General features: G+C 46.2%; 1 protein-coding gene across 1 annotated transcript; it reads right to left on the bottom strand.

Annotated features, from left to right (window-relative positions):
• Nucleotides 1-33,549: 33,549 nt before the first annotated feature.
• RP1L1 (RP1 like 1) lies at nt 33,550-58,470 on the bottom strand. Its single transcript, XM_040348092.1, has 3 exons — nt 57,832-58,470; nt 51,206-51,383; nt 33,550-39,356 (listed from the first exon to the last, which is right to left on the bottom strand). Exons 1-3 carry the CDS (start codon nt 58,453-58,455, stop codon nt 33,805-33,807), a joined length of 6,354 nt encoding a protein of 2,117 aa, XP_040204026.1. The 5' UTR covers nt 58,456-58,470; the 3' UTR covers nt 33,550-33,804.
• Nucleotides 58,471-72,089: the final 13,619 nt, after the last annotated feature.

Genomic DNA, 72,089 nt, shown 5'->3' with positions numbered 1-72,089 from the left:
ACGCAGATTCAGAAACGTACGCATTTTTTTTTTACGTCGTTTACGTTAGGCTTTTTTCGGCGTATAGTTACCCCTGCTATATGAGGCGTATCCTATGTTAAGTATGGCCGTCGTTCCCGCGTCGAGTTTTGAAAATTTTACGTCGTTTGCGTAAGTCGTTTTGCGAATAGGGCTGTACGTCATTTAACGTTCACGTCGAAAGCAATGACGATTTGCGGCGGAATTTCGAGCATGCGCACTGGGATTTTTTTCACGAACGCCGCATGCGCCGTTCGTAAAAAACGTCAAATACGCGGGGGTCACAGTTAATATACATAAAACACGCCCACATCATCCACATTTGAATTAGGCGGATACAGATACGTTGTTTCTGAATACAGAACTTGCGCCCTAAATTACGGCGGCGTAACGTATCTGAGATAGGTTACGCCGGGCGGATAGATATACACCATTGTATCTGAATCCAGCCCAATGACTATAAAACAATTTTGCTCCATCATGTGACCCCCATGTACCCTCGGTCACATGGCCTCCAGCTACCAGGAGCACTGTGGGTGTTCCATGGCATTAGAGACTGTTTTATTGTAGTCAGAGGCTTGAAGTGTCCTATGAGCCTCTGCGCCACCCTACTGCTATCCAAGGCTGCTTACTCCTTACCACAGAACTGGATGCCATTGTACAGTTCGCTTTAAAACAACAAGACGTATTTCACAGTTATTTTTTATTTTATTCTTTTTAAGCAGAGACCCTGGAGAATAAAATGGCAGTTGTTGACATTTTTTTATGTCGCGGTTTTTGCACAGCATTTTGTGTGGCCGCCATTATTTTCCAGCACGGCCTTAACCCTCTTGGGCATGGTGTTCACCAGAGCTTCACAGGTTGGCAGTGGAGTCCTCTTCCCCTCCTCCATGATGACATCACAGAGCTGGTGGATGTTGGAGACCTTGCGCTCCTCCACCTTCCGTCTGAGGATCCCCCACAGATGATCAATAGGGTTTAGGTCTGGAGACATGCTTGGCCAGTCCATCACCTTTACCCTCAGCTTCTTTAGCAAGGCAGTGGTGGTCTTGGAGGTGTGTTTGGGGTCGTTATCATGTTGGAATACCGCCCTGCGGCCCAGTCTCTGAAGGGAGGGGACCATGCTCTGCTTCAGTATGTCACAGTACATGTTGGCATTCATGGTTCCCTCAATGACCTGTAGCTCCCCAGTGCTGGCAGCACTCATGCAGCCCCAGACCATGACACTCCCACCACCATGACTGACTGTAGGCAAGACACACTTGTCTTTGTTCTCCTCACCTGGTTGCCGCCACACACGCCTGACACCATCTGACACCAAATACGTTTATCTTGGTGTCATCAGATCACAGGACATGGTTCCAGTAATCCATGTCCTTAGTCTGCTTGGGCCAGATCCACAAAGAGTTACGTCGGCGTATCTATATATACGCCGCGTAGGTTCTTCGATGCGCCGTCGTATCTTTGTTTTGTATCCACAAAACAGGATTCGCCTGAATGTGGTCTAGATCCTAACGACGTACGCCGTCGGATCTTAGGTGCATATTTACGCTGGCCGCTAGGTGGCGCTTCCGTTGATTCCTGCGTAGAGTATGCAAATTAGCTAGATACGCCGATTCTCAAACGTACGTCCGCCCGGCGCAATTTTTTAAATGTCGTTTACGTAAGGCTTTTTTCGGCGTAACGTTACCCCTGGGTCTATGAGGCGTACGCCATGTTAAGTATGGACGTCGGGACAGCGTCTTTTTTTTCCGTCGTTTGCGTACATCGTTCGCGAATAGGGCTTTGCGTAAGTTACGTTCACGTCGAAAGCATTGACTCTTTGCGACGTGATTACGCGCATGCGCACTGGGATACGTCCGCGGACGGCGCATGCGCCGTTCGTAAAAGGCGTCAATTACGTGGGGCCATACTAGATTAACATACAACACGCCCACTCCAAGCCTACTTTGAATTACACGGGCTTACGCCGGCAGATTTACGTTACGCCGGCCCGCATATGGGAGCAAGTTCTTTGTGGACACCCTACGAGCCACTCTGATTTACGGCGGCGTAGCGCATATGAGATGCGCTACGCCCGCCTAAATATACGCCCGTTTTTGTGGATCTGGCCCCTTGTCTTCAGCAAACTGTTTGTGTCCTTTCTTGTGCATCATCTTTAGAAGAGGCTCCGTCTGGGACCAATTTGATGCAGTGTGCGGCGTATGGTCTGAGCACTGATAGGCTGACCCCCCCCCCCCACCCCTTCAACTCATACGTCTATTTCCCAAAGACAACCTCTGGATATGGCGCTGAGCACGTGACCTCAACTTCTTTGGTGGACCATGGCGAGGCCTGTTCTGAGTGGTACCTGTCCTGTTATATCGCTGTATGGTCTTGGCCACTGTGCTGCAGCTCAGTTTCAGGGTCTTGGCAATCTTCTTATAGCCTAGACCATCTTTATGTAGAGCAACGGTTTTTTTTTTCCAGATCCTCAGAGAGGGCCAGATTCACCAAAGAGATACTCCGTCGTATCTCTGTTTCTATCTATGCGACTGATTCATAGAATCAGTTACGCATAGATATCCATAAGATCCGACAGGTGTAATTGTTTTACACTGTCGGATCTTAGGATGCAATAACGCGGCCGCCGCTGGGGGGAGTTTGCGTCGTAAACCAGCGTCGGGTATGCAAATTAGGAGTTACAGCGGATCCACGATGGATTTTCGTGTTCGCTACGTCGCTGCTAGTCTAGTTTCCCGTCGCAAAGTTAGTCGTCGTTTTTGGTGCCCTAACTTTAGTCAGCAAACGTATTGCTGTCTAAAGTATGGCCGTCGTTCCCGCGTCGAAATTTAAAAAATAACGTTGTTTGCGTAAGCCGTCCGGGAATACGGAAGTACGCTACGCGCGTCGCCGTTCGAAAAAATGACGTCATGGCGCGCAAAGCACAGCGGGAGTTAAGAAACGGAGCATGTAGGTCCGGCGCGGGAGCGCGCCTAATTTAAATGGCACACGCCCATTTAAATTGGCCCGCCTTGCGCCAGAGGCCGCCGGCGTAGTTTTCATCGCAAGTGCTTTGTGAATCAGGCACTTGCGATGAAAACTTGCAGCGTTGTAACGTATCTAGGATACGTTACGCCGCCGCACTTCTACGTGAATCTGGCCCAGAGTTCTTTGCCATGAGGTGCCATGTTAAGCTTTCAGTGACCAGTATGAGAGAGTGAGAGCGATAACACCAAATTTAACACACCTGCTCCCTATTCACACCTGAGACCTTGTAACACTAACGAGTCACGTGACACCGGGGAGGGAAAATGGCTAATTGGGCCCAATTTGGACATTTTCACTTAGGAGGTGTACCCACTTTTGTTGCCAGCGGTTTAGACATGAATGGCTGTGTGTTGAGTTATTTTGAGGGGACAGCAAATGTACACTGTTATACAAGCTGTACACTCACTACACAACATTGTAGACACAAAGGGCCAGATTCAGGTAGGAGATACGACGGCGTATCTCCAGATACGCCGCCGTATCTCTGAGTGTGCGGCGTCGTATCTATGCGCCTGATTCTTAGAATCAGTTACGCATAGATTTGACTAAGATCTTACGCCGTCGTATCTTAGTTGCATATTTACGCTGGCCGCTAGGTGGCGCTTCCGTCGATTTACGCGAGGAATATGTAAATTAGGTAGATACGTCGATTCAGAAACATACGTCCGCCCGGCGCATTTTTTTGCGTCGTTTACGTTAGGCTTTTTCCGGCGTAAAGTTACCCCTGCTATATGAGGCGTATCCTATGTTAAGTATGGACGTCGTTCCCGCGTCGAATTTTGAAAATTTTTACGTGGTTTGCGTAAATCGTCCGTGAATGGGGCTGTGCGTAATTTACGTTCACGTCGAAAGCATTGGCTTTTTGCGGGTTAATTTGGAGCAATGCACACTGGGTTACTTTCACGGACGGCGTTAGTCAAAAACGTCATTTACGTGGGGTCATGTTTTATTTACGAAAAACACGCCCACCTCTTCACAATTGGAATTAGGCGCGGTTACGCTGGCAGATTTACGCTACGCCGCCGTAACTTAGGGCGCAGGTTCTTGGTGAATACAGAACCTGCCTCACTAAGTTACGGCGGCGTAGCGTATCTGAGATACGCTACGCCCGCAGAAAAATAAGCCAATCTACCTGAATCTACCCCAAAGTGTCATTTCTTCAGTGTTGTCACATGAAAAGATAGAAGAAAATAGTTACAACAATGTGAGGGGTGTACTTACTTTTGTGAGATACTGTATGTGCGTTTCCGTGGTTGGCAAAGGGTTAAACGGACACATGTGCTTATTACATTTACCGCCATATTGTGAAATAAGCGCGGCTTCGTTATTAAAAAAAAAGATATAACGCTGCCGGGGAATCCATACTTCGATTTTTTTTTTTCAGTTCCACTTTTATCTTTTTTTTTTTCTTGGCTAATTAGCAGCCTAACGAAGTTTTGTGTACGGCGTTGGTGGAGGACCAATGCCGCAGCCAAACGTCGCGAGTTTGTAATGCAATAAAAAGTGACAGGCCGCTCTGGGCTCGGGGGTCTAAATTAAGTCTCACTTATAGGTTGGATTAATGGTCTGTCTGCGCTTGGCGTTTGCAGCTGGTGCCGTCGCCCACGCACTGCCAGTGCCGTGCATATGGCCCTCGCTTGATTCCCAGGTAGCGCGTGGGCGTCGGAATCCATTAACTAGCCGGACCTTTTGTTTAAGCCGTGCTAACAAACCAGCTGCACTTATGGCGGCTGTCACTTACACGCAGTCACTTAGCGCGGCCAAACAAAGCGAGTGTCACGGAAAAATAATTAGAATGTGACCGCCAGGGCCCTCGAACATTATTTCAGCGCAGGGAGTCGGTGTCAGGAGCCCGCAGAGACGGCCATTGATGTACGTCTGCTTTCTAAATTTGATCACGGTATTGCACTGGTTAGCATTTTCCTAGCGCTTTCATAAATCTTGTGGCGAGCCGCCGGGCGCAGGGGAATAGCGCGGGGTGGGGGACGATTGGAGAGCCATGGCAGGGGTCAGGGGGGGCACTAAAACCCTCCATGGTAAGGCAATGTTGCGTTTTGTTCAGATTTGGTTTTTCGTACCATGCCCACCGATCACAACCCAAGAGGTGGCACCGATCGTAAAAGCCCACGCCAATCAATGATACATTGGGTGAAAGGATCCAACCAGAGACATGTCATGTGATATAGAATAATGATACAAAATGAAGATCAACGAGAAGGAAAAATGACTGAGTGCGATCTTCCGAAGCACGTATTTGGAGGTATTGTTATGAGATTTATCTTAAAGGTTCCTGGAGAATTAAAAAACCTATAGTAGGGGTAATTAAGGGGTAGTAGGGGTAATTCATTCAACTTCATGGCAGCATGGGCGCTAAAATGTTCTACCAGTCGAGACCTGGACCTCTCTTTAATAAAGCATCAACGTAGATCAATCACATCCATACTTCAAGTAAAAGAAAATAGAAGCACTTTACATAAGTTGTTCCCATCACAATACCTCTTAGATTAGTCCCCCCCCCCAATCAGAGTACCCCCTTATATCAGGTATCCCCATCAGAGTACCCTCTTACATCAACTGTCCCCATCAGAGTACCCTCTTACATCAAGTGTCTCCATCAGAGACCCTCCTACATCAAGTGCCTCCATCAGAGTACCCTCTTACATCAAGTGTCCTCATCAGAGTACCCTCTTACATCAAGTGTCCCCATCAGAGTACCCTCTTACATCAACTGTCCCTATCAGAGTACCCTCCTACATCAAGTGTCTCCATCAGAGTACCCTCTTACATCAAGTGTCTCCATCAGAGACCCTCCTACATCAACTGTCCTCATCAGAGTACCCTTTTACATCAAGTGCCTCCATCAGAGACCCTCTTACATCAACTGTCCCCATCAGAGTACCCTCCTACATCAACTGTCCCTATCAGAGTACCCTATTACATCAAGTGTCCCCATCAAAGACCCTCTTACATCAACTGTCCTCATCAGAGTACCCTCCTACATCAACTGTCCCCATCAGAGTACCCTCCTACATCAACTGTCTCCATCAGAGTACCCTCTTACATCAAGTGTCTCCATCAGAGCACCCTCTTACATCAACTGTCCCTAGCAGAGTACCCTCTGACATCAAGTGTCTCCATCAGAGACCCTCATACATATGGTGTCCCCATCAGAGTACCCTCTTGCATCAAGTGTCTCCATCAGAGTACCCTCTTACATCAACTGTCCCCATCAGAGACCCTCTTACATCAACTGTCCCCATCAGAGACCCTCTTACATCAACTGTCCCCATCAGAGACCCTCTTACATCAAGTGTCCCCATCAGAGTACCCTCCTACATCAACTGTCCCATTCAGAGTACCCTCCTACATCAACTGTCCTCATCAGAGTACCCTCTTACATCAAGTGACTCCATTAGAGTACACTCTTACATCAAGTGTCTCCATCAGAGTACCCTCTTACATCAACTGTCCCTATCAGAGTACCCTCTTACATCAAGTGACTCCATTAGAGTACACTCTTACATCAAGTGTCTCCATCAGAGTACCCTCTTACATCAACTGTCCCTATCAGAGTACCCTCTTACATCAAGTGACTCCATTAGAGTACACTCTTACATCAACTGTCCTCATCAGAGTACCCTCTTACATCAAGTGACTCCATTAGAGTACCCTCTTACATCAAGTGTCTCCATCAGAGTACCCTCTTACATCAACTGTCCCTATCAGAGTACCCTCTTACATCAAGTGTCTCCATCAGAGTACCCTCTTACATCAAGTGTCTCCATCAGAGCACCATATTACATCAACTTTCCCCATCAGAGACCCTCTTACATCAACTTTCCCCATCAGAGACCCTCTTACATCAACTTTCCCCATCAGAGACCCTCTTACATCAACTTTCCCCATCAGAGACCCTCTTACATCAACTTCCCCATCAGAGACCTTCTTACATCAACTGTGACCATCAGAGTACCCTCTTACATCAAGTGGCCCCTTCAGAGTACCCTCTTACATCAAGTGTCCCCATCAGAGTACCCTCTTACATCAAGTGTCTCCATCAGAGTACCCTCTTACATATTGTGTCCCCATCTGAGTACCCTCTTACATCAAGTGTCTCCATCAGAGTACCCTCCTACATCAAGTGTCTCCATCAGAGTACCCTCCTACATCAAGTGTCTCTATCAGAGTACCCTCTTACATCAAGTGTCCCCATCAGAGTACCCTCTTATATCAGGTATCCCCATCAGAGTACCCTCTTACATCAACTGTCCCCAACAGAGTACCCTCTTACATCAAGTGTCCCCATCAGAGTACCCTCTTACATCACGTGTCCCCATCAGAGTACCCTCTTACATCAAGTGTCTCCATCAAAGTACCCTCTTACATCAAGTGTCTCCATCAGAGTACTCCCATAGATCAATTGCCCCAATCACAGTACCCCCTTATATCAGCTTTCTCTTTCAAAGTACCCCCTTACATCAAGTGTCCCCAACAGAGTTCCCCCTTATCGAAGGTATCCCTATCAGAGGGCCCCCATAAATCAGTTGTCCCCACTGGAGTACACCCTATGATCAGTTGCTCCCTTATATCTGGTGTCCCTGTCAAAGTGCCCTCTTACGTCAGGTGCTCATATCAGGATGCCCCTTACATAATGTAACCGCATCAGAGTGCCTCCATACATCAGGTGTACCCCTCAGAGTGCCCGTTACATCAGGTTTCCCTACCACAGTGCCCCTTACATAAGGTGTTACCATCAGGGTACTCCCTTACATAACAAATCCCCATCAGAGTGCCCATGTACATCTGGTGCCCATATCAGAGTACCTCATTATATCAGTTGTCCCCATCAAAGTAACCCCATAAAACAGAAACCCCAATCAAAATAGCTTCAAATATCAGTTGCCCCCATCAGAGTGCTCCTTTACAGAATGTGTCCCCATCAAAGTGCCCCCAATTATCAAGTTCCCTCATCAGAGTGCCCCAATACATCAGGTGTCCCCATCAGGGTGCCCTCTTACATAATATGTCCCCGTCAGAGTACCCCCATGAATCAGATCCCCCCATCAGAGTGCCCTCTTACATAATATGTCCCCATCAGAGTGCCCCATGAATCAGATTCCCACATCAGAGTGCCTCCTTGCACAAGGTGTCCCTATCTGAGTGCCCACATAAATTTGGAGTCCCCATCAGAGTGCCCCCTTACATCAGGTGTCCTCATCACAGTGCCCCTTACATAAGGTGTTCCAGTCATGGTACCCCCTTACATAAGAAGTTCCCATCGGAATGCTCCCTTACATCTGGTGCTCTCATCAGAGTATCTCATTCTATCAAGTGCCCCATTAGAGTAACCCCATAAAACAGAAACCTCTATCAGAATACCCTCATATATCAGTTGCCCCCATCAGAGTTCCCCCCTTACATAAGGTGTCCCCATCAGAGTGCCCCCCAACATCAAGTTCCCAACATCAGAGTGCCTCCTTACACAATGTGTGTCCCCATCGGAGTGCCCCAATACCTCAGGTGTCTCCATCAGGGTGCCCCATAGATCAGGTGTCCCCATACTTCAGGTGTCCCCATCAGGGTGCCCCCTTACATAATATGTCACCATCAGAGTGCCCCCAAACATCATGTTACCCCCATCAGAGTGCCTCCTTACACAATGTGTCCCCATCAGAGTGCCCCCATACCTCAGGTGTCCCCATCAGAGTGCCCCATAGATCAGGTGTCCCCATCAGAGTGCCCCCATACCTCAGGTGTCCCCATTAGAGTGCCCCATAGATCAGGTGTCCCCATCAGAGTGCCCCCATACCTCAGGTGTCCCCTTCAGAGTGCCCCATAGATCAGGTGTCCCCATCAGAGTGCCCCCATACCTCAAGCGTCCCCATCAGAGTGCCCCATAGATCAGGTGTCCCCATCAGAGTGCCCCCATACCTCAGGCGTCCCCATCAGGTGCCCCATAGATCAGGTGTCCCCATCAGAGTGCCCCCATACCTCAGGTGTCCCCATTAGAGTGCTCCATAGATCAGGTGTCCCCATCAGGGTGCCCCTTTACATAATATGTCCTCATCAGAGTGCCCCCATGCATCAGGTTCCGCCATCAGTCTCACTATAGATCAGTATAGTCCATGTTAGCCAGGCAGGCAGGCTGCAGGAGCTGGGAGGGGAAGCACGCTGTAGGTGGTGGGGCACACACAATGGTTTCTATAACACTGGTAGTCCTAGCAACCAATGACTGCAACTTAGTGAGGATCCAGAGCAGCAGAATAGCTGTCTGGCGGTCTGGACTGAACTGTTAGTCAGTCCAGATCCGGACCACAGTCCACCATTTAGTGAAGGCCGATTAATATAGATACAGTGTGGCATGCTTTAATTATTGTAATAGGTCTGTACACCTGCTGTGCTCATTATGAGGGGTTCCCACCATCCCTGCGCTGAGTTCCCAGGTCTTTATACCTGCTGTGCCTATTATGAGGGGCTGCCACCATCCCTGTGCTGAGCCCCTCGGTCTGCACACCCGCTGTGCCCATCATAAGGGGTTCTCACCATCCCTGTGCTGAGTTCCTGGTTCTGCACACCTGCTGTGATCATGATGAGGCTTTCCCATCATCCCCGTTTTAAATTTCTTGGGTATGTACACCTGTTTTGCCCATTATGGGGGGTCCCACCATCCCTGTGCTGAGTTCCTGGGTCTGTACACCTGCTGTGCCCATTATGAGGGGTTCCCCCAATCTCTATGCTGAGTTCCTGATTCTGTACACCTGCTGTGCTCATTATGAGGGGTTCCCACCATCCCTGCGCTGAGTTCCCAGGTCTGTATACCTGCTGTGCCTATTATGAGGGGTTCCCACCATCCCTGTGCTGACCTCCTGGTTCTGCACATCTGCTATGATGATGATCCGGGGTTTCCCACCATCCCTGTGCTCAGTTCCTCGGTCTGCACACCTGCTGTGCCCATTATGAGGGGTTCTCAACATCCCTGTGCTGAGTTCCTGGTTCTGCACACCTGCTGTGATCATGATGAGGCTTTCCCATCATCCCCGTTTTAAATTTCTTGGGTATGTACACCTGTTTTGCCCATTATGGGGGGTCCCACCATCCCTGTGCTGAGTTTATAGGTCTGTACACCTGCTGTGCCCATTATGAGGGGTTCCCCCAATCCCTGTGCTGAATTCCTGATTCTGTATACCAGCTGTGCCCATTATGAGGGGCCCCCACAATCCCTGTGCTGAGTTCCTGTGTCTGTACACCTGCTGTGCCCATTATGAGGGGTTCCTCCCATCCCTGTGCTGAATTCCTGATTCTGTATACCAGCTGTGCCCATTATGAGGGGTTCCCACCATCCCTGTGTTGAGTTCCTTGATCTGTACACCTGCTCTGCCCATTATGAGGGGTCCCCACCATCCCTGTTCTGAGTTCCTGGTTCTGTATACCTGCTCTGCCCAATATGAGGGGTTGGAGAGGGGCCTGTGCTTTAAAAAAACGCAAGATTGTAAGCTCCCTGGTCCAGCCTTCTAGGGCACTAAATTCGCCAATGTTCTTCGAAGGATCTGTGAAGAACTGGAAGACTTGACAGTTGGTGAATATAGCACCTGGAAGACTGGACTGAGGAGCCTTCACTCTAATGAGACCCCCCTGTAAGTCGGATCCTCTGTGTGTTTGTGGTGTGAGGCGCACGCACCTCCTGCCGTAATCCCAGAGCATCATTTCCCGGTGAGCTCATGGCTTCCTGTTATGCAGCACAAGATATTGATGTGTATCACAGCTGCCGTGGGGGAATGTGTCACTGTTTTCGGAGGCCGTGGCGGAAATTCCAGCGCTACGACACGTAGAAAGATGCAATATTGAATCCACACTTCCAGGTATCTTTTGTCTGCCGCCATGTCTTGGGAACCCGGCCAACTTTCCTTTAGATGCTTTCTCTGAGCGCGCTTCCTCTACAGCGTGACGTCGTTGCGATGGGCCGATGATCAGCTATGCTACATGAGCGATTTTTGATCATGTCCAAAAACTGTTGGCGACTTCAGTGGGGGGGGTGGACAAAAAACATAGGCCCAGATTCTCAAAGGGTTTACGACGGCGCAACGCCATGTACGCCGTCGTAAGTCCTAATCTTGGCCGTCGTATCTATGCGACTAATTCTTAGAATCAGTTACGCATAGATATCCATTAGATCTGACAGGCTCTTACGCTGTCGGATCTTAAATGCAATTTTTTTTCGCCTCCGTCGTTTTCCCCGTCGAGTATGCAAATTAGCTAGATACGCGAATTCCCGAACGTACGTGCGGTCAACGCAGTGAAGTTACGACGTTTACGTTAGGTTTGCGCGGCGTAAAGTTGCCCCTGCTATATGAGGGGCAACCAATGTTAAGTATGGCCGTCGTTCCCGCGTCAAAATTTAAAAATTTACGTTGTTTGCGTAAGTCGTCCGTGAATGGGGCTGGACGCCATTTACGTTCACATCGAAACCAATGACGTCCTTGCGACGTCATTTGGAGCAATACACCCTGGGATATTTTCCAGACGGCGCATGCGCAGTACGTTCGGCGCGGGAACGCGCTTAATTTAAATGCTCCACGCCCCCTACCCGGCTAATTTGAATTAGGTGGGCTTGCGCCGGGTGATTTACGCTACGCCGCCGCAACTTTACAGGCAAGTTCTTTGTGAATAAAGCACTTGCCTGTAAAACTTGCGGCGGCGTAACGCAAATCAGATACGTTACGCCCGCCGAGTTTTACGCCATTCTACGAGAATCTGGGCCATAGACACGGGAGGAAGTTTCCTGAGTGTAGCAAATACTCTCAATAAAGTGCTCTGTAGGGATATATATTTCAACACTTTGGGGCATATTTATAAAGCAGTGAATCTGACATTTACCAAATATTGCAGGTAAATCGGAGTCTCAGGGGTGTATTTGTAAAAATTTGCATACCAGTGACAACCGGCGAAAGTGCTCGTACTTTCGTTTTGTGCTATGAGGGAAAAAAATATTTTTTTAAGCTATTTTCTGTGCTGGTTGAATGTGTTTCATTGATTTAAAACAGAAAATACCGCACTTGGCCACTAGATGGAGACATAAAAAAGAATATTGGGCTATTTTCTGGTCTGGTTGAATACTTTGGCCCGGATTCACAAAGCACTTACGCCGACGTATAACAAGATACGCCGACGTAAGTGCAAATGTGCGCCGTCGTATCTGTGCACCGGACCCACAAACTAAGATGCGCCTAAAAACAGGCTTCACCCCGTCGACGTAACTTGCCTACGCCGGTGTAGGGTGGGCGCACATTTAGGCTGGACGCATGGTGGCGCTCCCATTGATGAGCCATTTGTAATATGCAAATGAGTGAAATACGGCGATTCACGAACATGCGTGCGCCCGACGCAGTGCGCGTAAGTTGTACGTCCAGCGTAAAGTTATTCCCCATAAAGGAGGTGTAGCCCAGCAGTAGACATACAAAGGTCTGCATCAGGGAACACAAGCCGGCGTATTTTACGTTGGACGTGTCTGGCTGGGCGTAGGTTACGTTCACGCCGTACGCAGTGATCCGGCTTAGTTTAGGCAGTTGTTCCAGAGTGGTTGTGAGCATGTGCAGGGGGATGCGTCCACGTCATGGCGCATGCGCAGTTCGTGATACGTATCTGTCTGACGCTCAGCCCATCATTTGCATAGGGTCACGCCTTATTTTCATGGCTCACGCCCACTTCCACCTACGCCGGCGTACGCCTTCGAAACCCAGCGCAACGTTTGTGAGCACTGGCTTGGTGAATTCCATGCTTGTCTCTCTACGCTGCGTTGGTGAAGCGTATATTGTTTGCGCTACGGCGGCGTAATGTGCGCCCACTCTCTGTGAATCTGGGCCTTTGTATTGATGTAAAACAGAAAATACAGCATTTGGCCACTAAATGGAGACAAACAAAAATAATATTAGGCTATTTCCTGTGCTTTTCTAATGCTTTTCATTGATTTCAAACAGAAAATACCACATTTGGCCACTAGACCGAGACAAAAAAATTATCAGGCTATTTTTTTCATTAGAAATGGAAATCATTGCATTTGGCCATTAGCTGGAGACAAAAAAAGCTATTAGGCTATTTCCTGTGCTGGTTGAATGCTTTTCATTGATTTAAAACAGAAAATACCACATGTGGCCACTAGATGGAGACAAAAAAAAAGAATATTAGGTTATTTCCTGTGCTGGTTGACACGTAGAAAGATGCACATTGAATCCACACTCAGAGGCGTTGCTAGGGGGGTGCCACCCCAGCCTGCCCTGTACCACCCCAGCCTGCCCTGTATCTCCCAGCCTGCCCTGTACCACCACAACATTTCCCATGCCACCCCAACTTGCCCTGTGCCACCCTAACTTGCCCTGTACCACCCCAATCTGCCCTATGCCACCATAACTTGCCCTATACCACCCCAACCTGCCCAATGCCACCCTAACTTGCCCTGTACCACCCCAACCTTTCCCATGCATCCCAACTTGCCCTATGCCACCCTAACTTGCCCTATGCCCCCCTAACTTGCACTATACCACCCCAACCTGCCCTGTACCACCCTAACTTGCCCTATACCACCCCAACCTGCCCTATGCAACCCTAACTTGCCCTATACCATCCCAAACTACCCTATATCACCCCAACATACCCTATACCACCTTAACGTGTCCTATACCACCCCACTACACCACTATACCACTCTATACTACCCTAACCTGCCACTATACTGCCCTATACTATCATTTACAGGGGCTGGTTTGGGGTGCACCCCATGCCCGTGCGCTGCCTGCTTGGTGCTGGGCAGCCTAGACAGAGGGGGGTGACACCATGTTTTACCGCTACGGGTGACACCAACCCTAGTGACGCCACTGTCCACACTTCCAGGTATCTTTTTTCTGCCGCCATGTCTTGGGCGCCCAGCCAACTTTCCTTTAGATGCTTTCTCTGAGCGCGCTTCCTCTTCAGCGTGACGTCGTTGCGATGGGCCGATGATCAGCTATGCTACATGAGCGATTTTTGATCATGTCCAACAACTATTGGCGACTTCAGTGAGGGGGGGGGGTGTGGGTGTTGGGGGCCACCCCCAAAAAACTTAGACACTGATGAAGTTTCCTGAATGTAGAAAATACTCTCAATAGTGCTCTGTAGGGATATATTTTTCAACACTTTGGGGCATATTTATTAAAAAAGTGAATCTAACATTTACCAAATATTGCAGGTAAATCGGAGTCTCAGGGGTGTGTTTATAAAAATTTGCATACCGGTGACAACCAGCGAAAGTGCTCGTACTTTCGTTCTGTGCTATGAGGGAAAAAAATGTATGTTTTTAAGCTATTTTCTGTGCTGGTTGAATGCGTTTCATTGATTTAAAACAAAAAATACCGCAATTGACCACTAGATGGAGGCACAAAAAATGAATTATTAGGCAATTATTGGGATTTTATGTGATGGACACATAGAGAGAAATAATTGTGAAGTGGAATGAAAATGATAAATGGTTTCAAACATTTTTTTTACAAATAAACATGTGAAATATGTGGGGGCATTTGTATTCAGCCCCCGGGGGTCAATACTTTGTAGAACCACCTTTCTCTGCAATTACAGCTGCAAGTCTTTTTGGGGATGTCTCTACCAGCTTTGCACATCTAGAGAGGGACATTTCTGCCCATTCTTCTTTGTAAAATATCTCAAGCTCTGTCAGATTGGATGGAGAGCGTCTGTGATCAGCAATTATCAAGTCTTGTCACAGATTCTCAATGGGATTTAGGTCTGGACTGTGACTGGGCCATTCTAACACATGAATATGCTTTGATCTAAACCATTCCATTGTAGCTCTGGCTGTATGTTTACAGTCATTGTCCTGCTGGAAGGTGAACCTCCTCCCCAGACTCAAGTCTTTTGTAGACTCTAACAGGTTTTCTTCTAAGATTGCCCTGCATTTGGCTCCATCCATCTTCCCATCAACTCTGACCAGCTTCCCTGTCCCTGCTGAAGAAAAGCAACCTCACAACATGTTGCTGCCACCACCATGTTTCACGGTGGGGATGGTGTGTTCAGGGTGATGTGCCGTGTAAGTTTTCCACCACACATAGTGTTTTGCTTTTAGGCCAAAATGCAAAATGTATTTACGAATGTAAGAATGTATGAATGTAAAAATTTACGAATGTATGAATGTACAAATTTACTAATTTACGAATGTACAAATGTACGAATGTAAGAATGTATGAATTTCTGAATTTACAAATTTCCGAATTGCGAATTTACGAATTTCCGAATGTACAAATTTACGAATGTAAGTATGTATGAATTTCCGAATATACGAATTTACGAATTGCGATCATAACAAATGACCCAAAAAAATTGAAAAAAACAATGGTGCTAGACCGGTCCCCGTAGCATCCTCTGTCCCATGCTCCAGCAGCTTAGGGTCCTGAAGACATTAAGACCAATACAGGGACCAAAAAGCGCCGGGCGGTCGTTCGTTTCTGAATCGGCGTATCTCCTCATTTGCATATTTGTCACGTAAATATACCGAAACGCCACCTAGTGGCCGGACTGGAATTGCAGCCTAAGATCCGACGGTGTAACACAGTTACACCTGTCGGATCTTAGGCATATCTATGCGTAACTGATTCTATGAATCAGTCGCATAGATACGACCGACGAAACTCAGAGATACGACGGTGTATCAGGAGATACACCGTTGTATCTCTATGTGAATCTGGCCCATTGTTTTTGTTTTTGGTAGATCAGAATCATACACTGCCCCTTGGTGATCCCGATCCCCCTCTTTTTGTCCCCCCAGAGGTGGATTGGCCAATGGGTGTAACAAATGGGTTGCTGCATATCCTCTTTCTTGTAAGTTGTTAAAGATGGGCCAAAACATTTGATAAAGCTTTAAAACAATTATCCAAGATTGTTACCTTAAAGCCCAAACTTGAAAATTATCCCTTGCAAAGTAGCTCCCCCCAGCAGATGGCCCTCCCCCACACGCCAACGGTGGACTGTTTCTATGGTCCCTGTATTGGTCTTAATGTCTTCAGGACCCTAAGCTGCTGGAGCATGGGGGAGAAGATGCTACGGGGACCGGTCTAGCACCATTGTTTTTTTCTAGTTTTTTGGGTCATTCGTTATGATCGCAATTCGTACATTCGGAAATTTGTTCATTCGGATATTCATACATTCTTACATTCGGAAATTTGTACATTCAGAAATTGGTACATTCGTAATTTCGCAATTCGTAGATTCGTACATTTGTACATTCGGAAGTTTGTACATTCGGAAATTCATACATTCTTACATTCGGAAATTCGTACATTCGTACATTTGTACATTTGTACATTCGTAAATTCGTAAATTTGTACATTCGGAAATTCATTCATTCTTACATTCGGAAATTCGTACATTCGTACATTTGTACATTCATAAATTTTTAAATTCGTACATTCTTACATTTGTAAATTCGTACATTCGTACATTATTACATTTGTAAATTTGTAAATTCGTACATTCATACATTCGTAAATTTGTAAAGTCGTACATTCTTACATTCGTAAATTTGTAAATTCGTACATTCTTACATTCGTAAATTTGTAAATTCGTACATTCTTACATTCGTAAATTTGTACATCCGTAAATTCGTACATTCTTACATTTGTAAATTTGTAAATTCGTACATTCTTACATTCGTAAATTTGTACATCCGTAAATTTGTAAATTCGTACATTCGTACATTGTTACATTTGTAAATTTGTAAATTCGTACATTCATACATTCGTAAATTTGTAAAGTCGTACATTCTTACATTCGTAAATTTGTAAAGTCGTACATTCTTACATTCGTAAATTTGTAAAGTCGTACATTCTTACATTCGTAAATTTGTAAAGTCGTACATTCTTACATTGGTAAATTTGTAAATTCGTACATTCTTACATTCGTAAATTTATAAATTCGTACATTCTTACATTCGTAAATTTGTACATCCGTAAATTTGTAAATTCGTACATTCGTACATTGTTACATTTGTAAATTTGTAAATTCGTACATTCATACATTCGTAAATTTGTGCATTCGTAAATGTCTAAATTCGTAAATTTGTACATTCGTAAATTTGTAAATTCGTACATTCTTACATTTTTACATTCGTAAATTTGTACATTCGTAAATTTGTAAATTTGTAAATTCATACATTCTTACATTTGTAAAATTTGTACAAATTTACCAATGTGCGAATGTATGAAATTATGAATGTATGAATTTAAAGGGTCACTAAAGGAAAAAAAAATTTTGGCTGAAATGACTGTTTACAGGGTATAGAGACATAAAAGTTAACTGATTCCTTTTAAAAATGATTACAAATAGATAAAAATCAATCATATAATGTGCCTGCAGGTTAGTTTCACTTTTAAACTGGTTTCATGTTCCTGTGAACTAGAGAGACACACAGAACAAAAACAAACAAATCCAGGGCAGTGTTTTGTTTTTAAAATGAATCTGATTGGTTCTGTTAAGTTTTAGACACACAGTAATGACAGCTTAGACCACCGTGAAAAGCTCCCAGTACTGTGGTTATAAGGAAACAGACAACCAGGAAGTGTGGAGATCAGAGCAGAATTACAGCAACTTCAAAGCAAAAACGAACAATAAGGACATGAAACCAGTACTGCAGTAAGGTAAAGGAAGCTATTTAGCTAAAAAAAAAAATTCCTTTAGTGATCCTTTAAGCATTTACAAATGTATGAATTTACGAATGTATGAATTTAAGCATTTACGAATTTACAAATGTAAGATTGTACGAATTTACAAATCTAAGCATTTACGAATGTAAAAATTTAAGCATTTACGAATGTACGAATTTAAGCATTTACGAATGTACGAATGTACGAATTTACAAATTTAAGCATTTACAAATGTACCAATTTAAGCATTTACGAATGTACGAATTTACGAAAGTCCGAATTTACGACATTTTTGAATATTAAAATTTATGAATATTCGGACACATTCGTTAAACTGGTTTTCATTCATTCGGATATTTACGAATGAATGAATTTGTTGAAATTTGTTAAAAAACTAATTTGGAACAAAACGAATTGCACGTGTCTAGAGTATTGGGTAAGAAGATATTCCAGAAGCAGGTCGACTGCAAGGGATAATGTTCATGTTTCCCAGAGTAGGATATTGTAGATGTTTTCCACATACGTCCTGAAGAAGCCAACTGGAAATTTGGGAAATGAGGAGAGAATTACCCCATCCCCTTATGTCATGGGTGCTCAACCTGTGGCCCTCCAGCTGTTGCAGAACTACAAGTCCCATAATGGCATTGCAAGCCTCTGACAGTTACAAATATGACTCCAAAACACAGAGGCATGATGGGAACTGTAGTTTCCCAACACCTGGAGGGTCACAGGTTGAGCCCCCATGCATTATGTGATACAGCTTTCGTTATAATAACCTGATGACCCCTTTTGGGAACATTGAAATGTGTAAATCTTACTAAGCAGTGGCTATAATGTAGGATATACTTATGGGGATTTAACCTGTGTAAAAATAAGACTTTCTAAGTACTTATATTTGTTCAGTTGGTTGTATGGCATCTTAAAAGTTCTGTACAATTAAGTCCAGATCAGTGAAATGTCTTAGAATGGCAGGTGTTTCCAGTGGGCATGTGGACGTGCACTGTTTCTCTCAATAAAGTTTTTTAAAAAGTGATGTCATCAGAGTGTGACCCGTTTTTTTTATGTTGTTCATGCGCAGAACATAAATGGGCCCCACCGGTCAACACCGGTCGTGCCCACGGCGAGGGACAGTTGACTGCTTGGGAGCAGGGAGACCTTGGGACCCTAAAAGTTCCACTATATGGTATTGTTCAGTTAGCAAGATGCTGATCACTTACATAAATACACTACGTGGTTTGTGGAGTCCTGACCATCACGCCTGTATGACCAATACTGTATAAGCTTGTTGGACATCCCATTCCAAAACAAAGGCCATTAACATGGAGTGAGTTGGCCACCTCTTAAAACCGCCTCTCTTCTGGGTAGGGTTTTTACAAGATTTTAGATGGGTCTGTGGGAATTTTTTCTGGTTTGTAAGGTCAGGTACTCATGTTGGATAGGCAGACCTTGCTTACAATTGGCGTGCCAACTAATCCCAAAGGTGATCAGTAGGGTTGAGGTCAGGGCTCTTTACAATCCTAAGGCCCCGTACACACGTCTGAGAAACTCGACGAGCAAAACACATCGTTTTGCTCGTCGAGTTCCTTGTGAAGCCGCCGAGGATCTCGGCGAGCCAAGTTTCCTCATTGACTAACGAGGAAATAGAGAACATGTTCTCTATTTGGCCCGACGAGATCCTCGTCGGTTTCCTTGGCCGAAAGTGTACGCATGACCGGGTTTCTCGGCAGAATACGGCTCCCATCGAGTTTCTGGCTGAATTCTGCCGAGAAACTCGGTCGTGTGTATGGGGCCTGAGGCTCTGTTCACACTGGATGCCGATGCGGCTCCCAGCAGGGGTCCTGTGCATCCTGGTTCACCGTTTTAGGTCCGATTTCAGACCGAATTTTGGGCTGAATTCGGACCTAAAATGGACCAAAAGACGCACAGGGCTCCTGTGCAATTTCGCACCGGAGCCACATCGGAGATATGTGAATCGGCTCCATAAAGAGCCATTCACATTCTCCTGTTATTTCTCCTGACATTTCACAAAAGTTCCTCCTCACCAAGCTCATTAAATCATGTGTTTATGGAGATGTTGCTTGAGAAGACCTGACTTATTCTAATTCATCTCAAAGGTGATTAGTAGGGTTGAAGCCAGGGCTCTGTTCAAGCCACTCCAGTTCCTCCTCACCAAAGTCATCAAACACTATCTTTGTGGAGATGTTGGTTGACCTTACTTGGCTCATTCCAATTTATCTCAAAGGTGATCAGTAGGGTTGAGGTTGAGGTCGGGGTTCTTTGAAGCCCAATTAAGTTCCTCCCCACTAAACTAATTAAACCATGTCTTTTTAGAGCTGGCATTGTGCATGGGGCACAGTCATGTTGGAACAGGAACCACAAGGCTGGAAGAGCACAATTGTCTACAATATCTTTTGTACTAACAGTACCCTTCACTGGAAATCTGGGCGACTGGTACTCCAATTTTTTGGGGAGGCACAAACAAACTGAAAAATTCTGGAAGAAAAACCCATCAATTGCAGCCACTGTACCAAACGCAGCCACTGTGCCCATCAAATTCAGCCACAGTGCCCATCAAACGCAGCGACTGTGCCCATCAAACGCAGCCACTTTGCCCATTAAATGCAGCCACTGTGCCCATCAAACGCTCCCACTGTGCCCTAAGTGCTGCCACTGTGCCCCAAATGTTGCCACTGTGCCCCAATTGCTGCCACTGTGCCCCAAATGTTGCCACTGTGCCCCAAGTGTTGCCACTGTGCCTAAGTGCTGCCACTATGCCCCATGTGCTGCCACTGTGCTCCAAGTGTTGTCACTGTGCCCCGAGTGCTGCCACTGTGCCCCATGTGCTGTCACTGTGCCCCAAGTGTTGCCACTGTGCCCCGAGTGCTGCCACTGTGCCCCATGTGCTGCTACTGTTCCCCAAATGTTGCCACTGTGCCCCAAGTGCTGCCACTGTGCCCCATGTGCTGCCACTGTGCCCCAAATGTTGCCACTGTGCCCCAAATGTTGCCACTGTGCCCCAATTGCTGCCACTGTGCCCCATGTGCTGCCACTGTGCCCATGTGCTGCCACTGTGCCCCAAATGTTGCCACTGTACCCCAAGTGCTGCCACAGTGCCCCAAGTGCTGACACTGTGCCCCATGTGCTGCCACTGTGCCCCAATTGCTGCCACTGTGCCCCATGTGCTGCCACTGTGCCCATGTGCTGCCACTGTGCCCCAAATGTTGCCACTGTACCCCAAGTGCTGCCACAGTGCCCCAAGTGCTGCCACTGTGCCCCAAGTGCTGCCACTGTCCCTCCCCGTCATCTTCCCAGCACTTACCTTGTCTTGGGTGGGCAGCTGGTAATGGCGGCAGGTGGCGAGCGATGTCCGGTGTCCTCCATCTTCCCCAACCTTGATTTCTTCTCCCGCCTGCTCCTTCTCTCATCCTCTGCTGTGATTGGACGCTTAATAGGTGTCCAATCACAGCGCCTGTCGCTTCAGCCAATCAGGTGGCAGGTAACACAGACCCGGTGCACCTGATTGGCTAAGAGGCGGGTCAATGTAAGGAAAGCAAATTCCTTTGCTTTCCTAACATACAGCTGAGTGAGAAGCTAACGCACAGTGTTGCGCCCGCTTCTCACATTTTTGGCCGCCTATTAGAGCCTATGGCTCTAATCAGGTGCATCCAAAAAAACACCCACTCCACTGTAATACAGGTGCCCGGTGCCCGACAAGGGGCCGGACACCTGAATAGGAGGTGTCAGCAGCGACCATAGATAGATTCATGCAATGCATGAATCTATCTATGGGGATTAGAGAGTGACAGGAGAGAGAGGGCGGCGCTCCTACACCCCTTATGGACGCAATGTCGCTGCCACATTAAAACGTAATTAATTGGAGAGGGGTCCTCATACATTTGGCCTTACAGTGTCTTAAAAAAAAACATTGTAAGATTGTAATTTCCCTGTGATGTAATGCAAGTCAAAGCCAAGGTCTAAGCTTCTGCTGTCTAGGAGTTCCAGGATCAATGCCGGCATTATGTCAGGATGATACTTGTGCCAGCTCAGAGGCCGGTGTGCAGCTTCCCTCGGAGAGCCGTGACTCACAACAACAGGAAACAATCACAATATGTGTTATTAGCTGTTGTTGTGGGGTAATCGAGGTCACAGCGATAGGAAACACTTAATGCTTCCAATTATGGATATTGACCCGTGCTCGAGGTAAAAATTAGCTTGGCCCGGGAGTCGCTGATTCCAAGCTGTGTATCGGACAGCTGTTTTTTTTTTCCTATAAGGAACTGCAAAATCACTTTATTCCAGGAGGACAATTATTCCGACCATATGAGGTAGGTTTCTGGTATTTTTAACCAGTTTTCTATCAAGAAAACAGCCATATGGAAGAATGGAGCTTACCGCCAACTGTCTCTACCAATACCTTAAAGGCTTAGTCCACCTTTGATGCCATGTTTCATGCAATATGGTCGCATTCCCCAACCCTCACCTTTAAACCCCCCCCATTCCACTTAACCGAATCTCTGAGTGCCCCTTGCTTCACCCACACAACCACATCATTCATTTTGCGGGTATCTGACATCGGGAATACTACCAGTCCCATCTCCCACTTCGACACATCAGGGCAGCAGGGGTGTTGCCGTGAGCACTGATCACGGTTGCAATGCTCTGGACTTAAATACACCTTTATTATTGACCACTTGCCGCCCGGCTAACGCCGATGTACGTAGGCGGCCTGGACCAGGGAACCAACACTGGCGCTCCACCGCTCACCAGACCAGTCCAGATTAGAAGGTGAGCAAATGGAACCTGATTGGAGCAGGTCAGGTGACAAGTCGGGGCACTGGAGCTGGGGACAGTACAGTAAAAAATGAGGCTGACAAAGTGGGGCCCTGCCCTGGGGAAGCAAGGAAAAACGAGGCTGACAAGTGGGGGCAATAAAGAAATGAGGGTGACAAGTGGGGGCAATAAAAAATGAAACTGACAAGTGGGGGCAATAAAAAAAAATATATGTAGAAAAGGTATACCACTAGGGTGACCACATTTCCAAACTACCATTCAGGCCTTGTACTCACGAGCAGACATGTCCGATGAAACCGGTCCGCAGACCGTTTTCATCGGACATGTCTGCCCGGGGACTTCTGTTCGATGGCTGTACACACCATCGAACAGAAGTCCACGCGTAAACAATACGCGGGGCGTGTCCGCGGTGTCGCCGCGTCGATGGCGCGGTGTCGCCGCGACAATGACGCCGCGACGTGGGCGGGCCTGCCTTTTAAATGCTTCCACGCATGCGTCAAAGTCATTCGACGCATGCGAGGGATGGCGGGCGGCCAGACATGTACGGTAGGTCTGTACAGACGACCGTACATGTCCGGGCGGACAGGTTTCCAGCGGACTGTTTTAAAGCAAGTCCAGGAAACAGTTGTCCGCTGGAAACCTGTCCGATCTGCCCGAAAAATGGTCCGCTCGGGCCTACACACGGCCAAACATGTCTGTTGAAACTGGTCCGCGGACCAGTTTCAGCAGACATGTTTGGTCGTGAGTACGGGGCCTCAGGGACACTCTCCCTTCCCAAAAATCAGCTTGTGCTGTAACGAATCACAGCACAGTGATTGGACACAAAAGGCAGGATTTATGGTTTCTCCAATCACAAGCAGGGGGCGGGATCGTGTTCCTCCAGGCATTCCCGGCCAGGACAAGTGCTGTCAGTATGTAAAGCGGTGATGTGGCGGCCTTTTTTGGGGGCATCAGATTGGCCCGGGGGGTGGCTGTGTCAGTTTCATTCCGGGACACTGTATTGTCCTGGAATGAATGTGCCCGGGACAGACCTGAAAAATGCTGGACTGTCTCGGGCAATCCGGGACACGTGGTCACCCTATATACCAAGGCCTGGGATTCACGTAGCTCGGCGTATCTTTGAGCGGGCGTAGCGCATCTCATATGCGCTACACCGACGTAACATAGAGAGGCAAGGCCAGTATTCACAAAGCACTTGCTCCCTTAGTTACGGCCGCGTAGCGTAAATGGGCCGGCGTAAGCCCACCTAATTCAAAGTAGGCAGGTAGTGGGCGTGTTGTATTAAATGATTCGTGACCCCATGTAAATGAATGGCCGTACGAACGGCGCATGCTCGGAATCACGTTGCATATACTCCCTAAGATACGACGGCTCAATGCGTACGACGTGAACGTAACCTACGCCCAGCCCCATTCACATACGACTTACGTAAACAACGTAATATATGACAATGTTCCCGCGCCCATACCTTAACATGACTTACCCCTGCTTTATGAGGGGTAAACTTATGCCGGACGTATGCCTTACGTAAACGGCATAGATTACTGCGACGGGCGTAAGTACGTTCGTGAATCGGCGTATCTTGCTCATTTACATATTCGACGCGTAAAACAATAGAAGCGCCCCTTGCGGCCAGCGTAAATATGCGCCCAAGATACGACGGCGTAGGAGACTTACGTCGGTTGGATGGAACCAGAATTAAGGCGTATCTGGTTTCAAGAATACGGCGCTTAGATACGACGGTGCATGCGTGGACATACGCGGCGTATCAATAGATACGTCGGCGTAAGTCCTTTATGAATCCGGGCCCACCTGTCTAAAACTAGTGACCACTATTTGCTTTTGTTTTTCCAAAAAAAGTTTGGAAATGTGGTCACCCTAGTCCTAGGGCAGTTGGGACATGGGAGCCAGAGACCCCACCATCAGGCAGATGTAGCCAGCAAGTGGAGGCCTAGTGTTGCCTAGTACACACGACCAGGATTCCCGACGGGAAAAGGTCCATCTGAAATCCAGAGGGGAAAACCGAGAACCTGCTCTCTACTTTTCCCCTGTACGGACGATCGGTTTTCTTGTCGGAAAAACTCAGATGAGAGCTTTTCCTCGGGAATCCTGACCGTGTTTATGCTCCATCCGAGTTTTTCCCCACAGGAAAACTGTTTCTGCTACACACGGCCGGGTTCTCTGACAGGAAAAAGTCAGTCGGGAATCCCCGCGGGAAAAAAAGAGAGCTGGTTCTCTTTTTTTTGTCCGGCGGGTTTGGCAGTTTTCCCATCTGAAAACCCGTTCTCGACGGAAAACCCGGACGTGTGTATGGGGCATTAGACTATCTTAGGGCCAGATTCACGTAGGTGAGCGGTGGTGTAACGTATCGTAGATACGTTGCACCGCCGCAAGTTTTCATCGCAAATGCCTGATTCACCAAGCACTTGCGATGAAAACCTACGCCGGCGGCCTCCGGCGCAAGGCGGGCCAATTCAAATGTGCCATTTAAATTAGGCGCGCTCCCGCGCCGGACCTACTGCGCATGCTCAGTGTCGCAATTCCCGTCGTGCTTTGCGCGCCGTGACGTCATTTTTTCAAACGGCGACGCGCGTAGCGTAATTCCGTATTCCCGGACGGCTTACGCAAACAACGTTCATTTTAAAATTTCGACGCGGGAACGACGGCCATACTTTATACAGCAATACGATTGCTGTGTAAAGTTAAGGCACCACCAAAAACGACGACTAACTTTGCGACGGGAAACTAGCGGCGACGTAGCGAATGCGAAAATCCGTCGGGAATCGCTGTAACTCCTAATTTGCATACCCGACGCTGGTTTACGACGCAAACTCCCCCCAGCGGCGGCCACGGTATTGCAAACCTAAGATCCGACAGTGTAAAACAATTACACCTGTCGGATCTTAGGGATATCTATGCGTAACTGATTCTATGAATCAGTCGCATAGATACAGTACTCTGAGAGATACGACGGAGTATCTCAGCTGTGAATCTGGCCCTTAGTTACTTGGGGAGCCACAGCCTGGTCTAAATAATGTGTCCGGGTCCACCTGAAACACGAAACACATGACTTAAAACCCAAACTGTCCGGGTGAATCCCGGAAAGGTGGGAACCCTACTGGAGAGTATGTTGATGTGATGTGACTGTTCTATCTTCCAAGTTCCATCAGTAAAGTGCAGCAACCATATTCCTTGTGTGGACATTCATTCCTTTGGGGATATAAAGGTTAATAGCCGGGAAAGCCAGGAGGAGGCCTCTGGCATGGAGTGGCCACAAAATGATGGAAAGTTACAGCCTCAAGCAGGAGGGTAACTGGTCCACTAGCCAATCACAAGCCCCTCATACAAGTGACTTTGCCTAGACTAAGATATCATACTGCTGCAGGCAAGAGGAAGCATTTGCTCAGTCGCTTCTTACCCAAGTAATCAGACTGCAACATGGTAGCTATGCATCAAGTCACAGGGTGGGAAGCTGCAGCAGGGGCTGATCTGTGTCAGGCACCCGGATGTACATGATTGCCTCACCTCTAAGCAGACATCCCAGTCCAGGAAGTATATGGTGACCCTGGATGATTCCAGAACAAAGATAACCCCGTCCTTCTGAAGAGGGCTGCAGCAGGGGGTTGATCTGTGCCAAGCCTGTAAATGTCTTGTCCATAAAATTCTGCAACCCATAAGAAAAACACTGTAGAGAAGATATTTTACATGTTTTTTTTTTTATTGTTTTCAGTTACAGCAACTGACATGCATTTTACATATGACATTGGTAAATACATATACCACTCTGTTTTATACAGTAATAAAGTGCTTAAAGTGTTTTTTTCATAAATACATAACAGCTTACATAGACATAAAACTTTACAGAATGCAGGACAAGCTTTTGGAGATAGTGTTACTGTGCTTTGTGGAAGCGGCATGCTCTAGCACCCATGAAACTGGCTCTCTTCCAAGTGCTTATATCACTGTTACAAAGCTACCATGTACGCTGAGCAGCTGCGGCCTAGCCATATACGATAAATGTATTTCACCACTACTTCAAAATCATTGTTGAATCCCCCAGGGGACCAAATGCATGGAGGACCTAGCTCTGTTCCGATCTGTGACCATGTTGTGCAATCAAAGCATACCTTTATGTCTGTTTGTGCTTGTTGTAGCTCCACCCTAGGCTGAAGCCCAAATTACGGACATTCCTGTGGGGGAGCTATGGGCAGTACAACAGCCACTGTCCCCTCTCCTCTGTGTACTAGCCGGCAGCTGAATGGCACGGTGCTTTTTAGAGTGGAAGGTTGTAGTTCTGGTGTCTACCAGCAGGTGTCTCCTTGCAGCCAGAAGTTACCAGTAATCAGTCTGCACCTGATGCTGGCTACTGGGAGGGTATTTAGGACCCACCAGTAGTAGCTCGTAATGCAGGGAGCAGGGGCGCCGCCCCCTATCTATGCTTCCGGCCCCCTTATCTACATGGAGGGCGCCGGACACATTGATGCCAAGCACGTGATTAGAGCCAGAGGCTTTAATAGGCTTCAAAAAAGGGTGGGCTCGGGCGCAGGGCGCTGCACACCGAGCCCACTCGGTTGTGTGACAAAAGAGAATTAATATTCGCTATTGTCTTCCTGATTCTCTTCCCAGCCAATCAGGGAGCGTCACCCGATTGGTCGAGAGGAGAAGTAATCCTATTGGCCACCTAGAAGGAGGAGGGAGGAGACGCATGGTGGAAGTCGCCGTGATGCAGAGGAGGAGGATACGCAGGGGAAGCCGCCGCCTGTTGCCTGGACGAAGCGCTGTGCTGCCTGCAACCTGGATGGGGTAAGTGCGGGGCTTGTGACCGACCGGACCAGATGGTGGGGGGGTTGCTAGTCAGAGGTCTGTAAATCCCATTTTATGATTTTGAAATAATTAATTTGCATTTTATTGCATGACATAAGTATTTGATCACCTACCAATCAGTAAGAATTCCGGCTCTCACAGACCTATTATTTTTTCTTTAAGAATCCCTCCTGTTCTCTACTCATTACCTGAGCCTGTTTGAACTCGTTACCTGTATAAAAGACACCTGTCCATACACTCAAACAGACTCCAACCTCTCCACAATGGCCAAGACCAGAGAGCTGTGTATGGACATCAGGGATAAAATTGTAGACCTGCACAAGGCTGGGATGGGCTACAGGACAATACGCAAGCAACTTGGTGAGAAGGCAACAACTGTTGGTGCAATTATTAGAAAATGGAAGAAGTTCAAGATGACGGTTAATCTCCCTCGGTCTGGGGCTCCATGCATGATCTCACCTCGTGGGGCATCAATGATCATGAGGAAGGTGAGGGATCAGCCTAGAACTACACGGCAGGACCTGGTCAATGACCTGGGACCACAGTCTCAAAGAAAACCATTAGTAACACACTACGCCGTCATGAATTAAAATCCTGCAACGCACACAAAGTCGCCCTGCACAAGTCAGCGCATGTCCAGGCCCATCTGAAGTTTGCCAATGATCATCTGGATGATCCAGAGGAGGAATGGGAGAAGGTCATGTGGCCTGATGAGACAAAGATAGAGCTTTTGGTCTAAATTCCACTTGCCGTGTTTGGAGGAAGAAGAAGGGCAAGTACAACCCCAAGAACACCATTCCAACCGTGAAGCATGGAGGTGGAAACATCATTTGGGGATGCTTTTCTGCAAAGGAGGCAGGATGACTGCACCGTATTGAGGGTTGATAAAGCCATGTATCGCAAGATCTTGGCCAACAATCTCCTACCCTCAGTAAGAGCATTGAAGATGGGTCGTGGCTGGGTGTTCCAGCATGACAACGACCCAGAAATACACAGCCAGGGCAACTAAGGAGTGGCTCCATAAGAAGCATCTCAAGGTCCTGGAGTAGCCTAGCCAGTCTCCAGACCTGAACCCAATAGAAAATCTTTGGAGGTTGCTGAAAGTCCGTATCGCCCAGCGACAGCCCCGAAACCTGAAAGAACTGGAGAAGCTCTGTATGGAGGAGTGGGCAAAAATCCCTGCTGCAGTGTGTGCAAAACTTGTCAAGAACTACAGGAAATGTATGATCTCTGTAATTGCAAAGGTTTCTGTACCAAATATTAAGTTCTGCTTTTCTGATGTATCAAATACTAGCAGGGAAGGACCTAAATATCCTCCCAGCAGCCATCATCAGGTGGAGACTGATTACTGGAATCTGTTGGCTTCTAGGAGACACCTGCTGGTAGACATCAATTAATTCTGTCACAGCCATGCCAAAAGGGAGCAGTGAAGAAGAGCTACTACAAGATTACAGGTTAAGTCCTATATTCCTCCCTTGGCTTCTCTAGGTAGCACTGCGGCAGTATAAATAAGAGTAAAACATGACCCCAATCACTTCTTCATTGTGTGTCTGTATGGATCTTCTTTTGTTTTGGTGCCCTTTTCTATATACCTGGGCTTCAAGTCACTTTGCAGGAACACACTGCGGGAAGCGTTTTTGGTTGCGAGCCATCTTGCCAGAGCCAGTGAGCTTACTTAAAAACGTGGGGCAAAAATTTAGACCCAATTTAACCGGTTGCTTTTACCATAATTATTCCGTTTATTGCATATAATTAGCATTTCTAATACACAGTATCTGCCAATCATGACTTCATCTTTTGCCTCTTTTATGAGGAAAGTCTACGTGTGTCGCGCAACATCAACGCTTAATCATGACTCCTTTATTCACTATTCAGTTTAATGCACATATTTATCATTTCTAATATACAGTATGTTTCAATCATGACTTCACCTTTAAGGGTCCATTTGCATCTTGCATGAGGAAAGTCTATGGGTTTCGCACTACATCAGGGCTTAATCATGACCGCTTGGGAGTCATGATTAAGCCCTGATGTAGCACGAAACATGTAGACTTCCCGAATTCTCACAGTGACTTGCTACTGTGTTATGTTGCTTTTACGACCTAACAAAGATGAACTTTTTCAACTTCTATAAATACATTGGGCCAGATTCACAGAAAAAGTACGCCGGAGTATCTGCTGATACTCCGGCGTACTTTCAAATTTGCCGCGTCGAATCTTTATTTTGAATTCTCAAACAAAGATATGACGGCATTTGGCTAAGATCCGACAGGCGTACGGCTTCGTACGCCTTCGGATCATAGGATGCAATACTTCGGCGCCCGCTGGGTGGAGTTCGCGTCGTTTTCCGCGTCGGGTATGCTAATTAGCTGTTTACGGCGATCCACGAAGGTACGCGTGGTCGTCGCATTCTCTTACGTCGTTGCTAGTCGGCTTTTCCCATCGTAAAGTTGCGAGTGCTATTTCAATGGCTTATATTTAGACTAGCCATGTTAAAGTATGGCCGTCGTTCCCGCGTCAAATTAGATTTTTTTTTTTTTGCGTAAGTCGTCCGGGAATAGGAAAGGACATAACGCACTTCGCCGCTCAAAAAATTATGTCGGTGCGACGTCATTTCGCGCAAAGCACGGCGGGAAATTTCAAAACGGAGCATGCGCAGTACGTTCGGCGCGGGAACGCGCCTAATTTAAATGATACACGCCCCATTTGAATTAGGCGGGCTTGCGCCGGACGGCTTTACGCTACGCCGCCGCAAGTTTACAGGCAAGTGCTTTGTGAATCAAGCACTTGCGCTGGAAACTTGCGGCGGTGTAACGTAAATGGGATACGTTATGCCGCCGGATTTGTACATGAATCTGGCCCATAGGCTTCAGCTTGACAAACTGAGCTGGCACCCACGTGGAGTATTAAAACTTGTATAAACGTACCCCTGTGCTGCAGTAAAACAATGTAAATTAAAGCTCCTGAGATTCAACAGGGACCATCAGGTTGGAGGTCACGCCTTTTCTGGGAGTTTTATAAATTTGGGGGGTTCAGTTGAACCTGACGCTTTGCCTTACATTGAGCCAAAACCATCTCATCATGCACTAGTGATTGTTTGCAAAGTGACATATTTTCCTAACGCCCAACTCCAGGGCCCCTCCCTCCTTACCCCCAGTGCCCCCCTTGCTGCATTTTTTGAACTTACCTTTTTTTCAGACAACTTCAGGTTGGTCACTTGGTGCGCAAGGCCTTCCTTCTCTTTTCTGGTAGATGCATGTCTCTGTATAATTATATGTAAGTGGTCACACAGCCCTTGATCAAGGGGTCTTGCGTGGCCCAAAACATTGAACTCTGTATTGTGTAATTATTATGCAATAAAGTTACTTTCTTGAAAACGTAATTTTGGTGTGCTGAGGACTATGGGTGAGCAAGTCGGCCTGGGTTGATTCGCCAAGGGTTAGCTGAATCTATTTGGAATCCCATTGAAGTCTGTGTGGGGGGCGGCAGGGGTGATCTTATTATTCGATGCTGACCATTTTTAGGGCTAATAGACGAACTACTGTCAAAAATAGGTGGGCACTGCCATGGGACATAAATATAAATGCAAAATACCATGCAGTGGTAAGAGGGTCTTTCCATGTGGTTTCAAGGGCAACATTGAAAATACATGCAGTAACTCATTTTAATACCATGCGAGGGGGACGCCTTAAGACTGTATGCAGTGTTATGGAACTGTACGAGTTCACAGTTTCAGGGACAGGCAGTGCATATTTCCCCCGCAAAATGTATTATTTTTTCTTTCACAAATAGCAGTAGGGCTGGGCCGAACTACCCTGGATTTGGTTCCAACAGTGTTTGCCGAATTTCGGATGATGAACTGGACCCCATTGTAATCAATGGGAGTCAGATCAGATAAAAAATCAGCAAATCAATGAAACCAACAGCTACATTTAAATGTTAATTCCCTCTAGTGTCCTCTATAACTGTTACATTGCATCTCTTGCTACAAAGATTTAGGTATTTCCAATGCTCTTTACCTCCATCTAGTGACCATAATGCAGTATTTTACCACTGACCATAATAAAAGAACATTCCTCAGAAGCAGTGGTGGCCTGTCCATTAGGACTACGGCTGCAACATTCTTATTAATACCCTATTATCCAACATGCCGCTACCCCCTATAAATGCGTCCGACCCCTTTCAGGATGACAGGCGCATGAATTACAGTGGCGGGGGTGTTTTTTGGAAGCACATGATTGGAGCCAGAGGCTCTAATAGGCTTGTGGCGCAGAGCATTGGACAATGAGCCCACGCATGTGTTACAACAGCGAATTAATATTTGCTGTTGCAACACTGATCCTCTTCCCAGCCAATCGGGAAGCCGGTCTTATACCCGTCACCCAATTGGCTGCAAGGACAGGCGATCCTACTGGATGCCTAGAAGCAGGGGAGGAGATGCATGGCTGGAAGCGAGTAGGCGAAGACACAGGAGCAGCTGCCTGATGCCCGCCGCAGCCTGATGTGCACCGATGCCCTAATCCCTGGCACTGCCCGATGTCCCCGCCGATTCCCTGATCCCCACCACTGCCCAATGTGCCCACCGCTGCCCGATTCCCACCGCTGCTCGATGTGCCCGCCGATGCCCCGATCCCCATCACTGCCCAATGTGCCCACAGCTGCTTGATTCTCGCCGCTGTTCCATGTGCCCGCCGCCTAGATGGGGTAAGTGCTGGTCCTTCAGAAATGACACTTTGTGCAGGGACAGTTCTAAGCACAGGAAACAAGCACTGCTTTACAGGCATACTATAGACACCCCCTAGGTACGAAATTTAAAGGAATATTTCACTTTTATTGTTTCACTTTAAGCATTATTAAAATCACTGCTTCCGAAAAAATGCCAGTTTTTTCAAAACTTTTTTTGCATTGATACATGTCCCCTGGGGCGGGACCCAGGCCCCCCAACACTTTTTATGACAATAACTTGCATATAAGCCTTTAAAATTAGCACTTTAGATTTCTCCCATAGACTTTTCCAGGGTTTTCGAATTTGCCGCGAACACCTCAAATTGTTCGCTGTTCGGCGAACAGGCAATGTTCGAGTCGAACATGAGTTTGACTCGAACTCGAAGCTCATCCCTACAACTGAACTTGCAAAGTGCCTTTAGTAAATCAACCCTTATCAGTGATTCAATCCACTGCTGACCAAAAATGTAAATACCAGTTTTGGATGGACTTTTCCTTTAAGGATTGTTTCATAATGTACTTCACAACCTTTTGGAAGTTTAAAGCAAGAATTTAAAAAAAAAATCATGACATATAGAAACAATGATCACATGGTACATTTCATTTTCAAATGACATCTAAAGCAACTTAGAAGAGTTCTGTGCATTCGTGTAGTTGATGCTACAAGGTGGAAAACTACTGGACAGCACTATAAGTGGTCATGGACCCTCCACCTGCATTCGAACCTTTGTGAGACCCCCTGTTTTTCTCATTGGAGCCTAGCAGCACTTTCGAAATACCAATTTCAGAGGCGGCCCTTTAATTAGGTGGTCGCCTAACACCTCACATTCACAGGGGCCTACTGGCCGCCTAATTTGCCTGTGATCAATACTAATGTCGGCGCCATTGAATCTCTCTATCTCCCTTCTCTCTTTACCACCTCCCCCTCTCCCCCCCCCCTCTTGCATTGGCTAAATATGTCTGATGGGTGAGGAGGTGCTGATCACCTTTGTGCTAGATCCGTGCATTTTCTGCAGCCATTTTTCTTGCTTGAATTTTTTTCCCCATTATGGGTGTGAGTGGGGCCTCATGTCTAAGGCCGCGTACACACGGTCGGACAAAACCAATGAGAATGGACCGAGGTTCAGTTTCATCGGTCCAAACTGACCGTGTGTATAGCCCATCAGTCTATTGTCCTTCGGTCCAAAATATTAAAACATGCTTTAAAATCGAACCGATGGACCGCTGCCCGGTCGGTCCAAACCGATGGTTAGTACAGAAAGCATCGGTTCAACCCCCCGCGCATGCTCAGAATCAAGTCGACGCATGCTTGGAAGCATTGAACTTCTTTTTTATTTAGCACGTCGTGTGTTTGACGTCACCACGTTCTGACCCGATCGGTTTTTGGAACGATGGTGTGTACGCACATCAGACCATCAGGCCACTTCAGCTGTGAAGCGATGGAAATGGCCCATCGGACCATTCTCATTGGTTTGGAACGACCGTGTGTACGCGGCCTAAGTTTTGCCTAAGGCTTCACAAAGCCTAGAGCCTCCTCTGACCAATTTACAGTGCCAAACACAAGCTTTTAAAAACAAGAAAATAGCTGCTGCAAATTTGAACCTTTGCTACCAGAAGGCTAAAGGATGATTGAAAACAACTAGGCAAATAAACTGCAATGCAAATATCAGTTTTACCAGTTGGATTTGTTGAGCTTTGCTTTTTAGAGGTTTATGTACGGGTCTAAAAGTCAGTTTAACTAAAAGTCCAGGTCATCTTGATCAATAATATCATCTTCCAAAGCCTTCTTGGATTTACTGTCACAATCATCAAAGCTTCCTTTGTGGTTTGATACCCGCCCAATACTTTCACTTTTATTTTTACCCATAGCGGGGCTTTCTCGCGGGGAGTCTCCATCCTCCTCCTCAGAGGAACTGTCAGGGTACATCTGGGAATGTTTACTACCAGAACTGTTTGATTGTCCATTTGGTGATGCTTCCCCTAAGGTATTGTTTGTCTCTTTACATTCTTCTAGATCTTCCACAGAGCCATTCTGTGTTATGAGAGAACCATTACCTAAACAAGATCTCTGGAAGTACAAACCATGGGATTCAACAGCTTCCGTGTCTTCATCTTCTGAGTTTTCCTCAGTTTTGATGACAGGGTTTGTTGTGTCAATTTTTTCATGGCAAGCACCATTTTGACAACACTCATCTATTAAAACAGCCTCATCCTTCATGGGTTGTTCATCATCAGAATCAGAAGTCTCTTTTGTTTCCTTGTGTTCAGATGGTAATTCTTGATCTTGGTGGACATCCTCTAGCTGGTTTGGCTGTTCATCTTCGCACACTACTGCTGTGTTATCCTCATCCACTGGGCAATCGGAGCTCATCCCATTCACTTGGGCACCTCCAGAGTTAAGTTCATCAGATATGGCATTTTCTACTTCGCCATCCAAGTCATCAGTGGACTTGTTTTCTACATTGGAGTCTTCGTTTTTGGACTTGTTTTCTACATTGGAGTCTTCGTTTTCGGACTTGTTTTCTACATTGGAGTCCTCGTTTTCTAAATAGTTTTCTACATTGGAGTCTTTGTTTTCTAAATTGTTTTCTACATTGGAGCATTCATTTTCTAAATTGATTTCTACATTGGAGTCTTCGTTTTCGGACTTGTTTTCTACATTGGAGTCCTCGTTTTCTAAATTGATTTCTACATTGGAGTCTTCGTTTTCGGACTTGTTTTCTACATTAGAGCATTCGTTTTCGGACTTGTTTTCTACATTGGAGTCTTCATTTTCGGACTTGTTTTCTACATTGAAGTCTTCGTTTTCGGACTTGTTTTCAACATTAGAGTCCTCGTTTTCTAAATTGTTTTCTATATTGGTGCATTCGTTTTCCATTTCTTCTTCTCGTGTAGGTTCATCTTGAAGGTCGTTTTCTTCACATATTTCATCTTCTTCTACAGCTATTTTATCTTGCTGGCTATCAGTCTCATTATTATATTCACCATCTTGTTCTATGACGTCTGATTTTGTTGTTATCATTTCATCATCAGCTTTAGAAGATAGAGAGACAGCGTCAATGGCATCGTCTTCATTTTGGCCTTCAGGACAATCCTTTCCAGTTGCTGCCTTTACGTCATTGTCACATGCTTGTTGTCCAGTATTTTTTGTCTCATTGTTTTCCCTCTTTATCTTCAATATCTGCTGAAGGTCAAATGCTCTCACGATGGGAGCATCGGCAACTGGAGGCCTTGGTTTTGCTAATTTTGCTAACTTTTTCTGTTTTATGCATTTTTCACATGGGCAGAACTCATCGTTCGCTTGTCCACTGCTGTCATCTGCAAATGAAGCACTGAAAGTTAGGTCTTCTTCATCAGTCTCACATGAATCATTAGTTCCACCTTCCATGTTATCGCCACCTGCATAACCATGCATGGACCTTCTCTGCATTGCCTGCAAGCGTCTTCGTCTTTCCTCTGCTTGCAAAGAAGACTTGCGCTTCAGACCATAGTCAGGTGGCCTTGGCATCCTCATTCCCGATCGACTCTTCATTTTCTTAAGCTCATTTGAAATACTCCTCTGGATTCTTTGGCTTACCTCATTCTTAAGTTCTGCAATCATCTCCTCGAGATTGTCGTTGTTTTCTAAATTCCACCTGACCTTGAATTCATGCATTGCATCCACATAATGAGTCATAAACTCCTTCTCAATTTTTTTTAGTAGCTTCAGCACCCAAACTGGGTCAGCGTCAAATGTTTGGTCATTTGTTGCTGGATTGTTTTTCTCATTTGAATCAGATGTAGATATGATAGTGGTCTGACTGCTAGACTTGATGTCATTTGCTTCCTGTGAGTACGACTCCTGGGTTCTTGCCTCGTTTTCATTGTGGCTAAGGATATTCATGGTGTCATTATTACTTGTGGCATGGTCCTCTACAGCTTCTGAATTAGTGATTTCATGTCCTTTCATAGAGTCTTTTACATCTCCATCAGAGTTGCTGTCTATCTTTTTTTCATTCATATTTTCATCCATGACATAAGATTTAGTCTCATCAAAACCAGCATCGGCAGTTTCTGTTGTGGCTGTTTGACCACTTCCTGTATCCTGGTCTCCTGAAGAGGTTGGTTCTTCATCGCAACGTTGTATGTTTTTACTATCACATTCCACTTCCTTAACTATTGATTTTTCAGTTGCAGTACCATCACCTCCGCCAGTTATACTACCATCTGATCCATCAAACCCGCTGTTGATATCCACTCCAGAGGACGAAACTGGAGTCAACTCATCTTCTCTGGAATAGTGCTTCGCAGACTTAAGATCAGTTATATTTTTATTGGTTGGACCTTCTGCCCATAGTGCCTGAAAAATATGTAGAAGTTCAATACACTTTGAGTCGTTTGAGTTTTTTGTGGGATCTGTTGGACCATCATTTAAAAGCTGTAGACCAGCAAGACATGAGATCAGGACCTGTGCAGAGTTACTAAGCTTCCTTCCCATGGTTTGTGATACTTCTGGTAAACTGTTTGACCGGTCAAGTTTTGATTCCTGTAATGGATTAAGCAGTGCCTTCATTATTTGCACAGAATTATGTATGTTGTTTGGTAGTGACCTTTTATCGCAAGTGCAGTCTTTTGTCCCTGCCTCATCTTTCGCATTATTTGTTTTTGAGTTATTTGACAAATTGGACGCGTCAATTTCTTCCTTATCTGACAAATTTTCAACTGCTGTTGGATTGGCATTATCAGTACAACACACCTCAGTCATCTGCTTGCCAACTTGGTCATCATTTTGTTCATCTGTTATGGAGACATCATTCGGTTCACCATTGTCCTCTTTATCGGCATCCAGTTTTGGTCCTTCAGTTTTGATATCCATAATGACCTTTTTTTGGCATTCTTCGACTTCATACTCAACAGCCATTGTCTCCGAGGGAATCTTTTTAAGCCATTCATTTACGACTTCTTCTGGAGAAACGTTGGGTAGTGCAGATGGTGTAAGTTCACTACTAACGATATTTTCTTGATCTAATGATTCTACTTTGAGTTTTCTCTTTGAGGAACTAGAGCTGTTTTTACGTTTTTTGTTATTATGAATTTCCTCTGTACTATTATTATTAGGAGAATTTTTTAGCAGTTTGCAGGTCTCAATGCTGATCTTAGACACCAACAATCCCTTTGATGCAGATGTTGACGATCGTGAGCTGTCGACCATTTCTCCATTAACGTTTCTCAATGGGTCATTGTTCATGCTATTACTGGAATATTTATAGTGAGAAGATCGCAGATGTCTTTTGACTGGTTTATCTTTTGGAGGTGAAGGACTGTGAATGCAGGGAGTCTCTAAAGCTGATATCCCACTACATGTTTCAGCATTTTCATTCTGATCATTTAGCTTTTCATCATCTTTACTATTTTGGGACATGGCTCTGGCACTGTCTCTTGAAGAACTGCGATCGCATATTTCAGAGGACCCAGCCAGTTTGCCTTTTTTCTCAGATGCCGATGACACTCTTGAACTAACGCTATAATTTTTTTCATTTTCCGGACAGCTTACATTGTTGTATTTCGAACTGAAGGATTGAGATTTACTTGATGACCGTGATACTGGAAGTCTTTCCTGACCATCTGCGGTGGCTGCTGTGCATTCTTCAGATTTGCCTGTGCAGTGGGATTTTAAAGATTCATTGCAACTGTCCTCTTGAATTGTGGTTTGATTGTCTACTTCCTCTTGTGGTAAAGGTGAGTCTGCTATAGGTGACATTGTTTGGTGCGACCGGTTAGACTGAAAGCTCTGTCCCCGACTTTCTGCAAGGGATTTTCTATTTGATTTAGAAGAGGTAGACCTGTTATCATTTGCAATGGCCTCACAATTTTCTAAACTTTGCCCAAGGTCCAATATTTTTTCACTATGTTGCTTTGAAATGGAAGACAAGCGAGGAGAACTGCAGGAACCTTCACCACCATTTTGGCTACAACTTTTGTTTTTCTCTCTTCTTCCTGCTGAAGATCTGGAATGAGAGCTTGCTCTTGAGGAACACTTATCGCAGTCACTAGCTCTGTTTTCTTGATCTTCCAGTTCATTTGTGGTCACTGGTTGTTCTGTACTTTCACTATCGTCTTCGCACACTCTTCTTTCAGTGGAAACACTTAGCATATTCATAGGTATTGCTTTAGCGCTAGTTTGATCTCTTTCTTCATTTTCAGTGTAACTGATATTTGACCCAAAGCTCTTGGAATTAGTGCTGTCTCGTTTGAGTAGTCTTCTCTTACTTGTTCTAGAGTGCAATGACTGTGAAACCAATTCAACTCTTTGACTACAGTTTTCACCATCAGAACAAGGTGTGGGAGGTGGTTCACCGCAGTCTGCCAAGCTTCCATCTTCAGTTTTTAGGTGTCCTTCAGAATTCTGTGACTCCTGGTTCTGCAAAGACATTGGACTCCTATGGCTGGAACGTGACTTTTGGCTATCCCCCGTCTTCTGCCTGGCTGTATCTGAGGAGGCGTCCACATTTGATGCAGCAGTTGACTGACTACTACGACTTGTGCACTGGCTAACTCTTGAGTACCTAATGGTTGTTTCTCCATTTTCTCTAGTTTCAGAATAGCAAGAGGATTTGTGGACAACATGTTTTGTGTACTCTTCAGAAGACATGGTATGGAGGCTGCCCATAGATGCTTTTTGGTTGGACACTAATTTGCGATGTGAGGAAGTGCTTGAAGCAGGTGACTGAGTTTGCCAAGTTGCCCTCTTTGTATAGTCCTCTTGAGGGTTGGCATGCATGGGGTTCTTCCAGATGTCATAATCTTCACACTGCATTCCACAGTGGGCACAGTACATGTCTAATTCCGCATCGTTAAGCTTTGAGCTGTATGAGTCGCCATCACATGGATAAAAAGACTCATCTGTCTCAGAAAAGGTTTCGTGGTTCATCTCTTTTTTACCCTTTTCATCATATAAACAAACCTCTTCACATTTGCCCTTGCCGGATGTGCTGGACTTTTTTATTTGTGTGGACCATTGAAGGGTCTCCTCGTTGAGTAAACGAAAACGCACCTTCATCTCCACCGAAAGGCTGCCATCTTTGTTCACATGAACCTTTTTTTCAATGTCGTCATTGAGCAGCGAGTGGCCCGTGTCCTCTGATTTTTCATGCGGACATGAGTTGGAATACGATGCAAAGCCACTGTTTGCTGGCGACATGTTTAGTTCATTTGGATCAGATTTTTCAGATGATAGGGAGAACCTGGTCTTGTTGCTTGATGCAGAACGCGGGTGAATCACACTTTTCTTGGCTTTAAGTCCAAAGTTGGCTACGGCAGGGGTCACCATGCAAAGACAAAAAAAGAAGATACCAAGAAGATAACATGTTCAAGTTGAATTGACTCCTAAAAACAGTTAAAAATGTTATAAAAAAAAAAAACTGTCCCCAGTAAAAAGACAGCATGAAGAACACATAGGGCCAGATCCACGAAGCAGTTACTCTGGCGTATCTATTGATACGCCGCGTAACTGCTAGGTTGCTCCGGCGTATCTTTGTTTTGTATCCACAAAACAAGATACGCCTGAAGCTGGGCTAGATCCGACTGGCGTACGTCTTAGTACGCCGTCGGATCTAAGGTGCATATTTACGCTGGCTGCTAGGTGGCGCTTTCGTCGATTTCCGCGTCGAGTATGCAAATTAGCTAGATACGCGAATCCACAAACGTACGTCCGGCCGGCGCATTTTTTTTACATCATTTCCGTAAGGCTTTTTCCGGCGTAAAGTTACCCCTGCTATATGAGGCGTACTCAATGTTAAGTATGGACGTCGTTCCCGCGTCGAATTTTGAAAATTTTACGTCGTTTGCATAAGTCGTTCGCAAATAGGGCTTTGCGTAGAATTACGTTCACGTCGAAAGCATTGGCTTGTTGCGGATTAATTTGGAGCATGCGCACTGGGATACCCCCCGTAAAAAAAAAACTTAATTTACGGTCAAGACGTATTAACATAAAATACGCCCCCATCTCATCCATTTGAATTGCGCGCCCTTACGCCGACACAGTTACACAACGCTGCTGTAACTTACAGCGCAAATTCTTTCAGGATACGGAAAATACGCTGTAAGTTACGGCGGCATAGTGCATCTGAGATACACTACGCCGGACGTAAAGAAGCGTGGAGGTACGTAGATCTGGCCCATAGTCTGTCACAGTAGTATCCTCTGCCCCTTCACATCACTCCCCCCCACAGTAATGTACTCTACTCCCGCCCCCCCCACAGTAGTATCCTCTGCCCCCTTCTTCACCTCACTTAAAGGGGTTGTAAAGGTTTGTTTTTAATTTTCTAAATAGGTTCCTTCAAGCTAGTGCATTGTTGGTTCACTTACCTTTTCCTTCGATTTCCCTTCTAAATGTTTTTTTTCTTTGTCTGAATTTCTCACTACCTGTTCCTACTCAGTAAGCTTGCCCCCATCATCCGAGCCGTTCTGGCTGGGGGTTAGTCAGCGTGCTCGCCTCCTCCCTTGGTACTATATCCCTGCGGCGAGAGGTTGTGTTCACAGCATCTCCCCGCAGGGATGTAGTCCCAAGGCAGGGGGCGAGCACGCTGACTAACCCCCAGCCAGAATGGCTCGGATGATGGGGGCAAGCTTACTGAGGAGGAACAGGAAGTGATAAATTCAGACAAAGAAAAAAACATTTAGAAGGGAAAACAAAGGAAAAGGTTAGTGAACCAACAATGCACTATCTTATAGGGAACGAACCTTTACAACCCCTTTAATATCACCTCCCACAGTAGTGTCATGTGACCCCCCACTCCCACAGTGGCTTACTCTTCCCCCCTTTCACATTATCCCCCCCACAGTAATGTACTTTTCTTTCGTTTTGGTGCAGGATGAGTACTTTTATCAAATTCTTTGTTGTTTTCTAAATGTAAATATTTCATGATCAGGCAAAATATGTTCTCTGACATGACCGTGCCAAAGAATGGAGCGGCAAGTAAATTATTTGTTGTCCAATACCACTTCTACAAGGGATTCCCCACCACTCCCTGAAGTATTAATAGGCCCAGAAATTTGGTCGCTGGTTCCCACTTTCTGCTTCTTGGAAACTTCCGATGTGTAGTAGCAAATTTTTGCTCTTTGTACTGGTTTGTCTCAGTAACAATTTTTTCAAAAACCTCATCGGTCAGAAATACCCATGTCGTTGTCATTGTGACGGGATTCATTTTGGGCGGGGGGCTTGTGGAACCCAAGTTACCTTAGAAATCTCTGAAAACTCATTGTCCAACTCCTCCAGCCCCTTCTATGTGTAAGTGACTCTGGGCTAGATTCAGCAAAGAATTACGCCGGCGTATCCATAGATACGCCGCGTAAATTCAAAGCTGCGCCGGCGTATCTACTTTCTGTATTCAGAAAGCAAGATACGCCGACATTAGCCTAAGATCCGACTAGCGTAATTCTCTTACGCCGTCTTATCTTAGGGTGCATTCTCACGCTGGCCGCTAGGTGGCGCTTCCGTTGTTTTTCGGCATAGAGTATGCAAATTACCTAGTTACGCCGATTCACAAACGTACGCGCGCCCGGCGTTCGTTTTTTTACGTCGTTTGCGTAAGGCTTTTTCCGCGTAACGTTGTGCCTGCTTCTATGAGGCGCACTCAATGTTAAGTATGGACGTCGTTCCCGCTTCGATTTTTTAATTTTTTACGTCGTTTGCGTAAGTCGTTCGCGAATAGGGCTGGACTTAATTTACGTTCAAGTCGAAACCAATGACGTCCTTGCGACGTCATTTGGAGCAATGCACACTGGGATATGTACACGGACGGCGTATGCGGCGTTCGTACAAAACGTCAATCACGTCAGGTCAACACACATTAACATAAAGCACGCCCCCTTACACATTTGAATTACGCGCGCTTACGCCGGCCCCATTTACGCTACCCCGCCGCAACTTACGGAGCAAGGGCTTTGTGAATACTGCACTTGCTCCTGTAAGTTGCGGCGGCGTAGCGTAAATACGATACGCTGCGCCGCCGTTAGATTGCGTGCCCCTACCTGAATCTAGCCCTCTGTGTCTATTAGGGGCACAGAGTGACCGAGAACCCCAGTCTGATCTGCACTAATCAGACTCAGCGTACAACCAGCATTTTCTTTTAGTCGTTATCCAGGGTCTTATATGTGTGGTTTGGATTGAAGGAATGAAGGGGCTCTTTCACTTGGGACATTAACCACTTCACGACCACCCGCGGTATATATATGTCGGCACTTTAAAGATTGATATCTCAGTAACGGCAGCAGCTGCTGCCACAACCGGGGGTGTCCATATTTTCAGTGGGCGGTCCTGTTTACAATAATGGTGGTCTCTGTGGCGGATTCGCCCCCTCCCGCCCTCCGCCTCTTACCGGAGCCGTCGGTATCGGCGGAGGCGATCGGGTCCTGTTTCCTGTTAGGTATGGATATGAGTGAGGGCAAGATGACCCCCACCCGTCTCCATACCATAGAAGGGCAGAAGCGACGTCAAAACGTCACTTCCGCCAATACGTCTTAAAGGGCCATTTTTTTGTTGTCATTTTTTCAAATGACAAAAAAAATAAATTCATTTTTTATTGCATTTTATTACAAATATGAGATCTGAGGTCTTTTTGAGCCCAGATCTCATATTTAAGAGGACCTGTCATGCTTTTTTGTATTACAAGGGATGTTTACATTCCTTGTAATGGTAATAAAATTGACTCAATTTTTTTTTTTTAAATCAATAAAATAAAGTAAAAGAAAAAAAAAAAATGTTTTAACGCGTCCCGTCCGACGACCTCACACGCAGAGGCGAACGCATAGGCGAGCAACGCCAGCATATGAAAATGGTGTTCAAACCACACCTGTGAGGTATCGCCATTATCATTAGAGCGAGAGCAATAATTCTAGCCCTAGACCTCCACTCTAACTCAAAACATGCAACCTGTAGTGGTCATAATGTGTAGACATATTTCCTATGCTCCTCCCTTCCCTCTAGTGGTCATAATGTGTACACATCTTTCCTATGCTCCTCCCTTCTCTCTAGTGGTCATAATGTGAACACATATATTTCCTATGCTCCTCCCTTCCCTCTAGTGGTCATAATGTGTAGACATATTTCCTATGCTCCTCCCTTCCCTCTAGTGGTCATAATGTGTAGACATATTTATTATGCTCCTCCCTTCTCTCTAGTGGTCATAATGTGTACACATATTTCCTATGCTCCTCCCTTCCCTCTAGTGGTCATAATGTGTACACATATTTCCTATGCTCCTCCCTTCCCTCTAGTGGTCATAATGTAGTATTTCCCTACTTGCCCCGAATAAAAAAAACATTCATTCAGAAAAGAAAATAGCCTGCAAAACATTCATTTTTGCCCACTTTGCACAGAATGAATGTACATTTACTGGATTTTTCTATATTTTGAGTATTTTTAATTTTAAATTTATTTAATTGGTTATTTAATTTTTGGTTTTCACCAGTAAGAACGTACACGTTTTTTCTCTCTATGAAGTTGCAATCCATCTGGATTTCTGGCAGGAGGGAAAAATGCACATTAAGTGCCCATTCACACTTGTGCGACTTGTCATGCGATTTTGGACATGACGAGTTGCAGCCCGCTGTTTGCAATGGCACCCGTTCATCGGCATCGGTACGAATTAAAGTCGCAGTGATGTTGAAAAGGTGTCTGCACTACTTTGGTGCGACTTTTGACGCAACTTTGTACTACATTTTTTTTTTCCGCCAAGACTTACTCAATGAGGGGTCATTTTATATTAGTGGCAGCCCTTGCTCCCCCTCTTTTTAACCATTAAAAGACTGAAAAGCCAGCCGCTGTACCTGCCCATCGAATGTGAAAGGCTATTTAATTTTGACCTTGCGGCAAAGTAAAGCATTGCACCCATGGCATATGTACAACCCCATCTGGCCACTGTCTTAGGTTAAGAGGAGCGATTAGGGGGGTGGTTAGGCCATGGCTCAATTGCCTTTTCCTGCCACCCCTGGCCACAAGTGTTAAAGAGCCCTAACAGGCCTCTAAAAGGAAAACTAACAGTGGCTTCCCTCTAGTGGTCATAATGTGTACACATATTTATTATGCTCCTCCCTTCCCTCTAGTGGTCATAATGTGTACACATATTTATTATGCTCCTCCCTTCCCTCTAGTGGTCATAATGTGTACACATATTTACTATGCTCCTCCCTTCCCTCTAGTGGTCATATTGTGTACACAAATTTCCTATGCTCCTCCCTTCCCTCTAGTGGTCATAATGTGTACACATATTTACTATGCTCCTCCCTTCCCTCTAGTGGTCATAATGTGTACACAAATTTCCTATGCTCCTCCCTTCCCTCTAGTGGTCATAATGTGTACACATATTTCCTATGCTCCTCCCTTCCCTCTAGTGGTCATAATGTGTACACATATTTCCTATGCTCCTCCCTTCCCTCTAGTGGTCATAATGTGTACACATATTTCCTATGCTCCTCCCTTCCCTCTAGTGGTCATAATGTGTACACATATTTCCTATGCTCCTCCCTTCCCTCTAGTGGTCATAATGTGTACACATATTTCCTATGCTCCTCCCTTCCCTCTAGTGGTCATAATGTGTACACATATTTCCTATGCTCCTCCCTTCCCTCTAGTGGTCATAATGTGTAGACATATTTACTATGCTCCTTCCTTCCCTCTAGTGGTCATAATGGCCCGGATTCACAAAGCACTTGCGCCGACGTATCTCCAGATACGCCGCGTAAGTGCAAATATGCGCCGTTGTATCTGTGCGCCGTACCCACAAACTAAGATACGCCTAAAAACAGGCTTAATCCCGCCGACGTAACTTGCCTACACCGACGTAGGGTGGGCGCACATTTACGCCGGCCGCATGGTGGCGCTGCCATTGATTAGCCATTCAAATATGCAAATGAGGAAAATACGGCGATTCACGAACCTGCGCCCGCCCGACGCAGGCTACAAGAGGTGCGCGTAAGTTGTACGTCCAGCGTAAAGTTAAGCCCCATAAAGGAGGTGTAACTCAGCAGCAGACATGTATAGGTCTGCATCAGGGAACAGAAGCCTGCGGTTTTTACGTAGTTTACGTTGGACGTGTGTCTGGATGGGCGCAGATTACGTTCATGGCGTAGGCAGTGATCCGGCGTATCTTAGGCAGTTGTTCCGATGTGGTTATGAGCATGCACACGGTGATGCGTCCACGACACGACGCATGCGCAGTTCGTTCAACGTACTTGTCTGGCTCTCAAACCATCATTTGCATGGGGTCACGCCTCATTTGCATAGCTTTGCATGGGGCAATCCCACTTCCACCTACGCTGGCCTGCGCCTTCGAAATATACGCCACTCCGACGCAGCTTTGGGAGCACTGGCTTCCTGAATGCAGTGCTTGCCTCTCTGCGCTGCATCGGCGTAGCGTACAGGAGATACGCTACAGCGGCATAAATGTGCGCCGCTGTCTGTGAATCCGGGCCAATGTGTACAAATATTTCCTATGCTCCTCCACTACCTGTAGTGGTCATAATGTGTACACATATTTCCTATGCTCCTCCCTTCCCTCTAGTGGTCATAATGTGTACACATATTTCCTATGCTCCTCCCTTCCCTCTAGTGGTCATAATGTGTACACATATTTCCTATGCTCCTCCCTTCCCTCTAGTGGTCATAATGTGTACACATATTTACTATGCTCCTCCCTTCCCTCTAGTGGTCATATTGTGTAGACCTATTTCCTATGCTCCTCCCTCCCCTCTAGTGGTCATAATGTGTACACATATTTCCTATGCTCCTCCCTTCCCTCTAGTGGTCATAATGTGTACACATATTTCCTATGCTCCTCCCTTCCCTCTAGTGGTCATAATGTGTACACATATTTCCTATGCTCCTCCCTTCCCTCTAGTGGTCATAATGTGGTATTTCACTTCTTGCCCCGAATAAAAAAAACATTCATTCAGAAAAGAAAATAGCCTGCAAAACATTCATTTTTGCCCACTTTGCACAGAATGAATGTACATTTACTGGATTTTTCTATATTTTGGGTATTTATTTTATTTATTTATTTTTGGTTTTCACCAGTAAGAACGTACACGTTTTTTCTCTCTATGAAGTTGCAATCCATCTGGATTTCTGGCAGGATGGAAAAATGCACATTAAGGGCCCATTCACACTTGTGCGACTTGTCATGCGATTTTAGACATGACGAGTTGCAGCCCACTGTTTGCAATGGCACCCGTTCATCGGCATCGGTAGCGTGGAGGACATCGCCGCCGTGACCCGCTGCCCCACCTAGACAAGGTAGTTACCGGGCTATGGGGGGGTTCACGCTGGCAGTATTAGATGGGCACAGTAGCGGCAATTGATGGGCACACTCATAGGTGTGTGCAGCCTATTGCATTAGGGTGTGCACCCCAAAGCTCAAACACATACTACTCACATCACTCACCATGTTCATTCAGAAAGGGAAGGGGCTGATAAATACATATTTACCGGCCCCTTCCCTCACTCATCCTAAAACATCTCTGCAGCTGGCAGGAGAGGAGAGGAGAGGAGGGACGCCAGAAGTGCTGCAGAGGGAAGGAGTGGGGAGCCAGGGTAGTAGGGAGGATCTGTGCTGCACAGGGTCATTAGGGTGTGCATGGGCACAGTAGCGGCAATTGATGAGCACATTACAAGCAATTGATGGGCACAGTAGCGGCAATTGATGAGCACATTGGCAGCAAAATGATGGGCACAGCAGTGGCAATTGATGGGCACAGTGTCAGCAATTGATGGGCACAGTGTCAGCAATTGATGGGTACAGTAGCTGCGCTTGATGGCACAGTGGCTGCATTTGATGGGCAAAGTGGCTGCGTTTGATGGGCACAGTGGCTGCGTTTGATGGGCACAGTGGCTGCGTTTGATGGCACAGTGGCTGCATTTGATGGGCATAGTGGCTGCGTTTGATGGGCACAGTGGCTGCGTTTGATGGGCACAGTGGCTGTGTTTGATGGGCACAGTGACTGCGTTTGATGGGCACAGTGGCTGCGTTCGATGGGCACAGTGGCTGCGTTTGATGGGCACAGTGGCTGCCTTTGATGGGCACAGTGGCTGCGTTTGATGGTCACAGTGGCTGCGTTTAAAGGAACAGTGGCTGCATTTGATGGGCATAGTGGCTGCGTTTGATGGGCACAGTGGCTGCGTTTGATGGGCACAGTGGCTGCCTTTGATGGGCATAGTGGCTGTGTTTAATGGGCACAGTGGCTGCATTTGATGGGCACAGTAGCTGCGTTTGATGGCACAGTGGCTGCATTTGATGGGCACAGTGGCTGCGTTTGATGGGCACAGTGGCTGCGCTTGATGGGCACAGTGGCTGCGTTTGATGGCACAGTGGCTGCATTTGATGGACATAGTGGCTGCGTTTGATGGGCACAGTGGCTGCGTTTGATGGGCACAGTGGCTGTGTTTGATGGGCACAGTGACTGCGTTTGATGGGCACAGTGGCTGCGTTCGATGGGCACAGTGGCTGCGTTTGATGGGCACAGTGGCTGCCTTTGATGGGCACAGTGGCTGCCTTTGATGGGCACAGTGGCTGCGTTTGATGGTCACAGTGGCTGCGTTTAAAGGAACAGTGGCTGCATTTGATGGGCATAGTGGCTGCGTTTGATGGGCACAGTGGCTGCGTTTGATGGGCACAGTGGCTGCCTTTGATGGGCATAGTGGCTGTGTTTAATGGGCACAGTGGCTGCATTTGATGGGCACAGTAGCTGCGTTTGATGGCACAGTGGCTGCATTTGATGGGCATAGTGGCTGTGTTTAATGGGCACAGTGGCTGCGTTTGATGGGCACAGTGGCTGCGTTTGATGGGCACAGTGGCTGCGTTTGATGGGCACAGTGGCTGCAATTGATGGGTTTTTCTTTTTCAGTTTGTTTGCACCCCTCAAAAAATTTTGAGCACCAGCCGCCACTGAAAACTAAAGATAATAAGACTGTGTCCCTGTACCATCAGGAAGAAAGGTGAGGATCTGTGGAAGGCGAGGTGCGGAGAAGTCAGTTTACGTTACAGGTATTATGGGGATTGAGGATCCTCGTGTCCTTCCTGGAGTTACAAGGTTCTCACGACGGTCCCGTCCTCTTCTCTGGACCTGAAAACCTTTGAAGTTCTTCCGTACAAGCCGGCTCCTGCCCCACATCAAACACAGCCTGGGAACCCCGGATTAGCCGGAGATGCTAAAGGATCAAGACATCAGCAGTCCGGGATGGAACTCCCGTGTAGATGTTCCTGCATGTAAATCCACGGCTGAGCCCCCAAGCCGAAAACATCTGCCGCTGCCGTCGCAGTGATACGTTTTATTGGGAACGATGAGACAGAAGATGAGCACTTTGATGGCACGGGACTTCTAATATAAACCATAGACGATGAAAGGAGACCCATGCAGACGGGTGTCGGTGATAATGACTCTCTGCCATGTTTATGAACTGAGCCGATTATATAAGAGTTTACATATCGGGGATTATAGGGACGTGAATGTGTCTGGTGATTTGTAAATTAAATTCAAACCTGAATAAATAATGATGGGTAACATTACATGTCATCTACTAGTCTTGTGAAAAAAATTGTCTGGCTTCTCCATTGTCCTACTGGTTGGGGGAAACCCACCTCAGTCCCCATCCCTTGTGGTGTACGCAGCTTTACATACAAGCATGACATTGAAATGCAGGATGTTGGAAATGAGTTACACCAGAGGGGAATGCTCCTGGGTCTCTGCACCTGCTGCGCCCATTATGAGGGGTTCCCACCATCCCTGTGCTGAGTTCCTGGGTCTGTAGATCTCCTGGGCTCAGTATGAAGGGTTACCGCAGTCCCTGTGCTGAGTTCATGGGTCTGTAGACCTACTGGGCCTATTATGAGGGGTTCCCACCATCCCTGTGCTGACTTCCTGGGTCTGTAGATCTCCTGGGCTCAGTATGAAGGGTTACCACAGTCCCTGTGCTGAGTTCATGGGTCTGTAGACCTACTGCGCCCATTATGAGGGGTTTCCACTATCCCTGTGCTGAGTTCCTGGGTCTGTAGATCTCCTGGGCTCAGTATGAAGGGTTACCACAGTCCCTGTGCTGAGTTCATGGGTCTGTAGACCTACTGGGCCTATTATGAGGGGTTCCCACCATTCCTGTGCTGACATCCTGGGTCTGTAGATCTCCTGGGCTCAGTATGAAGGGTTACCACAGTCCCTGTGCTGAGTTCATGGGTCTGTAGACCTACTGGGCCTATTATGAGGGGTTCTCACCATCCCTGGAATGAGTTGCTGGGACTGCACACTACCCATTATGAGAGGTTTCCACCATCCTTGTGCTGAGTTCCTGGGTATGTAGACCTGCTGGGCCTATTATGAGGGGTTCTCACCATCCATGTGCTTTGTTCCTGGGTCTGTACACCTGCTGTGCCCATTATAAAAAGTGCCCACCATCCGTGTGCTGAGTTCCTGTGTCTGTAGATCTCCTGGGCTCTGTATGAGGGGTTACCACCATCCCTGTGCTGAGTTCCCGGGTTTGTAGATCTACTGGGCCTATTATGAGGGGTTCCCACCATACCTGAGTTGAATTCCTGGGTCTCTACACCTGCCGTGCCCTTTACAAGGGGTTTCCCCCATCCCTTTGCTGAGTTTCCAGGTCTGTACACCTGCTATGCCCATTTTAAAAAGTGCCCTCCATCCCTGTGCTGAGTTCCTGGGTCTGTAGACCTGCTGTGCCGATTATGAGGGGTTCCCACCCTTCCTGTGCTGAGTTCCCGGGTCTCTACATCTGCTGTGACCATTACCCGGGTTCCCACCATTTCTGTGTTGAACTTCTGGGTCTGTACATCTTTTATGATCATGATCAGGAGATACCCACCATCCCTGTGCTGAGCTCCTTGGTCTGCACACCTGCTGTGCCAATCATGAGGGGTTCCCACCATCCCTGTGCTGAGTTTCCACTTCTGTACACCTGCTGTGCCCATATACAAAGGAAAAGAGGCGTTGCTCTAGGTGTATGATAACCGTGGGAAACTTGTAAGAAAAGAAATGGCTGCACATCCAGAAACTCCAATTGCCATTTATTGTTCATAGTGATAACACCAAAGACACCAACACGAGGTCACGTAGACGCAGTTCACACGTACATCTTGTGCTTAATCATTAACGATTAAGCACAAGATGTACGTGTATAGCGCATCTACGTGACCTCGTGTTGGTGTCTTTGGTGTTATCACTTTGAACAATAAATGGCAATTGGAATCCCTGGATGTGCAGCCATTTCTTTTCTTACCTGCTGTGCCCATCATGAGAGTTTCCCGCCCTTCCTGTGCCAAGTTCCTAGGAACCTAGGGGTAGATCCACGTACCTGGGCGCATTAATATGCTGGGTGCAGCGTATCTAAGATACACTACGCCGCCGCAACTTATTTTTTTTTTTCGAATCCACAAAGAATTTGCGGCGTAGTGTAACTTTGGCGGCGTAAGGGCGCGGAATTCAAATGGATGTAATGGGGGCGTGTTTTATGTTAATACGTCGTGACCCAACGTAAACAACGTTTTTTTTTTAACTGCGCATGCGCCGTCCGTGGGGGTATCCCAGTGCTCATGCTCGAAATGAACCCGGAAAAAGCCAATGCTTCCGACGGTGACGTCATTCTACGCAAATCCCTATTCGCCAACGACTTACGCAAACTACGTAAAAATTTCAAAATTGTACGCGGGAACGACGGCCATACTTAACATTGAGTACGCCTCATAACAGCACCTTTAACTATACGCCGGAAAAAGCCGAACGAAAACAACGTAAAAAAATGCGCCGGCCGGACGTTCGTGGATCGCCGTAAATAGCTAATTTACATACTCTACGCGGAAATCGACGGAAACGCCACCTAGCGGCCACCGAAATATTGCATCTAAGATTCGACGGCGTACTAAGACGTACGCCTGTCGGATCGAGCCCAAATGCCGTCGTATCTTGTTTTGTAGATACAAAACAAAGATACGACGCGGGAATTAAAAAATTACGCCGGCGTATCAATAGATACGCCGGCGTAATCCTTTTGTGGATCTGCCCCCTAGACTCCACCTAGAACTGAACCGCGACTCTTGGTGAATTGGTAGTTTCCCCGATTAGCTGGAAATTAGACGTCGCCCTGTCTCTGCGGGACTCACCATTTTTCTTGTTGTCGCGGATCTCGCTGTTGTGGTTGTAGTTGTGATGAGATCGGAGACCCGGCAGCTTTTCGGTGACGCTTTTGCGCACATTTTCTGACTGGATGGGTTTAAAGGGCTCTCTGCCGGCACAGATCAGGATGCTGGATGACTGCAGAACGCCTTGTATGTTCTCAATCTGGAGGGAGAACACAACCAATACAATCACTTTAAACCCGTGCGAATGTTGCCTTGAATGATTCCTCCTTTCCCACATATATAGTCAGTCGGGGTCCCCTGTAACCCCCCCCCCCCCCCCAGTCGGTCGCTCAGCAGCAGAGCACTAACCCCATCTATGGCACGGGCGTCGGTCTCAAGACCCGCTTCCTGATTTGCCAGGAGGAGTGCGCCTCCGAGTCCATCCTTTCTTGTAGCCGATTAGAGCCTCAGGCTATATCACATGCTTAAATAATAATAATAATAATAATATTAATAAAAAGAAATAATAACCTTGATTGGAATCCATGTGTCCGGCGCCCTGCATGAAGATCAGGGGGGCAGACGCATGGATAGGCGGGCTGCGCTCCTACTGGAGTGCCCGCCACTGGGGTGTTCCTAGGATGGCTGAGAAGGAAAGGGCTAAGATGATGCTGGATGCCCTCCAGCCAAGCAATGAGGAAGGTGCTAACTGGTACCAGCTATAATAAGGTACTACACTAGAAATCTGGCACTGGTACTGGCTGGTACTGGTACTGGCTATAATCAGGCACTGGTACTGGCTGGCACTGGTACTAACTATAATCAGGCACTGGTACTGACTATAATCAGGCACTGTTACTGACTGTAATCAGACACTGGTAATGGTTGGTTGGCACTGGCACTGATGGTAGTCAGGCACTGTTACTGACTGTAATCAGGCACTGGCACTGGTTGCGGCACAGGCTGTAGTCAGGCACTGGTACTGATTGTAATCAGGCACTGGTACTGACTATAATCAGGCACTGTTACTGACTGTAATCAGGCACTGGTAATGGTTGGTTGGCACTGGCACTGACGGTAGTCAGACACTGTTACTGACTGTAATCAGGCACTGGTACTGATTGCGGCACAGGCTGTAGTCAGGCACTGGCTACTAACTGTAATCAGGCACTGGTACTGGCTGGCACTGGTACTGACTATAATCAGGCACTGTTACTGACTGTTATCAGGCACTGGTTCTGGATGCGGCACAGGCTGTAGTCAGGCAATGGTACTGACTTATAACATAGGCACTAGCTGTAATCAGGGACAAGGAGTCCCACACAGTGTAATAACAGTAATAATAATAATAATAATAATAATAATAATAAAATGATTAGTTTAAAATACCTATTATTATTATTATTATTACAATAATTATTATTTTTTTATTACTATTTTGCAGTACCCAGGGACAAGGTCAAGCAGAGTCCCACACGGTGTAATAATAGTAATAATAATTGTATTTTTTTTATTATTATTATTATTATTATTAATATTATTATTATTATTATAATTATTAGTTTAAATGACCTATTATTATTATTATTATTATTACTATAATTATTATTTTTTTATTACTATTTTGCACTATCCAGGGACAAGGTCAAGCAGAGCCCCGCACACTGACAAGTCGCTCTACGAATAAAAATAATTCAGCGGCAGCTAACGTCCACTAGGCCAAACCCTGATAGAACAAAGCCTGATTAAAAGTTAATTAAATGTAATCTGTTGGTGCAGCTGTACTCCCTGGGCTTCAATGCAGCAGGATCAGGGCTCACATGACTGCAGTGCATGCTGGGACTTGGTTCTGGAATAAATACGGTAGTAGCAGAGTGGCAGGCACGGGTACAATCAAACTAGACTTGCCTGCATATCAGACGATATATATATATATATATATAAGTGTCTCACACCTGTGTGTCCCCTCCCCCACCCCACCCCATTACATTTCTGCTCTGAGCCTGTATATTCAGCAAAATTACTTTGTCATTGCGTAAGCTAACAGAGTAATAGATTTATCATTTTATTTTTGGATATAGTCTTCCAAAAATGATTTTATTTTTAATGCAATCCATAGACAATAAAGCAAAAAAAAAAAATGTCTTATTTGATTAGTGTTAATTAAAAAATAAATACATGTTTCTTATTTGATTAGTGTTAATTAAAAAATAAATAAAATTGTATTATTTGATTAGTATTAATTAAAAAAAATATTTTCTTATTTGATTAGTGTTAATTAAAAAAACATATATTTTCTTATTTGATTAGTGTTAATTAAAAAAAAGACAATTTTCTTATTTGATTAGTGTTAATTAAAAAAAAAGTGCTACTGTACATAAAAAAGTATCAATTTAATTTACACTAAAAATTATTATTTTTGTACAAAGCAGGGCATATTTAGGTAACAATTCAAAGAAAAGCTTTTTTTTTTCTTTTTTTAATGCAATACTAAAAAGAATGAACAAGCAAAATGAATAAATGCAAAAAAATTGTAAATGAAAGTAGAAAAATAAAAGAAAAAAAAAAAACAGGAAAATACTAAGTGGAGAAGAAAGGAAATAATGATAAAAAAAATCTTATTTGATTAGTGTTAATTTTAAAAAAAAGTGCTACTGTATATACAAAGGGGGAGATTTACTAAAACTGGAGCACTGCATGGTAGCCAATCAGCTTCTAACTTCAGCTGGTTCAATTAGGCTTTGGCAATAAAACCTGGAAGCTGATTGGTTTCTATGCACAAGTGCACCAAATTTTGCACGCTCTAGCTTTAGTAAATAACCCCCAAAGTATCAGTTTAATCGATTCTAAAATATTTTTTCTTGTACAAAGCATGGCATAGTTATGTACAATTCAAAGAAAAGCTTTTTTTTTTTTAAATGCAACACTAAAAAGAATGAACACGCAAAATGAATAAATGCAAAAAAAAAAAAAAATGAAAGTAGAAAAATAGAAGAAAACAAACAGGAAAATAAAAAGTGGAGAAGGAAAGAAATAATGATAAAAAAAATCTTATTTGATTAGTGTTAATTAAAAAAAAAGTGCTACTGTACATAAAAAGTATTTAATTGACACTAAAATGATTACTCTTGTACACAGCAGGGCATAGTTATGTACAAATCAAAGAAAAGCTTTTTTTCTTTTTTTTTTTAAATGCAATACTAAAAAGAATGAACAAGCAAAATGAATAAATGCATAAAATGTGTAAATGAAAAAGAATGAACAAGCAAAATGAATAAATGCAAAAAAGTGTAGATGTAAGTAGGAAAAAAAAAAACAGGAAAATAATATGTGGATAAGGAAAGAGAGAAAGATTAAAAAAAAAAAAATCTTATTTGATTAGTGTTAATTTAAAAAAAAGTGCCTCTGTACATAAAAAGTATCAATTTAATTGACACTAAATTATTATTCTTGTAAAAAACATGGCATAGTTATGTACAAATCAAAGAAAAGCTTTTTTTTTTTCTTTTTTTTTTTAAATGCAACGCTTAAAAGAATGAACAAGCAAAATGAATAAATGCAAAAAAAGTGTAAATTATAGTAGAAAAATAGAAGAAGAAAAAAAAAAAACAGAAAAATAGTAAGCGGAAAAGGAAAGAAAGAAAGATAAAAAAAAATCTTATTTGATTGGTGTTAATTTACAAAAAAAAGTGCTACTGTACATAAAAAGTATCAATTTCATTGACACTAAAAAAAAAAAATCCTGTACAAAGCATGGCATAGTTATGTACAAATCAAAGAAAAGCTTTTTTTTTTATTGTTTTGCTTTTTTGGTAGAACTGTTTAGTGTAAACAATAATTGAATACACTTAAAAAAATAAATAATAATTGTATTAAAAAAATAAAAAATAAACGTTTATTTTCCTTGTCAGGTGGATTTAAAGTGGTTCTAAAGGCAGAAGTTATTTCAACTTAATGTATGTATTTTATGCATTAATCACTTAAGACCCGGACCATAATGTAGGTAAAGGACCAGGCCCCTTTTTGCGATTCGGCACTGCGTCGCTTTAACTGACAATTGCGCGGTCGCGCGACGTGGCTCCCAAACAAAATTGGTGTCCTTTTTTCCCCACAAATAGAGATTTCTTTTGGTGGTATTTGATCACCTCTGCGGTTTTTATTTTTTGCGCTATAAACAAAAATAGAGCAACAATTTTGAAAAAAAAATATTTTTTACATTTTGCTTCAATAAATATCCCCAAAAAAGATATAAAAAAACTATTTTTTTTCCTTAGTTTAGGCCGATACGTATTCTACCTATTTTTGGAAAAAAATCGCAATTAGCGTTTATCGATTGGTTTGCGCAAAATCTATAGCGTTTACAAAATAGGGGATAGTTTTATGGCATTTTTATTAATACTTTTTTTTTTACTACTAATGGCGGCAATCAGCGATTTTTTTCGTGACTGCGACATTATGGTGGACACATCGGACAATTTTGACACCTTTTTGGGACCATTGTCATTTTCACAGCGAAAAGTGCTATAAAAATGCACTGATTACTGTGAAAATGACAATTGCAGTTTAGGACTTAACCACTAGGGGGCACTGTAGGGGTTATGTGTGACCTCATGTGTTTCTAACTGTAGGGGGGGTGGGGCTGGACGTGTGATGTCAGTGATCGTCTTTCACTATATCAGGGAACAGACGATCACTGACAAGCCACAGTGAAGAACGTGGAAGGTGTGTTTACACTCACCTCTACCCGTTCTTCAGCTCCGGTGACCGATCACAGGACACCGGCGGCGATCGGGTCCAGGGGGCGTGGTCACGGAGCTTCGGACCGGGTCGCAACCCCACGGCTGGGCCTCAAAGAGACACGTGCAGGTACGTGCTTGTGCCCAGCTGTGCCATTCTGCCGATGTATATCGGCGTGAAGGGGTCCTTAAGTGGTTAAAGTAAAAAACCTGCATGCAGCCCCCCCCATCCTTACCTGACTCCAATCTCGATCCAGCAATGTGCATGAGAATGGATATCTGTCCAGTGGCCAAAACTGGTTAAAAAGACCTTTCCCGTTCCTTATATGATCCCTCTCAAATTACTTTTGTATGGTGTTTTTTGCTCTCCCTCTAATGATACAGCTGTCTAGTAATCCCTGGATAGCAGCTGTGAAAACTCTACTCTACTTTCATAAGTTTGTCCTGCTACAAGGCAACCATCCTTCTTTTTTTATTTGATTTTGTTTTCTATTGGCTGGGCTTTTAACCAACAAAAAAATAAGTCTCCTAGCCTACTGAGAAACCTACCCACCCACCCCCCCCCCCCCCCTACACGCAAAGCCTACGTTAGCGCTTCACTAATTTTTTACACCGATGTTCTTACTCCTCCCCCTCCCTAGTTCCTATGTTTTTCTATTCTCACCTCCCCTTCTTCCCTGTAGGCAGCCGCTGTAGCCTGGCCGAGCTCCTCTTCCTCCTGTCAGTCAGGTGTTCTATCATTATGGGTCCCCTATCAGATAGTGCCCGGGCCAGGCCGGGTACCGCGCGGTACAGGAGATTCAGTTTCCTGTGTTCCCGGCCGGACTGAAAGGAAGTAAGCACTTAGGGCCAGATCCACGAAGCAGTTACGCTGGCGTATCTATTGATACGCAGCCTAACTGCTAGGTTGATCCGGCGTATCTTTGTTTTGTATCCACAAAACAAGATACGCCTGAAGCTGGGCTAGATCCGACTGGCGTACGTCTTATTACGCTGTCAGATCTAAGGTGCATATTTACACTGGCCGCTAGGTGGTGCTTCCGTCGATTTCCGCGTCGAGTATGCAAATTAGCTAGATACGCGAATCCACAAACGTACGTCCAGCCGGCGCATTTTTTTACGTCGTTTCCGTAAGGCTTTTTTCGGCGTAACGTTACCCCTGGTATATGAGGCGTAGCCAATGTTAAGTATGGACGTCGGGCCAGCGTCGAATTTTCCGTCGTTTGCATAAAACGTTCGCGAATAGGGCTTTGCGTAGAATGACGTTCACGTCGCAAGCATTGGCTTGTTGCGGGTTAATTTGGAGCATGCGCACTGGGATACCCCCACGGACGGCGCATGCGCCATTCAGAAAAAACATCATTTACGTTGGGTCAAGACGTATTAACATAAAACACGCCCCCATCTCATCCATTTGAATTGCGCGCCCTTACGCCGACACAGTTACACTACGCCGCCGTAACTTACGGCGCAAATTCTTTGTAGATACGGGAAATACGCTGTAAGTTACGGCGGTGTAGTGTATCTGAGATACACTACGCTGGACATAAAGAAGCGCCGCGCTACGTGGATCTGGCCCTTAGTGTGCACTTCCTGTCAGACCGGCCGGGAACAGGAAACTAAATCTCCTGTACCACGCGCGGTACCCGGCCGGACTGACAGGACTCCAGGAGGAAGGAAGAGGAGCTCGGCCACGCTACAGCCTGGGAAGGGGAAGTTGGGTGCCCCAGGCCAGCTCGGGGCCCCAAGCAATTGTTTGTTTTGCCTGTCCCGTAGCGACGGGCCTGGTTGCACATACCCCCCACCCAAAGTGACTTCTGTCATACTGTCCATCTTCCCAGGTCATTTTTTACCAAAGTGGTTTTCAAGGTAGACCAATCGCTAATTTTATGTACGCATATTCTCCCCATTGTGCATTATTGCCTGACTTACTCTCCTTCCATCCACGGTGTAGAGTCTGCGAACAGTAAACTGCAAAAGATCCGAAGCGTCCTCAAGGAACGTCTTAAAGTTGCGTGCATTCCGACGGTTTAGAAGGATGGATCGCCTAACAGTTGGATCTCCATTCTTCACTAGAACGACCTTCTTCCTCAGCTTGGGCACCTGTTGAAAGTGAGCCGCCGAGAACTCCTCCTCCGGCTCATCCTGCTGACCCTGTTTTCGGGCGCTCACCGGGCGGCTGCTTTTGTGAGCGCCCACTTTGCGCCCAGCGATGGGTTGCACATATTTTTTATCAGAGCATACGTAGCTTCCTCCATCTTGAAGCTGGTCCAGCCTGTTTATATTATGAGTTCCTCGAGGAGTAGTAATCGTCCGAACTCCGAAGGGCAAAGGGACTCGGTTTGAGAGGTCATCCATAAGGGCACTAAAACTCTTGAAGCTACGCCGATTGATGGCCATTTTTACTCCGCTGAACTGGGGGTCCCCACTCCTGAAGAAGGTTATTTTCCTTGCCGGAGTCACCTCCGAGACCGCATGAGGTCGGGTCACCGGGGGCAGGGGCCGGTCTGAACTCACTGGGGAGGCCGGGTAAGCTTCAGCCATGGCGGAATACATTCTGGATGGTTAGCTGGAGCTAAAATGAAACAATAAAATAACGTCACTGTATTTTCAGTTTCCAAAAGTTCTGGTACCAAAATCATTTTTGATAATATCAGGTTTAAAAAAATTGTACAATACATAATATTTAACTTGTCTTCCAGCCACCCCTTCCAGATGGAACAGCCAGGTCCTGCATGTGTGGTCAGGAACGCCTCATACAAACATACATCTCACTTGATAAATAATTCTAAATATTGATTAAGAACATTGGATGCAGCTATCGTGTTTCAGAGGAACGACCTCCCCCTTTTTCAGGGCCTGGTAGCTACCCCATACATGCAGGGCTGTCTTTAATATTGATTGGACCCTGGCCAAAAAAAATCTTGGGCCCTCCCCCCTCCATGCATTTTCACTCTCAATCGATCAATGACAATGCTGATTTTTTTTTTACCGAATTCCAAAATAAAGAGGAGTTTCAACACTGGCCACCAATGTAATAGGGGTTTACACTGACCACTAATGTAATAGGGGTTTACGCTGACCACTAATGTAATAGGGATTTACACTGACCACTATGACACACTTCCTGTCCACTTCCTGTTTGTGTTCCATGCTGGTTTTTGTCTCGCTTCCTCTGACATCATCCCCAAGCTCCAGCACTATTGTGTCCCCTGAACATTCACAGCACAAGTTGGCTGTTATCTTGTGGACTTCCCTAGAAGCTTTACCATCACAGACTGGGACTGCCCTGCCACTGGAACATCTTCTGGACGCACTTACCTGCTACATGTCTGTTTCATCCACCATCTTGTAAGTGTTTTTTAACCCCTTTAGGGGATATTAAAAGGTTATACTTCTGCATTTAGGGGTTTACACTGACCACTAATGTAATAGGGGTTTACACTGACCACTAATGTAATAGGGGTTTACGCTGACCACTAATGTAATAGGGGTTTACGCTGACCACTAATGTAATAGGGGTTTACACTGATCACTAATGTAATAGGGGTTTACGCTGACCACTAATGTAATGGGGGTTTACGCTGACCACTAATGCAAAAGGGGTTTACGCTGACCACTAATGTAAAAGGGGTTTACGCTGACCACTAATGTAAAAGGGGTTTACACTGGTCACTAATGTAATAGGGATTTACACTGACCACTATGACACACTTCCTGTCCACTTCCTGTTTGTGTTCCATGCTGGTTTTTGTCTCGTTTCCTCTGACATCATCCCCAAGCTCCAGCACTATTGTGTCCCCTGAACATTCACAGCACAAGTTGGCTGTTATCTTGTGGACTTCCCTAGAAGCTTTACCATCACAGACTGGGACTGCCCTGCCATGTGAACATCTTCTGGATGCACTTACCTGCTACATGTCTGTTTCATCCACCATCTTGTAAGTGTTTTTAACCCCTTTAGGGGATATTAAAAGGTTATACTTTTGCATTTAGGGGTTTACACTGACCACTAATGTAATAGGGGTTTACACTGACCACTAATGTAATAGGGGTTTACGCTGACCACTAATGTAATAGGGGTTTACACTGACCACTAATGTAATAGGGGTTTAAACTGACCACTAATGTAATAGGGATTTACGCTGACCACTAATGTAAAAGGGGTTTACACTGACCACTAATGTAATAGGGGTTTACGCTGACCACTAATGTAATAGGGGTTTACACTGGCCACCAATGTAATAGGGGTTTACACTGACCACTAATGTAATAGGGGTTTACACTGACCACCAATGTAATAGGGGTTTACACTGACCACCAATGTAATAGGGGTTTACACTGGTCACTAATGTAATAGGGGTTTACGCTGACCACTAATGTAATAGGGATTTACACTGACCACTATGACACACTTCCTGTCCACTTCCTGTTTGTGTTCCATGCTGGTTTTTGTCTCGCTTCCTCTGACATCATCCCCAGGCTCCAGCACTATTGTGTCCCCTGAACATTCACAGCACAAGTTGGCTGTTATCTTGTGGACTTCCCTAGAAGCTTTACCATCACAGACTGGGACTGCCCTGCCACTGGAACATCTTCTGGACGCACTTACCTGCTACATGTCTATTTCATCCACCATCTTGTAAGTGTTTTTTAACCCCTTTAGGGGATATTAAAAGTTTATACTTCTGCATTTAGGGGTTTACACTGACCACTAATGTAATAGGGGTTTATGCTGACCACTAATGTAATAGGGGTTTACGCTGACCACTAATGTAATAGGGGTTTACGCTGACCACTAATGTAATAGGGGTTTACACTGATCACTAATGTAATAGGGGTTTACGCTGACCACTAATGTAATGGGGGTTTACGCTGACCACTAATGCAAAAGGGGTTTACGCTGACCACTAATGTAAAAGGGGTCTACGCTGACCACTAATGTAAAAGGGGTTTACACTGGTCACTAATGTAATAGGGATTTACACTGACCACTATGACACACTTCCTGTCCACTTCCTGTTTGTGTTCCATGCTGGTTTTTGTCTCGGTTCCTCTGACATCATCCCCAAGCTCCAGCACTATTGTGTCCCCTGAACATTCACAGCACAAGTTGGCTGTTATCTTGTGGACTTCCCTAGAAGCTTTACCATCACAGACTGGGACTGCCCTGCCACTGGAACATCTTCTGGACGCACTTACCTGCTACATGTCTGTTTCGTCCACCATCTTGTAAGTGTTTTTAACCCCTTTAGGGGATATTAAAAGTTTATACTTCTGCATTTAGGGGTTTACACTGACCACTAATGTCTCCGGTAGCTCGCCCTCAGAAGCGAACACACATGTAAGTCCCGCCCACATATGTAAACGCTGTTCAAACCACACATGTGAGGTATCGCCGCGTGCATTAGAGTGCCAGCAACAATTCTAGCACTGGACCTCCTCTTTAATTAAGTGACGCCTATGGAGATTTTTAAGAACTGATGTTTGGCACCATTCCATAAGTGTGCGCAATTTCAAAGCGTGACATGTTGGGTATCTATTTACTTGGCGTAACATCATCTTTCTCATTATACAAGAAAATTGGGCTAACTTTACTGTTTTGTTATTTTTTAATTCATGAAACCGTTTTTTTCCAAAAACAAAGGTGTTTGAAAAATTATTGCGCAAATACCGTGCGAGATAAAAAGTTGCAATGACCGCCATTTTATTTCCTAGGGTGTCTGCTAATAAATCATATATAGTGTTTGGGGGTTCTGAGTAATTTTCTAGCAAACAAAATGATGGTTTTTGCATGTAGGAGAGGAGTGCCAGAATAGGCCCGGTATGGAAGTGATTAAAAATATATATTTTTTTATTTTGAAAAACAAAATAAAAAAATTGTGTTAAAAAAATAACAACTGGCAAGTACAGTATATCACAATGTTAGCAAGACAGAACTGTAAGATGGCTTTCCCAACATGTTTCACCCATGTGTCAGGCTTCTTCAGGGGAGTCTGTCTAGTTTAGAAGTGCAAGTCTTCTGTGTCTCCTAAAATAGATCCAAACACTGCCACAATTTCTAGACGGATATCTGCGTCAAGGGGACCATATGTGGCAGGCGGTCACAGGGGGCATAGGAAGACCAGAAAAACAAGTTCTGCAGTGGACTTAATTCCAAGGGATCTAAAACGCTGTCTAACCTCAAATGTTGATCTCCAAGACTGATGTTGTCTGACAGCGTGTTTAAACCCCAGGGGCTCCAGCAGCCAGCTGGGATATAAACACGCTGTCAGACAACATCAGTCTTGGAGATCAACACTTGAGGGCATCATGTCCATATTTGGAGGTCTTGATACCCTAAGCCGGCCTTTCTCAACTCTCTAAAAGAAGAGGAGCCATTGAAATAACTTTACGGTCTCAGGGGACCCCTGATAAATATTACTATGGCCCGGATTCACATACATCGGCGCATATTTATGCCGGCGTAGCGTATCTAATATACGCTACGCCGACGCAGCGCAGAGAGGCAAGCACTGGATTCACAAAGCACTTGCTCCCACTCGCTCTTAAAGATACGCTGGGTTTCCTCGGCGTAAGCCGGCATAGGTGGAAGTGGGCGTGAGCCATGCTAATCAGGCGTGACCCCATGCAAATGATGGGCCAAGCGTCATAGAAGTACTTAAAACGAACGGCACATGCGCCGTCCCGTGGACGCATCCCAGTGCGCATGCTCAGAATCACGTCGGAACTACTCCCTAAGATACAACGGATCACTGCCTACGACGTGAACGTAACCTACGCCCAGCCATATTCAGGTACTACGTAAACAACGTAAAATACGACGGCTATGTTCCCTGGTCCATACCTTTGCATGAGTTGCGCCTCATATATGGGGAATAACTTTACGCTGGACGTACAACTTACGCAAACCGCGTATATTATGCGCCGGGCTCAAGTACGTTCGTGAATCGGCGTATCTCCCTCATTTGCATATGTGCATAGAAAATCAATGGGAGCGGGAAATGCGCCCAGCGTAAATATGCGCCCACGATACGACGGAGTAGGCAAGTTACGTTGGTCGTAGGAAGCCTATTTTTAGGCGTATCTCAGATTGTGGGCACGGCACACAGATACGACGTAGCGCATAGTTACACTTACGCAGCGTATCTCGAGATACGTCGGCGTAAGTGCTTTGTGAATCTGGGCCTATGTCTACAACTCATGATACCTTAGTGTGATGGTCAGTGGGAAGAATGCTCCTTACACTTTTGGTCATTGAGATAGCTAAAAAGATCAATGGTGCCAGTGGGAACTTATCTAAAAGGCTGAAATTGCTCATTATTCAAGTAACACCTAGCAACCTCTGGAGGAAGCCTAGGTTTTCATGGAACCCTGGCTGAAAAACCCTGACCTAAGTGAATGGAAGATGACCCCTTGGTACAGGATCCATCCCTGGAAAGCAGCCACAAAAACCCATTATCTGAGACGCATGTGAGCTCCTGGAAACAGCCTGATTATTGCTTCATGTGCAGACAAAATTCAAAGGTCATAACAAGTAACTAGTAACATAAAAAGAAACTGCAGTTGGATATGTCTCCTCCAAAGTGACCCTAAAGCATCTGTAGGCAGTTGTAGTCTGCTGTCTTCACTGCAGGTGGCGCTGAACCGCAGTGAAAATGCAGAGGGTGAGGAAGTTGTGAGGAACCTGGTTCCTCTATGGTTTCCTGAGTGGCGGGGGCAGCGATCCGATTGGATGCTGGCCACCCATGTGACTTTGGCAGCCATCTTAGGTGTGGCAGAATCTATATAAGACCCTGGCCTCTGGGTTTGGTGTGCTTCATCATGCAAGTGGGTAGAGTAGGGACAGGTACAACATCTGTGAGGGACAGTACTAGTGGTAGGGAAAGATTTTCAACGAGGAGGGGAAGCTTAGGGGTCTACCACCTCTCTGGACATCATCCTGCTTGGGCTCAAGGCCGTATTCTGCCCCTCTCTACAGACACTGCCAGTCTGGCTGAAACCTGCTCTCTAGAAGCCTTCAGAACTGTGAGGCCGCGTACACACACGGTCGGTCAAAACCGATGGAAACGGACTGAAGGTCCGTTTCATCGGTCCAAGCTGACCGTGTGTGGGCCCCATCGGTCAGTTATCCTTCGGTCAAAAAATTTAGAACTTGCTTTAAAATTCAACCGATGGACGCCTAACCGATAGGTCAAAACCGATGGTTAGTACGCAAAAGCATCGGTTAAAAACCTGCGCATGCTCAGAATCAAGTCGACGCATGCTTGGAAGCATTGAACTTAATTTTTCTCTGCACGTCGTTGTGTTTTACGTCACCGCGTTGGACTCGATCGTTTTTTTAACTGATGGTGTGTAGGCAAATCAGACCATCAGTCAGCTTCATCGGTTGACCGATGAAGCGGTCCTTCGGACCGTTCTCATCGGATGGACTGATCGCGTGTACAGGGCTTGAGTGTTCTCGCCTGGGCTGCCTTCCCAGTTGATAGACTCAACATACAATATATACATTATCGTATTGGTGACGCTCCATTTTGAATGTCCCCCACAAGCAAGGGCCTACCCCTTACATCCGGGTCCCAAGAGCCCCCATCATTACATCAGAGAGAGGATGGGCAGTGAGAGATGATGTAATCTTTCTGCTGCCGCAGCTGGACAGTGAGGGTGGAACAGCGGTGATGCAGGACGGATGGTGAGAGATGATGCCATCTCTCTGTTCTCTCGCTCCCGCTCTTCAATGCTGCCCGACAGCTGGCTCTCCACCACTGTCATAGCTGCCCACCCGCTCTCCGGCTCTCCTGCTCTGCCCGCCAGTTCTCCGGCTCTGTCGTGCAGCCCGGCTGCTGTCCTGTTCAGCCCACTGGACCCCCACACTCAGCAGGGAGGCCACGGCCTGGTGTTGGGGACCCCTACAGAGACTCAGGGCTATGGGCCCCAGATTTGGGGCTATAGCCCAAGTAGCCACCCCCTAGCGACGCCACTGCCTTAGATCATCCCCAATGCATAAATTTCAGCCCCAAACCCTGTACCTTTATGAACACAGAGCACCACTGTAGACATGTGTGTGGGCTTCTTCTATACAAGGGTGTCAAACTCAATTTCATTGCAGGTCACCTCAGTATTAAGGTTGCCCTCAAAGGACTGATTGTATCTGTTGGTCTAGATATCTAGCGCACCCCACTCCCCCCTTACATCAGATGTCAAGAGTTTTTCACCACCAGAAGTCAACAGTCCACCACCCTCTCTTACATCACAGTGCACCCCCTTACCCTGTGCTGCTGCCAGGAAGAAGCTGAGGGCAGAGCTGTGAAGCAAAGGGTGCACAGTCTGGAGGAGGTCCAGAGGAGGACTGGAGTCTGGTGAATGCTGAGACAAGGGAAGGCAGAGACAAAGGGGTGCTGCAGCTACACAGAGGTGCAGGATCTGTAGGAAGAGTTCTGTCCTCCTCTCTGCTGCTGACTGCTGAGACAAGGTGGGAGAGGAGACAAGGGGGGTGCCGCAGCTGCAAGAAAGGTGTGAGGGCCACATTAAATGGAATAATGCATGCAGATATGATGACTGCAGGTAAGCCGTTTGCTAAAGGTTTTTGATATGTAATTGGTTTGGTGACACCCACCTGCTAATCTATTGGAAGCACCACTAGTTTCTCCCACTTGATAGGGTTCCCAACACCATATGCACTTTTGCTGGGGTTTTCAGTGATATCAGGGAGGTAGGTGGGCCAGTCTTTGTAATTGGCAACCAATTGACAGAGCTGCCAGTTACAGCCAATGGCAGCAGGTACCTTTATGACAGTATAGGTACCTGGGCATGTGTGTCAGGGGGTTTTCAATGTCTGCCATCTGTGCACTATCATGGGAATTGTTGTGGAAATGTTATTATATGGACTCATGTGGACATTTTATTCTAGGGTGTGTGTTTTATAGATTGTCATCTGTCTCCCTGTGTCTGATTTAATCGAGGAGCGCTCTAGCAGGTTAAACGGTAAAACCGTCAGTATGAAAACCTTCTCATGGTATTTGAGACGTGTTCTCTGTGTGTGTGGGCATTTGCTGGTTTGTAGGTATCAATGCGCTGGGCTTCTTGCCTTCAAATGGCTATGCACATTAGAGAAGCTAAGTCCGCATAATGAGAGAAACATATTAAATCTCTGTTGTGGCTACGCTATCCCTTTTGGATACATATCTAGATACTGGTTACTCTGAACAGTATTGAATGGGCTCCATGCTGACCAAGATGGTGGATGTGCATGCATGTGGCTGGGTGGGGGCAGTGTACATGCCTCAAGTGGATGGGGCGTGTGCACTGCTCTCCCCACTACTGTGGATGCCCTCCCCTTTGCTGTTGTCATTTCCTGTGATGTCATTTCCTGTGTTGTAATTTTGCATGGAGGAAGCGAATGGCTGTTGTGGCCATGACTTCCTGTTTGTCATTCCTTTTGTGGCCCATGAATAAAAAACGAAAGTCCTGTACTCTAGGGACAGACGATTAAGACTCCAGCTTGAAAGCAGCATCGTTTCTGATTCTATCTGGTGCCATTGAAGTACTTCAATTTCCTTATACCAAAGAGCTTGATACAAACATGCTTTTAAAGCGGAGGTCCACCCGAATTTTTTTTTTAAAAGACAGCAGCTACAAATACTGCAGCTGCTGACTTTTAAAAAATGGACACTTACCTGTCCGTCACACCCGCGATGTCGGCAGCCGAGGTCAAGCAATCGCTCGTCTCTCGGCTGCCCCCGCCGCCATCCTTATTGAGGGAATCAGGAAGCGTTGCGGTTTCACTGCCTGGTTCCCTATTGCGCATGTGCGATTAGCTCGGCGCGCCCTCACCAGTCCCCACTCTCTCCTGGGGCCAGTGTGTTTCCCAGGAGACAGTGGGGGGAGGGGGAAGTGACGTGACACCTACAGGAGTCTATGCCCGGAAGTGGGTGCAAATACCTGGTATCTGCACCCCCCTCCCCCCTGAAAGGTGCCAAATGTGACACCGGAGGGGGGGAGGGTTCCGAAAAGCGGAAATTCCATTTTTGGGTGGAACTCTGCTTTTAGCACAAAGGAATCGTTTTATGCTTCGTGTGCATTTTGACGCTGGTAGAGCACATTTTGGCGCGGTGTGGATTTGCGTACAAAGCCCAAGAAAATATCCATGACGGAATCAAGTAGTGGTCACAATTAGCCATATTCAGAAAGACTGGCTTAAGTTTGTGCGGGCGTAGCGTGTCTCAGATACACTACGCCGCCGTAACTTAGAGAGGCAGGTACCGTATTCACAAAGAACTTGCGTCCTAAGTTACGGCGGCGTAGTATAAATGGGCCGGCGTAAGCCCGCGTATTTCAAAGTAGGCTGGTAGTGGGCGTGTTGTATGGTAATGACTCGTGACCCCACGTAAATGATGCGCCTAACGAATGACGCATGCGCCGTCTGTGGACGTATCCCAGTGCGCATGCTTAAAATCACGTCGCAAATAGTCAATGGGCCAGATTCACAAAAGAGATACGACGGCGTATCTCCTGATACGCCGTCGTATCTCTGTGATCCACCGTCGTAACTATGCGGCTGATTCATAGAATCAGTTACGCATAGATAGCCCTAAGATCCGACAGGTGTAATTGACTTACACCGTCGGATCTTAGGATGCAATTTTAGGCTGGCCGCTAGGTGGCGATTCCATTGCGGTCGGCGTAGAATATGCAAATGACTAGTTACGGCGATTCACGAACATATACTTTACCCGTCGCTCTAAATTTACGTCGTTTCCGTTGAGATACGCCGTGTAAAACTAAGGCTGCCCTCTAGGTGGCCTAGCCAATGTTAAGTATGGCCGTCGCTCCTGCGTCGAAATTTTAAAATTCACGTCGTTTGCGTAAGTCGACCGTGAATGGCGCTGGACGCCATTTACGTTAACGTCGAAACCAATGACGTCCTTGCGACGTCGTTTAGCGCAATGCACGTCGGGTAATTTGACGGACGGAGCATGCGCAGTACGTTCGGCGCAGGAACGCGCCTAATTTAAATGGTGCCCGCCCCATTTGAATTAGGCGGGCTTGCGCCGAGCGAATTTACGTTACACCGCCGCAAGTTTACAGGTAAGAGCTTTGTGAATCAGGCACTTACGCTGTAAACCTGCGGTGGTGTAACGTGGGATGGGATACGTTACGCCGCCGCAGCGTAACGTATTTGTACCTGAATCTGGCCCAATGCTTTAGACGTGAACGTAACCTTACGCCCAGCCCCATTCACGTACGACTTACGCAAACAACGTGAAATTCGACGGCTGTTCGGACGTCCATACTTAACATTCGCTGCGCCATCTTTTTGGTGGTTTATCTTTACGCCCGAAAAACGCCTTACGTAAACAGCGTATCGGGCGCAAGTACGTTTGTGAAATAGCGTATCTTGCTCATTTGCATATTCTAGGCGTAAATCCACGTACACGCAAAAAAGAATCTGACCGTTTAGTATGAACAACAAAGACAAGTGAGGCTCCTGAATATAGAGAAGCAGCCAGGACATCGTAGGCGTCCTTCAGAAAGTAGGCAGTTCCACTTCCGTCACTGGAGGAAAAATGCACAGACATGTTCTACCTGCAGCTTCATCATCTACGGATGTAATGTGAGCTCTTCGCACATCACAGCGGGACATGACACAGAAATATGGAGCTTACAGGGGATTAGCATAGCTCAGGCTGGTATTAGTAGGCAGAGGAAGGAGACAGTGTTGTAGCAAACCAATCCCTGTGCTGCTCTATGGGCCAGATTCACAGAGATCTGCGGCGGCGTAACGTATCGTCTTTACGTTACACCGCCGCAAGTTTTCAGCGCAAGTGCCTGATTCACCAAGCACTTGCGTGTAAACTTACGGCGGTGTAACGTAAAGCCGTCCGGCGCAAGCCCGCCTAATTCAAATGGGGCGTGTACCATTTAAATTAGGCGCGTTCCCACGCCGAACGTTCTGCGCATGCTCCGTTTGGAAATTTCCCGCCGTGCTTTGCGCGAAATTATGGCGCCCCGACGTGTTTTTTGAACGGCGACGTGCGTAACGTACTTTCGTATTCCCGGACGTCTTACGCAAAAAAAATTAAAATTCGACGCGGGAACGACGGCCATACTTTAACATGGCTGTTCTAAATCTAAGCCATGAAATAGCAGGCCTAAGTTTGCGACGGGAAAAGCCGACTAGCGACGACGTAAGAGAATGTGACGAACGCGCGTACCTTCGTGGATCGCCGTAAACAGCTAATTTGCATAACCGACGCTGGAAAACGACGCGAACTCCACCCAGCGGCCGCCGGAGAATTACACCTACGATCCGAAGGCGTACAAATTTGAAAATACGCGTATTTCTGCTGTGAATCTGGCCCAATCTATCTATTTGGAGGAGATTTGGGTTGACCACCGTAGGTTGGCTGTGAACCCAGAATGGGTGCAGGTGCTGTTCAAGCTACATTTTTGTGTCAGGTGGAGTGGTGTAAAACAGTGAAAAAAAACCCCTAAAACTTACAGACACAGGGCCAGATTCAGGTAGATCCGCGTATCTTTGCGGAGGCGTAACGTATCCGCTTTACGTTACGCCTCCGCAACTTAGACGGCAAGTGCTGTATTCTCAAAGCACTTGCTCCGTAAGTTGCGGCGGCGTAGCGGAAATCGGGCGGCGTAAGCCCGCCTTATTCAAATTTGGATCGGGGGGGCGTGTTTTATGTAAATCTACTGTGACCCGACGTGATTGACGTTTTTCCCGAACGGCGCGTGCGCCGTCCGTGGAATTTCCCAGTGTGCATTGCTCCAAAGTACGCCGCAAGGACGTCATTGGTTTCGACGTGAACGTAAATGACGTCCAGCCTCATTCACGGACGACTTACGCAAACGACGTAACTTTTTCGACGCGGGAACGACGGCCATACTTAACATTGGTACGCCGCACTTATGCCACCATATAGCAGGGGCAACATTACGCCGGGAAAAGCCTAACGTAAACGGCGTATCTTTACTGCGTCGGCCGCGCGTATGTTCGGGAATTCGCGTATCTAGCTAATTTACATATTTCGACGCGTAAATCAGCGTACACGGCCCTAGCGGCCAGTGGGAAAATGCAGTTTAGCTCCGACGGAATTAGAGACTTACGCCTGTCGGATCTAATGGATATCTATGCGTAACTGATTCTAAGAATCAGGCGCATAGATACGACGGCTCGGATTAGGACTTACGACGGCGTACATAGCGCTGCGCCATCATAAGTCCTCTGAGAATCCAGGCCTATGCTATTAAACTGTTTGCCACTAGCCAGTTTGTAGGAAGTTGAGGGCTTTAGCTTTATTTTTTGTAAGTAGACATTCCTATAGCTTTTAGGTCTGATTTGGACCTATTGCTGCTGGCTAAAAAAAATCAGGTGCCAGAGCCAATGTTCGCGGGGACAAGAGCCTCTTCACCACAACCTTGGCGGTTGGTGGTGGGGGGGGGGTTTACGGCAGGTGGTTTAATCGGAATCTGGAAGCCCCCTTCAAGAAAGAGGGCCCCCAGATGCCACCCCCCCATGTGAATGAGTGTGGGGTACATTGTACCTCTACCCCAGGGGTAGGCAACCTGGGACCCTCCAGCTGTTGTGGAACTGCATTCCCCATGAGGCATTGCAAGCCTGGCATTTACAATTACTCCCAGTGGCATGATGGGACTTGTAGTTCTGCAACAGCCGGAGGGCCTCAGGTTGCTTACCCCTGCTGTACCCATTCACCAAATAAAAAGCAGTGCAGTGTTACAAAAAACAAAAGACGATCACACTGCTGCCTTCTACACACAATGCTCCGGCTCTCTGCCCCCCTCCCCCTGGATCACATTGCTGTCCCTCGCCATGTTCTCTGCGCCACACTGCTGCCTTACACAGGCTCATCATTGGATCTCATCTCCTTATCCAGCCTTGTGCTCGAGTTCCCTCCCACAGTCTTTATTCAGCCAGTGGCGGTGCGTCCATAAAGGGCGCATGAATCTATCTATGGTGATAGACAGGTGCAGGAGAGAGGCCGCCCCCTCTCTCCTGCACCTGTCTATCACCATAGATAGATTCATGCATTGCAATGAATCTATCTATGGTCACCGCTGCCACCCCCTATTCAGGTGTCCGGCCCCTTGTTGGGCGCCGGGCATCTGAGTTACAGTGGCGGGGGGTGTTTTTGGAAGTGCCTGATTAGAGCTGTGGGCTCTAATAGGCGTCCTGATTAGAGCCATATGCTCTAATAGGCTTCCAAATTGGTAAACAGCGGGAACAACGATGTGCGTTTGCTATTTACTCAGTGGTGTGTTAGGGAAGCGAATAAATCGCTTTCCTAACACTGACCCGCCTCTCAGCCAATCAGGTGCTCGGGTCTGGTTACCTGTCACCTGATTGGCTGAAGCGACAGGCGCTGTAATTGGATGCCTATCAGGCATCCAATCATAGCAGAGGACGTGAGAAGAAATCGAGGACTCGTGGAGGACAGCGCCGTGACCCGAGACAGGTAAGTGCTGGGTGGAGGATGCACACTGGGGCAGCATTTGATGGAAAACAGTAGCAGAAATTGATGGGCACACTGGCAGCAATTGATGGGGCACAGTAGCGGCAATTGATGGCCACACTGGCAGCAATTGAAGGGTGCACAGTGGGGGCAATTGATAGGGCACAGTAGCGGCAATTGATGGGCACACTGGCAGCAATTGATAGGGCACAGTGGCAGCAATTAATGGGGCACAGTGGCAGCAATTGATGGGTACAGTAGCTGCGTTTGATGGCACAGTGGCGGCAATTTATGGGCACAGTGGCTGTGCTTGGTGGGCACAGTGTCTGCGTTTGATGGGCACAATGGCTGCGTTTGATGGCACAGTGGCTGCGTTTGATGGCACAGTGGCTGCGTTTGATGGGCACAATGGCTGCGTTTGATGGGCACAATGGCTGCGTTTGATGGCACAGTGTCTGCGTTTGATGGGCACAATGGCTGCGTTTGATGGCACAGTGTCTGCGTTTGATGGGCACAATGGCTGCGTTTGATGGCACAGTGTCTGTGTTTGATGGGCACAATGGCTGCGTTTGATGGCACAGTGTCTGCGTTTGATGGGCACAATGGCTGCGTTTGATGGCACAGTGGCTGCAATTGATATGTTTTTTTTTTTGTTTGTTTGCGCCCCCCCAAAAATTTTGTGCCCAGCCACCACTGGTAGTGGTG

This window comes from Rana temporaria, chromosome 4 (assembly GCF_905171775.1).
Source record: "Rana temporaria chromosome 4, aRanTem1.1, whole genome shotgun sequence".
Lineage (NCBI taxonomy): Eukaryota > Metazoa > Chordata > Amphibia > Anura > Ranidae > Rana > Rana temporaria.
This window is presented reverse-complemented; position numbering and strand designations above follow the sequence as displayed.

Excerpts from the sequence above, each read along its gene's own strand:
- RP1L1 (XM_040348092.1), bottom strand. The coding sequence starts at position 58,455 with ATGTATTCCGCCATGGCTGAAGCTTACCCGGCCTCCCCAGTGAGTTCA. Across the intron at positions 51,384-57,831 it reads ACACCGTGGATGGAAGGAGA|ATTGAGAACATACAAGGCGT; the intron begins GTAAGTCAGGCA and ends TTCTCCCTCCAG. Across the intron at positions 39,357-51,205 it reads CCGCGACAACAAGAAAAATG|CCAACTTTGGACTTAAAGCC; the intron begins GTGAGTCCCGCA and ends CCCCTGCCGTAG.